The sequence below is a fragment of the Rhamphochromis sp. 'chilingali' genome, assembly GCF_963969265.1.
Source record: "Rhamphochromis sp. 'chilingali' genome assembly, chromosome: 9".
NCBI classification, from domain to species: Eukaryota; Metazoa; Chordata; class Actinopteri; order Cichliformes; family Cichlidae; genus Rhamphochromis; species Rhamphochromis sp. 'chilingali'.
The window spans coordinates 6,326,319-6,396,289 of NC_137936.1; the positions used below are offsets into that span (position 1 = coordinate 6,326,319).

Here is a 69,971-nt window from a genome sequence, read left to right on the forward strand (position 1 = left end):
CGGCTCGCGTCGTTCACGTCAAAGAGTCGGCTCCAAGAGCCATTTCGTTCGCGAACGACCCATCACTACTGTCTCTGCCAAGGCTAGCTTCTCAAGGGTAATTGGCTGCTACTAGCATAACAAATAAAAATTCCCAATTCTCTAAATTTCTAATTAATTAAAATGTTTTTCACATCTAGTTTTAGTTTTAATTAACTACAATAACCTTAATGCAGTACTAAAGATTTTATCCATAATGCTTTATTTACACAGAGGTGCTTTGAGCTAAATGCTAACATGAGTCTGTCAACTCTCACAAGTAAATGCTAACAAAATGCTAACATGCTAATGTGTAGCAAATCTCACAGCTCTACAGCGACTTGAAGGATTTTCAGGCAGTGGGAACTTTGGACAGCTATTTCTCACTGACATCACAAAAAGGTCAGTATTAATAAACATAATGTTTTTACAGAGGCTTTCACTTTGTCTTGAAATTTGGTGGTCCGAGATACAGAAGAAACGTTTGAAGATCAAACCAATCTTTGTTACGTGTCATATAGGCAGTATATATAGTATATGAGTAACAACAGTATATAGGCAGTCGTCACTCATCCACCATGCTTTTTACATTTGATTAAACAGAAATTCAAATGTTATGTCTTATGAGTGTTATTACATGATAGAATAGTCAGAAATAATATCATCATAGGTATGATTTCACTTTGCCCTCCTGGTGATATCACACTTTAAAGTTTATCATGTATGTTTTCTCCACTGAATTAACAGAAAACAAATAAAACCAAATAGCAGGGCTCATTTGTGTTTTTCACTTTTCATGTAGATACTTCCTGTACTGATAGAGAAGAAAACAATGTGAATTAAAAAGCAACAGATTTGTACTTGAAGGACCTGTAACTTCACATAAGGGTAAAATGTGGCATGGCTTCATTCGATATACTAAAGTTACAGGACAACAAAGTCAGCTGATTCTGAGAGGGTCAGGAGAAAACCATCTCAGACTCACTAAACATGCCTGAGTTCATCTTCACCTCATCTTTTGGTTTTTTAAAAAACTCGTTTTTAAAATTCTTTGCTTTGGGTTTTGTTTTTGTCTGTGTCAGTGACATTTTGCAGGTGAAGCCCTCGGGCATTGGGCTTGTGCCCAGGTAAGTCCTTTCAAAGACCCCTCTGTGTTCCCTCACGGCAGATTCAAACAGACAGCTGGCCATGCCAAACCTGCTTTTCTGACCTTTGACCATGTATTGACTCTGCTTGACACCTCTCGTCTGATTGGTCAGTCGCTGGGGGAATGTGACCTGACTTCCTGCCAGTAGTAACCCGTCAGCCATTACCCATCATTCCATTCTCAGACAGTAAACACTGGCAGGCTTCACACTGTCTTGCCATCAGGCCTGTGGTTTGATCAGTCGCGTGTCTCCTAACTCATTCCGACTTCTCCCGGGGATCCGAATCATGAGGCCTGGGACGACGTACTTTAGGAATGTGAGGAGGTCAGAGGTCAACAGTAGTTCTGCAGGAAGCCCTTACTGCTCTAATTAGCTAAACCTGAAGCTACAAGTTGCATTAGCTTTACCAGTTTCAGGCCTGAAGGTTTGGAGCAGGAGCGGTGGTCGGCTTGCTACAGTGGACTCTCCTGTGGAGGCTAAACACAAACTAGGATGCGTATCACATGAATCACTGTTGTTTATGAACTAAGCTTTTATTCTTGTTCTGTAAATGCTGTGCAGGAGTCAAAAGTCCAACATGAATAAAGACATTAGTTGTTCCAAGGAGGCCATCTCCTTTATTTATGGTGGAAAAGTGACAGAGCAGAAATTCCTGCGTAATCCTGGACTGTGAATGTGAGTGTGCGTGCAGATAAGCTGGAAAAAGGCTGTAGCAGATGTGCGTCATCACTGGAGTATATATTTCAATTTTTGACGTTCTGGAAGAATCACCGGTCTGCAGCGAAAACAAACCTTTTGGGATTTATAACATGCAAACCCTTTTTTTTCTCTTTCAAAGCTTATCTCCAAAATATGTCTCATATACAGAAAGACGTGTTTGTTAAACAGAATGGCCTTTTTCTTTAAGTGCCTTGAGGCGACTGCTGCTTTGATGTGGCTCTATATAAATAAAATGGAATTGAATTTCTTGGCTAAAGCTTCACTTGTATCCTCGAACCTTTGTTTTGGTTTTTGTAATTTGATCTCCAGCGTACGTAATGAACAGTTGTGTATGTTATGTAGGTCATATACATGAATGAATATACAGATCTTTTTTATATTCCTGAAGATTTTGTGTATAGTTCTTTCATGGTGCTCAATAATGGGGTGAACATGACCCCACCCTTTCTTCCTATCTTTTGCAGATCTCTTTAAATATTTACTGAAGACTCAAACTGTGATAAAACAACATAGATTACTCAGGTCTCCTCGTGACAGACCAGTCCCTCAGTTTGTCACGCTTTGGGTGCTGGTCAAAAGCCAGAAATCACAAAAACTGTGCGAGAACAACTAGAAGCAGAGAGAATAGTATCTGTTGATATCTTTTAATCTTGATAACACAGCACAGAAAAGACCTCCTGTGATATTTATACACTGCTCCAAAATTTAAAAGGAGCACTTCAAAAGCACTACAGATCTTAAGGAAAAAAGGGGAAAAAATAATCGGGTAATTTGTTAAGAATGAAAGGATGGCACATCTTTTGATGGATATAAAATTATCAGCCTACAGAGGGCTGAGTTCAAAGACACCTCGAAAGTCAGAGTGAAAAAATGTAGCACCAGGCTCGTTCATTTTGACTAAAATGTCATTAAAAAAATGGTACCCAGTAGTTTGTATGGCCCCACCATGTGCTTGTATGCATTGCTTATAACATTGGGGCATGCTCCTAATAAGACCACCAGTAGGAACCAGGCCCCACAGCACCAGAGTAGGATCTGACAGTGGGTTAAAGGATTTCATCCTGATAGCTAATGGCACCTAATGGTGCTGTTGCCTGGCCTATAGAGGTCTGTGTGTCCCTCGGTGGATATGCCTCCCCAGACCATCAGTGACCCACCACCAAACCAGTCATGCTGAACAATATACAGGCAGCATGTCGTTCTCCACGGTTTCTCCAGACTCTTTTATGTTTGTCCCCTGTGCTCAGAGTGAACCGTCTTCGAAACACACAGGGTGGCAAATGCCAGGCTCCATAGTGCCACGTAGTGAGCACAGAGCCCACGAGAAGACGTTGGGCCCTCAGTCACCCTCATGAAGTCTGTTTCTGATTGTTTGGTCAGCGACATTCACACATTCACACCAGTGTCCTGTTGGAGGTTATTTTGTAGCTCTGGCAGTGCTCATTATGTTCCTCCTTGCACAAAGGTGCAGATACTGGTTCTGCTCCTGTCTCCTGGAATCTCCTCCATGCTCTTGACACTGTGCTGGGAGACACAGCAAACCTGATGATGATGTCACATTGATGTGCCAGCCTGGAGGAGCTGGACTACCTGCACAACCTCTGTAGGGTCCAGGTATCACCAGCAATGACACTGACCCTAAGAAAACGCAAAATAGTGAAAACACAGAAAAGCTGAGGAGGGGAAAAACTTCAGAGGACCTCGTCTGTAGAACCATCCCTGTTTTGGGGGTTGTCACTCTGATCTCTGCCATGCACAGTGAAACTGTTCCTTTAAGCTGTGTGCACTCAGTGCTTATGCCTGATGTATTCTTATTATAATGATTCAACCTTTGAGGAGTCATTCTGAGGCATTTATTTGATGTCTGAGTTTTCAAACGTTTATATGGTGCAATTAGTTTATAATGTGGGGACCTCTGTGACAGGAAGGACTGATATTAAAGCCTTTCTCATTATTGTCATTATTTAAAAAAAAAAAAAATTTATGGATCCAGTAACAGATTTACACAAGACCGATCAGCTGGAGAATGTTGGTGGTAAAAGAAATTCTCCCATTCACATACAACTTACACAAGAAGAATTTTTAACATCACAGTTTTGTATGATAGCAGCTCAGTGGACCAAAGGTTAAAGGTATCATCTCTGTTATTAAAGCAAAAGACTGGTTTTCCCCTGTTAAGGTACTGTGAGGTCAGTATATATGGACAATGACTTATTCTTTGCAATTTTGCCTCTGTACACCACCACAGGGAATTTTAAACAATCAAATTCAGTTTTAATTCAAGGTTTAATAACAAATGCATTTCATTAACTATTTAAGAATTACAGGCATTTTTATACATAATCTCCCATTTTCAGATGCTCAAAGGTAATTGGACAACTGACTGACAAGCCTCAGGTGAAGCCTCCTTACTTGTTGTTCCATGGCAAAATAAACAGATAAAAGATCTAAAATTGGTTCAAAGTGTTGAACTTGCCTCTGGTGGCTGTACACTGGAAGTATGAATATGATGTCTGTGAAGGTGAACATCACTAGGCTGAAACACCAAAACAAACCAATCGGGCAGGTCACAAAAACTTCAGGAAATTCTAGGAATAGAAAGTTAGGCGTAAATAGCTGGTAGAGCAGATTATCTGCTAAACGGAAGATTGGTGGTCCAGTCCCTGGCTGCTCCAGTCTACATGTCAAAGACAAGCATGTTGTGAATGGTAGATAGAAAACACTTTGACAGAAAGACCATAGCAAAAAGTGCTTGTATGGATGGGTGAATGAGGCAAGTTGTGTAAAGTGCTTTGATTTCTCAGATAGAGTAGAAAAGTGCTACATAACCTTCTTAAAAAGAAGGAATGAACTTGTCAGTATAGCAAGACCACAGAAACCTGAAGTGGATGATGACAGAATTATTTCCATCGTTAAGGAAAATAACTTCAGAACATTTAGCTAAGTCAGGAACGCTCTCAAAGAGGCTGGCATCTTAGTGTCAACATCTATAATTAAGTCTACAAACCACTCAAGAACAGTATCACTGTGCAAGCATTTTTAGATGTTGCCAAAAAATAAAAACATAACAAATAAAGAAAAAATATCTAAACATGTTCAGTGGTACAAAATTGACTTGCTGCAAAATGAGTGGAAGAGAAAAGCTTGGAGAAGAAAAGGGGCCGATGGTGATCTGAAGCATCCTGTATGATCTGTTAAACATGGTAGAGGAAATTTCAGTCACCCAATCTCAAAACGACAGAGCATTGTTTTACAGTTATTATATACAAAACTGAAGGCAGAAAGACCCACAGACGAGCAGCAACTAAAGGTGGCTGTAGTAAAGGCCCAACAGAGCTCCGCAAGAGGAGAGCCAGCATTTTGTGATGCTCATGGTTTCTAGACAGGCAGGTTTTGCATTTTCTCATTTAAAACAGTCCATATTATCTCCCATCCTAAATGTTGGTTTTTCCAGCTACTTTTGATCCTCTGGAAATGGGGGTGGGAACTGATTTTTATAGACCAGTCCCCCACTCTGAATTGGAAAAGAACCACACTTTTCCAACAGATCTAACATTTCAGGCTATATGAAGGCTTTCTCTGGGTGTTTCTTTGCTAATCTTAAAATTTAGTCTTGTCCCAGCATCATAAAAACCATGTCTGAAACCAGTGATGTCTTTAATATTTCTGGTATTAAATTTTGTTCTATTTGTACGAAAATTTTACACATTTTTTAAAGACTGAAATTCAGCAAGTTTTTAAAATCTAACGTTTGAAATTCATAAAAGGTGCAAGACTCTTATTCTGAAATGCCTCTAGAAGCGTTTCCACCAGTGATATTAATTTATTTTTTTATTAATTTCGCATTAATGAATTGTAAACCGGTTCAGTCCCAAACTCACAGCAGATTTCATACTGTCTGTATAGAAGTTTTACTTTGAAAGGTCTCCCCGGAACCCGCCCTTCTTCTGAAACGTGTCGCTTATTTCTCGACCACCGGGTCGTTGAGTGGTTGAACCCTTTCTGTGTCCGCGGGGAGAAAGGGGTTAAGCGGACATTTGGAAAGACCCTGTCGTGGCGTATAAAGGGCCCGTTACCCACGCAGTCCGGCGGCCTGTGCTGGCACCACAGCGGCAGTGATGCAGCCTTCTCCGTCGTCTCTACAAAGGCACACAGAAACGCGTCGGTAACCGAGAGAGACACGGCAGACCAGCGGAGTCTGCCGCCCGGGGCCCCCTCGTCCTCCCTCACCGCTGCCTCCTCCTGACCCGGCATGCGAGGATGTCCAGGAAGATAAGGAGCGGCAAAGGTCGAGCAGCGAGCCGGATCGATGCTCCCACGGCCGGTGAAGTAGACTCGACAAAAACCGTGTAGTTCGCCTGAACCCTGGCAGGATTGGGCTCGGCTTCTCGGTGGCTTCCAGAGACTCTCAGGATGAGGAAACCCAGAGTGATCCGGATGGTTTTTGCCTTGTCCCTGGGATGTTTCGTCATGGTCATATTCTACTTTAACAGCAGTCTGAAGCCAGGTGAGTATAAATCCCATAAATACACAATATTTCCCCCTCTGCTCTGCTTAAACTTGCTTCCACACCCTGCCATCGGAGCGCTCATTCTCCTGCATCCCCGCTCTGTCTGCCTGCCGCTACGCTAAGAATAAAACTAAAGCTAACATGAAACATTAGAAATTAAGCGCCCCGTGAATAGTTTACACAGACGTCCCAACCTGACACCTTTCAAGCAAAGAAAATATTTCATCACTTTTATCAGTTCATCTCCATCCATCTGCAAATGACTCAAGTATTTAAATATGAGGGTTTGTTTTTTTTCTTTTATCAGTAACAAAAGAAGTTTGATTAAATATTAATTTATAAGTTTTTCTAAATTTACATCTAAATTTATCTCATATGATCTATAGTCCCATAAAGGGTTGTGTGTTTGTGAAGATCTCTTGTGTGGAGACAAAAGTGTATCTGATGTATGGGCTCTAGTTTAAAGTGTGCAGCAGACCAGCTGGTCCTTTTCTGTTGGCATATGGGTTTGCCCATGCCTTCATAATAAAACCCATTCATAACCCGCTGTGTTAATGGGTTGTGGCATACTTGTAATCCAATACACATATCAGTGAAGTGCATGAAAGCAGGCTATTGAGACATTCTTAGCCCAGCTATAAAGGATTTTTTTGTGCGACTTGTTGGTCCTTGTCATTCCAATACTAAAGCGTGGCCTCCAGCCCATTGTCATTTCACCCCGTTGTGCTCCATCCCGATGTCTTTATTTTCCCATGAAGCTCAGATCTAAATTGAGGAACAGGAGAAAAACTTCCATTAGCAGAGTGTTTAGCGCAGTGTTTCCTCAGCTACAGGGAGGAGGGCTGGGAGCAGACGCAGCTGGCTGGCAGTGGGGTTGTCCCTTCGGTGGGATCTGCTTCCCTCTGCCACATACAAAGGCCTCTTTCACACGTGCTCAGCTATTTTAGGGGCCTAAAAACTGTAGGTATAGCCCATATTGTGAGGTGGATTCACGTTTAATGGCGATCCCAGAAAGTTTGGGTGTGTGACATGTCCATAAGTAACTTGTGAAAGACGTTACTGTCAGTGTAGTGTTACACTGTTAAAGTCAGGGGTATCGGTTATGATAGCGTGACTGATATGCTTTTCTGTCAGTAGGTTAACGTGTCAGTGCGGTAGGTGTGATTGTGTAAGATACAGTCACAAACCGTTACAGGTGTGTGGTTGAAATCAAAATCAAGGGTGTGGTTCTTCGGAAATGATGCGATAGTGCTGCAAGATGGTCTCAACATGCAGTTGTAAAAGAATAAAGTAACAGTCTGTGCTGTTTAGTGTATTTACATTAAGTGATGTTTGCATTTACAGTAGGATCTCGCACTCGCATTGCTTTTGATTTGATAGTCATACTCTAAAAATGGGACACTAAAAGCTTGAGGAATTCTTAATCATCCAGGTAGAAAATCCCAGAAAGTTTTCGTAACCAAGTTTCTTCTTCAGCCTCACCTGCATTAACAATAAAGTTGGATAATAATTGAAACAAGCACCGCAGACAAACAAAGAGCCAGAAGATCAGTTTCATGATCATTATTATGCAAAGCGCCATGACCATTGGTCAGTGGCCACGTGTACTTAAATCACAGCAATGTAAGATGGTGCAAAATGTACTCTTAGCCCCCCTCACCGTGAACGTAAATAGGAAATGATCACCTCTAAACTGATCAGGGGGTTTCCTCATCATCTTACAAACCTGTGTTCATCTAAAAGCTTCTACTGCTGATCATAACAGCTTAAAAATGCCTCCACCAAATAAATATTGTCTTTCAATATTGCTCTGAAACATGGTGCTTGTTGTTTTGACAGTATTACAGAAAGCTTTATCGCGCCAGTCCAAAGGACTAACAAAAAAATGTGTCCTTGATAGTACTAGAGGCTAAGGTACTGCTATCCAGACGCAGGACTTCACATTTCTGACATTTTGAGGAGCAAATTCAAATTAAGAGATAGAAAATTACAGATAATCCAGGCCTTTGTGACATGTTTTTAGTGCCAGCTTCATAGATTAACAAAACTATGTTTCATCTAGGGCTGAACGATATATCGCATTTGCGATAATATCGTGACATGATCAAGTGCAATTTTCTAACCGCAAAGGCTGCGATTATACTCTGGACATGTCCAAATTCATGGGCTGCATCCTCCTGAGGCCGCATTTGTAGACCGATTACGTCACAGCGACGCGCCGAAGGCTGTCCAAATTACTACCATATCCCAGAATTCATAGCGCGGCCCAGCCAAACTCCAGTTTCCAGCAATGGAGGCCGCTACTGAGTTTTAAAATTACTCATACTAATCTTTCAGGGTCACAAAATAAACTTTTAACATATTTTCAGGCGAGAAAGTAGTTGTGTAAACATCAAATATCTGCTCGGTTTATCAAGATATCCCATATTTGCAAAAGTGCTTCGACGTTTTCAGAGGCGTCTGCTACCCACCAGCTCGACAGCTAGCCGGGAGCTCGAGGGTTACTGATGCGGCCGAGAACGGCACAACTCCCGGCACATCATTTTCAGATCACCGCGGAGTTTCGCTGCTCGGGTTAAACGTAATATATAAGTCACTTAGACAACCTAAAAATGTTGTTGTTGGGCTTTTTTCAGTGTTTTGTTTGTTCGTGAGTAAATCGGTTTGGCTGAGATTAAAGTTATTAGATTAGATAAAATAAAACTTTATTAATCCCCCGGGTGGGTTCCTCCTTGGTTTTCACACAGCTGACTAAACGTCAAACAGAAAACTTATTAAACAGAAGTATGAGACAGTCGAGAATTTACACCAGTGTCTGGTTATATTTTAGATAGCAAGAAGCAGACGGCCGAGTTTATTAAACTCCACCGAGACAGCGGTGACGCTAATCAGAACTAGACCGTCCAATTTCATGCCTTTAAACTTTAAAGGCGTGTTTGTGTGTGTGTTTATACAATTGCTATTATGTTTGCACTTTATGTGTAATGTTACTGACTGCAGAGATCAGTAAGATGTGTGTATTTTTTATTTATTAGTTTTATTTAATATTATTTTTTAATTTAATGACTGTCTAGTAGTTCACAGATGTCGAAAAACTTGAGTGTGGTAAAGCCACTGATTTTGTTTATGTATATTTCTGCAATCTGCACATTGTACTGACTTTCATTTTAATGTTTACACCAGGGTTCCTTGTCAGCACTTTATGCTCAGATGTTTGTAAGCTAAAAATAAACTATTGTGTATGTTCAAATATACTGTTGTGATTGAAGAAGTTAAATAAAAATGTCAGTCATCAATTCATGCATCACCTCATGTCATCATAACAGAGGTCTGTCTTCCAGGAAAGAACAGTTTAAAATTAATGTAATATAGTATTGGCCATACTATATGATGTATTGCTTGTCTTTGTTTAATAATACAGAAGACAAAGACCTTAAAAAATAATCGCATATCGCATCGCAATCGCAATATTGGGGCAAAAAAATCGCAATTAGATTATTTTCCATAATCGTTCAGCCCTAGTTTCATCTGCATGTCAGTGGAAATGTGTATATATTTATTTTAGCAGGCGATCTCATAGAACTTCATAACTAACCTTTGACTTGACTTTTACATTTGTGACTTCTAGATAAAAACATTGGTTCATCTGTGTGCACGTCCTCGTGTAGCTATACTGGACAAATTGCTTTTGCTTCATTATAACTAATAAAAACGGGAGACATGTCCTAGCAGGAAAAGCAGGGGTGTGTTAGTGACAGTAATGATGGTTTGCTGCTCGGTGATATAATGACTTAACGAAGCCATCGGCGGTCTTATTGGCCACACCTGTGCTTCTACTTTGTGGGAAATTCAGCGTTGGTGTGGAAGAGCAGCACACTAGAGCTGTCCCATCAAAAAGTGGCACTGCAAGTTAAATTTTTTATGTCCTTGTTAAGTAAGCAGGTCTTAAAACAGCGTCATACCCTAGTCTCTTGAAAAAGAAGGTAGCAATCTTGATCAGTCACCATCCATTTAAACTGGCTTTTTCACAAGGTTGTGCGCTTCACTGTATAAAAGAAAGGGGAGCGCTTGATTCGTTACAGGTCCAAACGAGAGCTTTCTAGCCAGGATAAATGCACAAAAGCAATTGTTTCCTCACCAGCTACAAAAATCGGCACTGAATGATTTTCCAGTCCGATCGACAGTGCAAACCCCCAAAATTAAAGATGCTTTTGTTTACGATTACTGTAAATTGCTATTGTGTATTAATTTGCCTTTGTGAGTTAATTTTGATTGAATAGGTTTACAACCAGTGCTTTGATGAGACACATGGCATAAGTGCACACATTCCTAGATGCTGCCTCTGTTTTTTTGGGGGGGGGATTGGCTCCACGTATTCCAAACACACCTGGAATGCAGCTCACGCGCCGACCATTAAACCTGCCTGTCTGCTCTAAGTGAATCTAAATTGGTTTCAGATATGCAGTTAGTTAGGGGAGGTGAAGCTGCTCTATCTGGGGTAAAGGTCAGAGTGTTTTTAGGCGATGTGAAGCTGAAGGAGAACAGCCGCATAACAAAGGAACATAGTGCCAAGTCAGAGTTAGCATAAAATTACAGTGCTTGGAAATGCAGTGCTAATCCAAATTTAGCATAATTGCATAGATGCAGAGTGGCTTTACTGTAACATCCTGGACAGAAATAGTTTTTCAGAACACGAGTTGCCTTTCATGCTGCAGAAACTTAACCCTTTGTGACGTCTTCGTATCCGGTCTTTGAAATTCACATCTGTTTTAGAAAAGCTGACTTTGTAAGATGGGCTTATGTGTCAGCGTGAGAGGTCTTTACTACAGTCGCCACTATGATTTCGCCTTTGGGCTTTTAGACGCATTGACTGAAGAGGAAGAAGTATATCATAGTCTGGAATGTGGTGTTGTATGTTACAGCACAGTGAGGGACTTCTCCCTTTGTTTTCCTGGGAGTAAAATCCAGGAACATCACACATACAGATGTGAGCTGACTGCTATGAGTGTAGCTAGTTGTAGCTGTTTAATCACAAACAGAGCCTGAGACTATTGTGTGGGCCTCGGGGCAGCTGTTGTTATTCATGTACTGGAGACTTACCGTACCCCCATCTCATACCTCCCTTGTCTAGGCTTGACTTGAGGCCACAAAAGTCATAAAAATTAGCTTCCCAGAACTCTGTCGGAGCACTGATGAAATTGTTGCGGCGCTCTTTGGAAACTAATTTTCACACATGGTCACTTGTGGATGGGACATTATCCAATTAAAAGCAGACGCATCCACACGGGAACAGTGTGTGACTTGATCTTCGTATGCTGCGGCGTGCAGTTGCCAATTGAAACCGCTCGCTCCTCCTGGCTGCTGTCAGATCCCCGTCCGTCTGCGGTGACATGGGGGGTCGGGGTGGTCTTGCTGTTCCAGCCTGTTCTCCAGCCAGCTGCATATTCATGAAACGGCACAGCAGGAGCTGATAGCACAGAAAGTACTCTGGAGGAATTTTTTCAAAATTACATTAGGACCATCTGCTTTCAGAGCCCGTATCCTCAAGTGATTTGATTTTTCTGGTTTGTCCTTTCGCAATTAAAGTTACTGAATAAGTCTTCTGCTCTACTATTTCAATCCAAGTGCTCTGTGGTAGCCAAATAATTCAACTCATCCCCACTTTGGTCCAGACTAAATTACACTGGCAAATATTGTCTGGGTTAGGGTTGTTCTGGTTCAGTAATTTTAGTCGCGCTCGATTAAAAAGCCCACGCAGAGCCAGGCTTTTATTATTCCTCACTCAAAGAGCAACAAGAGACATGACATCATGTACAGGTACATGTTTCTACATAAATTTTACATATACAGGTGCAATGATCTTTTCCTCTTTATCAAGCCTTTTCATAAGGCATATATGATATATATTGATCATATAGTATATATAATGGAAGCAATAACATTTTTTAAAATATTTTATTTTTATGTTAAAATAATAAGTGGGTATACAGAGGGCTGTCACTCCTGGATTCCTATTGCAAATTGATTAGAATGCATGTCCATGCACGTTAGGCTTATGTGTGGTTGTAAATTGGCTGGTGGGATGGTTAATGTTAATCTGAGGTAACTAAAGTTTATACAATGAGGTGATGGTGTAGAGTGCTCGGAGTGATCAGGAAGAGTGCAGAATAAATACCAATCTATTTGATTGTGTTTACTAATGCATGCAGTGTTTGTCACAGTAAAGTTACTGACCGCCCTAATGTATGGTAGACATTCAGTGTCCTCAGATGATGAACCTTAATAACTTGAATCACCCAGTAAACAGCTGTCATTGTAGGATCACAGAAATCTGTGACACTGACAGCAGTGACTAGTGGTTAAAGTGTCGCCTCACAGCAGCAAGCGTCCTCATTTTTTATGTACGTATAAAACAGAAAACTCTAACACCAGGCTGTTAAGGCCCATTAGTGAATTTAACACATCATTGCTTTTGCATATGAAGAAAGTCGGAGGTGCCTAGACCCACGGGAGATTCAGTTTAAGTTAAATGGACCTCAGGATTGTACTACACTGGTGAAACATGCAGTCGGGTCAGTATTTTCCTGTGTGATGGATATTTCTCTTTACGGCCAAATATGTGTCTATTGTCACTGTTTCCAACTGCTCAAATGCAGATGTGATGGATTTTAGTCAGCCAGCTAAGGAGTCGCCCCACAAATGCACATTGAACTCTTTTACGCTTCTGCACAGGATCATAGGGACTCCTGGATCTGCAGACATTCTTCTAAGACTCAGCAAACAGACAGTACACCACCCACATGCTCCTGCCTATGCACTAACACCCTTTTCACACACACACATTTGTGGCCTAAAAGGATCAGGCTTTCCCTTGTACAGCGTCAAAGCTACTCTTTGGCAAGTCAGGTCAAGGAAGGGGGGGGCAGTTTTCCCAGTGGGACCTAAACACAGAGCTCATTTCATGGCTCGGACAGCAGGAACACACATCGGCCTTTCTATATTTTGCATTTCCCCAGCATTTGGTTCCGTGCGTACCGTAAGGAATGCTGTAGGCTTTGGGGGTCCAGACAGGGTTAAACCAACAGGACGACGTCTTCCTTTGAGTCTGCCTTAGCTGGGGTTGGTGAGTTTCAGACGTCTTGTATCAGTGGAGGAGTTAAGGGCAGCTGAGACACTGTTTTGTTAGAGTGGTACACGGTTATAACCAGCAGCTTTTTTTTTTCTTCCCCCTTCTAATGGCAAAACATAGCACACATTTTTCCACCTATATCTATGCTGTGCAGTGTGTCCTAGTGTCTGCGCCCAGTCCTGATATCCAGCTATTCTGACATTTTAAACAGTTTCTTGATATTTTCACCTGCCCCCCTTTTAAATACCTCATGACAAAACTTGGACTGTAAATTTCCTTGCTTGCTAATTGATGCCAAGTTAGCAGATGACAGATGAGACACAAACCTTTTCAGTGTGCCGTCTCACCCTGTTGCTGAAACACTCAGTTTTCCAGGTGTTTGTCAGCTTCTGAATCATTTCAGCCGCTACCTCTCTGTTCCATTTTAGTGCTCTCTTTGGGAGAGGTCGCAATGAAATGTGTTTAGAAAACAGGTCAGATAAATTGGTGCGCTGTGGCAGAATGATCTCCTCACCTCGGCAGCTCAAGGCAAAAGACAAAGCCTCCTTTTGGCAGCAGCATCCGGCTGCATGTGACGCTCTTGATTCCAGTAATAAGGCATCATCTGGCTTTTTGGCAGAGGTGAATCCACTAAATGAGAAGATTATTTAAGTGTCAAAAGAATTGATGCTGATTACTGTGAAGCTTGCTTCTTATGTATAAATCTCTGAGTGTTTGCTGTGATCAGTGATATTCTTGTTATTGCAACAGCTAAGTACTTTCTAAGTGTTTTCCCAGGCTGTTCGCCTGGTACCTCTACGTTTGCCTATGTCAAACCAGGAGCCAAGTTAATGTTGAGGGTGCTGCACACTCACAGCAACTTTTTATCTCAAGGTGATTGCAAAGTTCGGCTGGTAGGAAGAAACCTTTCTGCAAACTGAGTCTGACTTTGACTAATGGCAATCACTCTGTAAGATTGTTGAAGGTTTGCTGGTTGGCTTTTGGTTCTAATCCTCTAGAAAAAGAAGGCTGCTCAGCGCGATTCTAATTGCTAATTTGAATTGTTGAATTTCTGTCTATATAGAACCAAATTGCGTGTAATGATATCAGACTGATAGCACAAGCTCTGTCTCATGGCAACATTTACGGCAGGTTTTAGTAACATGGTTGGCATGCTTGACAATCTCATTTTGCAACAAAGTAACTGAAATTAAATGTGTTAATCCAATAAGATTTACTTATTGCATAGTATGGGCCAGTAATATTGGCCTGCTGGTAAACCAGTTGGCTGTTTGTACCTCGACGGTGTTCCTATGGTCAGAAAGTTTAGTGTGGAACTTTGTAAAACTCCACTTTTGATGGTTGAAAGAGCGACCACCACACCGTTTTCAGCTGGAAGAATCAGAATAATTTGTCAGTACTGACAGCAGTACCAATGCTAGCTAACTGAATGTAGTGTGTGTCAGGCACTGGCTTTATATGGGGTTGTAGTGGTTATTTGTGTTTATGAGTGATAAATTATCACATGTGGTCAAAGTGTAAGTCAAAGTGTAAACGATTGTAAAATGTGACGCTAACACAACAGTCATGTTCAACTGTTGAAATCCTGCTTATCAGTAAATCCACAAAGTACCAAGTTTGATATGAGCCAATGCTGTCCTGTCCGAATTCAGGCAAACTGTGCTTCAAAGACTGGACAGAAGACCACGTGCAGATTTGTTGACATTGACCAAATTTGACTGAAAACAGAACTCACTTTAGCAAAATAAGTGCAGTTTTTATAGGTGTTTTGGGGAAATGGTATAAATTGGTCCTGAATAACTTTAGTTGCAGCCAGACTGGGAATTTTGCCTCTAAATTGGGTGCATTCAAGTTAAGTGGGAAACACTGTAAACTGTTTTAATGGTTGCTATCTGGGTAGAAGCCAGTGCAAGCTAACACTGAGCAGCTTATATTTTTATTGAACTGAACATTAACATTTAGTGCTATATCTGTGGTAGGGCTGAACGATTATGGTCAAAGTGATCATTTTGATCACTTGTTAGTCAGTATTGGTGTTCATTCACTTGGTTTGAGTGAATCTTTGGCAAAGATTTTGGTGACGTCAGTGCACCTTTGTGAGCGCTGATGCACAGTATGCATGCTCGCTTTAATGGACTTTTATGGAGCTGATGTTGGACAGTTCACGTCAGCAGCCATGTTTTTTTGTTTTTTGTTTGTCTGTTTGTTTGTTTTGGCCGAGTTTTATTTAGAACTGCAGTTTTTGGTGTTTTTTTTTTTTTTTTTTTCAGCCAGCTGATTGCTCAAGAGTATTTCTGAAAAATGGATGATGATGATCCACTTCGAGGCATGAGTGTGGCAGACATTTGAATTCTGTTGTATATCTTTGAACGTAGTCTTACTAGTCCAGGACACTTCAGAACGGCTGTGACTGTCACATGCTGGCATGCAGTCGGAGCTCCTGATTTGCTTTTTGCTTTGCATTCTATTGGCTGAGCACATATTTTAAATATGTGATCGTGTTCATTTAACTGTGGGAAGCTAAAATCAAGATTAAAATTCCATTAACTGTGCAGCCTTAATGTGTGGTGAGAATGCTGGCCAGTTGTAAAAGATTGCAAAATGAGGCGGCTGATGCAACAGTCACGGTCTACTGTTGCAGTCCTCCTTATCAGTAACTGCACCTGGCATGCTTGCTATAGACAACGCTACGCTGACCAGATTCATACATTATGTTAATAAGTACATGGGGATGGAGTGTCTGAAATAAGACCGGCACTGATATATGATCTTTATACAATACTGTTGCACAGCTTCAGCATTTCTCTAGTTACTCTCACCTGCTGTTAGAAGCTAGTAAAGACCTGTGATTTCAGTTGTATGATCGACTGTGTGTCTCTCGCAGGTATTCTCAATGATTCTGTGTAGTATGCTCATTACTGCATGCTGGGCTGCCTGCAGTGAGCGTGTTTACAGCTCATAACCAGTTTGCCATGAGTGACCTGACCACACCACAGGGAGGAGAGAGGTGCACACATGTGGTCACTTGAGTCTCACAGTAGCCTGTGCTCAATAGTGTTGGGCCTGTGCAGTTTCCACCATTACAGCATCATTGTCTCCAAATCATTGTCTCCAATTAAAGCAGCTAATTAGTAACAAATCCTGAGCTTTTGTAAATCTAATTGTCTCCAGATGACAAATGTTGCTGTTCGTGCAGGTTTGGAGCGTAATGACTGCATAAAAGGCAGACTTGTACATAAGGCGTTTGTGCATACTGCCATTTGAATAATGGCACAGCACAGGAAGTCATTTGTTCAATGGGCAGTTAGTGCTGAGTTGCACTGCTCAATCTGGACTTGGAGCCACACAGCTGCTTGCAGATGTTTACTCCAGTGAAAAGCAGCCTGGCCTTGTCTCTGTGAGCAAACTGATGTCATTTCATTGTTGATGCGCTGTGAAGAGCACGTCTCTAACAGGAAGTTATGTGTTTAAACTTGAGTTTAGCCATGAGCCAGTGGCTTCAAGACAAAAGAACCAAATCCTAAAGTGGATTTTTTTTTTTTTTTTTTTTTTTTTTAAATCAAATGATGAAGATGTTAATTGAAGGGACAGACTTTATTCATTCCGAACTTTATAAATAATCCCCCTTTTTCATTTGTTGAAAGTGACAGGTATCCCTGCAGTCCAGCACCTGTGGACATCATCACATGCTTCCTTCTTTGAGGTTTGCTGTTCACTTTTGGTCTCAGTAAGTGAAAAGCATGCTGGGCTGATGTTAGGTGAGCGACTCTGTTCTTTGCCCTGAGATTTGGGTTATGATCCGTTTGCATTGTTATACACCGTCTGAACAGTTTCGGAGCATTTGTCTGAACCTGAGCCTCTTTGGACCTCATAGTGGTCCAGTGAACTGCTTCTGTGTAACACTTGAAACAAGTTCAAGTACGACTTTTATCTGCTTAGTTTGCTGTCGATAATGAGGGAACCTGGCTGTTGGACTGCTTGTCAGTGAATTTCGAGCCTCTAAAACTGGGGGAGTTTGTGAAAATGGATGTAATCATTAAACAGTTAATGTGATATTTTTCTTCACATTGTGGTTATGGAGCAAGAAGAGTTCCGGTTTCAGAAATATGAGTCAAGTTAAATTTAAATGGCAGCAATACAGAAGAACATTTATGGAGTTTTCTGAATGAGTTTCAATGGATTATTGCCTGTATCGCTTGAACCTCCTGAGCAGCAAGGGGTGAACATTTGTTAGTGAAAATATGGAAATTTCGTGTGTGTGTGTGTGTGTGTGTGTGTGTGTGTGTGTGTGTGTGTGTATTTGAATACTTGAATTCCTTGAATCGTCAAACATACTGGGAAGTTCATGAATTGAAGCAAGGTCTAACTTGTGTAGAAAGGGATCACTAATTGCAGGGATTATTCTTCCTGGAATCGACACGCACGCTAAAAGCAAAGTTGGTTCAATGCTGGATTTTCCAGAAAGAGGCACCAATGTCACCCTGAAACTACACTGCACCAGGTGGTCTGAGTTCAGCGAGATACTGGAAACCTAACCCTCTTCAGCTGAACTGAATCAGCAGCATGAGGACTTATTCTGTGAGCTTTTCACAGCAGCTTCAGATTGCCTGATCTTTGAACAGAGCCACGCTAGCTGTTTCTTTTCCCAGTCTTCTAACGCAGCGGTCCCCAAACCCCGGGCCACGGACCGGTAGCGGTCCGTGAGTCGTTTGGTACTGGGTCGCGAGAGTTGAGGCTCGGGTGTGAAATGTATGGTTTTTATCAGTTTTCAGCGTTATTTTGTTATCGTTTTTATCGTTAACTCGGTTTTCCTGGGTCTTTTCACATGTGTTATGAATAAATCTTCTTTTTTTTGGTACCAGTACTAGTTTTATTTTGTTGTATTTATCCGCGACATCTTAAAGGCCGGTCCGTGAAAATATTGTCGTGTATAAACCGGTCCATGGCGCAAAAAAGGTTGGGGACTGCTGCTCTAACGAAGTGCCTCCTGGCTAACTTCATAATTTAAAACACTAAAATGACTCGTCTCATCTGAAGAAGGGGACAGATTGCAGTTTTATCTTCAAGCTAACACTTACTGGCTAAACACACCAGAATACATCTGCGTTTCATTTAGGGAGTGTGCGTTTTTCATAAAAGAACATCTGATGAAGCGGGGCTATCTATGTTTATCTCTGAGGAAAAAACAAATAACCTCCACACTACGCTGCAGATGGAGTGAAGATATGGCTTTTATAGAAAGTGACTACGTCCACAACATGCATGCAGATCAGATGGAAGTGTCTCTCTCAGTAACTCAGTCTCGTGAGTGTTGATTGTAACCTTACATCTGTGGCCGGAAAGTGTACGATGTGATGAGCTTGTTCTGTAAATCAAATAAGCTGTGCTCCTGTGGGGATGTTCGCAGTGTCTTGGAGTCCTGCTGCTCCCTGTTGTGTCAGCGAGTCATGGTTCAGCAGCGTGGTGCTCATCTCTGCTTTCACTGCAGGCAGGTTGGAGTGCAGAATACTTGATGGTAGATGTTGTTCTGAGAGCTCGTTTTCATTTTTCTAACTATGATGAAACTGTTTGAGTGAAGCAACCACTGCCTTTTCAAACCAGGCCGCACGCCTTTGCATCTTTCTTTTTTTTCTCCAACGAAGGCCTGCAGCTTTTAGGAGGAACAGATCGACTACCTTTACCCAGATTAAATCTGAGGATCATGTGGTGAAACTCTATACATGTCCAATATCTGGAAGGAAACAAATGATGGCTCTAAGCCAAAGGACATAAATAAGGTCCTTTTATCCTTCCTTTCAAACTTGAGTCTGACATAACGTGGAAAATGAAATGTTCTGCCCGGCCAAAACTCTTGTTCCGTTTCTAAAGCACTCGAGCAAATAAAAGCAGCGATAACAAACCATGAAAGTTTACTTTATTGTTTCAGTGCAACGTTTTTGTGCTCAGTTTGTGTTAATGTTCTACAGTGCACTTTATTCTCCTGTTTTATCTGTCTAATGATATACCACACTGTATTATTATTTATGATAATGGTAGTTAACACCAACAGTAGTAGTTAAATAGTAAATGAGCTGATTCTTGTGTACTGCTTGGGTTCAGTATCTTGCTTGAGGATATTTGGCTAATTATAATTTTGGCATTCAGTAATTCAGTGAATGATCAAATAAAATAATTGCGCTGCACCTCTTTATCCTCGGCCTTTGTTCCTCCCTGAAACTCTGCAGTAAGCTCACGCCCCTTCAGGCTGCAGCATGTTAAACTTCAATAAAAGCGCGAAGTCAGCGACTGATTGGTAATCATGGGATGGACACCGTCCCCCTTCTAACTCATCTCATGTTGACAGTTTGCAAATGTATCGTGCATATTTTCTTTAAAATGTGTCCACAGAAATATGAACACCAGCCAAACTACCACAGTCAGGGTCACAGGACCACATTTGGGCGTGATGACACACATTCACAAAAGCATTATTAGTGATAATTCAGCGGTGACTGCTCCATAACCGATGTGCTTTTTCCTCAGCCTCAGAGGCGGTGGGTGAAAGCGGCAGCAGACAGAAGTCGAGGAGGAGTCCTCTACAGACGCTGTACGATGGCGATCAGGTCAGTCTAACGTCATGTGCACTTTAAATATTTATTTGTAAGGATTTATTCCAGGATTACTCGGGGTTATTTTAACAAACTTTGCAAAGGTTATGATAAATAGTCATTTTGTGATTTTATGATTCTTTGTGTTTCTGGAACGTTCTATGTTTGAATGAAAGAGAGCACACATAACCAGACAGGATAGGCCGAGTGTTTAATGACAAACAGGGTCTCATTTTTAATATTTAATAATAATCTTCTAGCTGTGGAAATTCAGTCCTCCTGAAGTTTGTTGGCATAAATAAATCAGTGTCCAAAACTCTTGAGTCACAATTGTTTATACTTTGCTTGGGGAAAAAAGAAGTAGGTGGAGTGATTTACTGAAACATGCAAACATACATGGAAATGCAGTGTAACGGTAAAAACAGACTTTGTACAATTCTAACAAGCTTGAAAGTTCACATTTGGTGTGACCGCCTTTATTCTTCAGAACAGCTGGAACGCTAATGAATGCTTTCTTAGAACTGACTAGACTTCAGAAATAGTTCTGCAGGCTTCTTGAAAGACACTCAAAAGCTCTTCTCTGGATGTTGGCTGCTTTTCGTTCTGTGCTCGGTCATGATGATCCCACACTGATTCAGTCATGTTGAGGTCCGTGCTTTGGGGAGGCCGATCCATGGCTGATAGGAAAAAAACCACAGAGGTTTTTAAGGAGCTTGGAAAGAAAAGCGTCTGGACTTCTTTAAGTTTCCTTGAAGATGTTTCACCTCTCATCTGAGAAGTTTCTTCAGTTTGAAGAGCAACTGGTGGAGAGTCCCAGTTTTTAAACCCTATGGGAGTGTTCCCAAGTGGGTCATGGACCCCCCCTATGCGGTCGTTCAGTCTGACGTCACTAGCCGTGTCTGGGCCTAAACTCCGCTGCAGGTCCATATATCAAACGATCACTGTGGCATTACTGAGAGTTGAAAAACTGTCTAAAGTCTTTCATCTTTAATAAAATGATCAGCGTTCTGCTCTACCAGGTGTAACAATTGAGTTTAACATCCAGGCATCCATGAAAACAGAATTTATGACATTTAACGGAGTTAGAAGTTAGCAGGGAGTTAGCTCGCTAGCTTCTATCTAAATACAATATAGCATGTCCTGACTGCGGGGTTTTGGAAACAAATTAAAACGTACAGCTCTGTTATCACTTCCAACATAAATGAAGACAGAAAACTAAACAGCAGTGACGTTTGTAGGGTTACTGAAGTTTGGCTAGCTGGTATATAATGATGTGCTACGTGACCGCTAGCGACACAGCTATGTTAGCATAATATAAACAAGCTAACTTTTTTTCCACTCGATAAAAGTTAACGTGAGTGTTCTCGGTGGTCAGGAACAAATGTAATCGCATGGCAGGATGCTGTAAAAGGACCAAACTTCAGCCAGGAGAACAACTGAGATAATCCATCCACAATACGAGGTTAGTCATTCATATACTGCTGCATGGGCTGGGCTGTAGTTACATCCTAAGGTTTTAAAAACTGAGCTTAAATAAATGATTAGCAGTAATAAAAGCCAAGGGAGGTCAACAGTGATCACTGACTGTTTTAGGAGCTTTTTGAGATCAAATAGAAGAAAATACATAACATTAAACATGTTAACAACACAAAAGCCATATTAAACGCAGACTACTTTAGGCCCGGAAGTAGGATTCGTCACGTCATCACTTAACGACCGGATACACCACCAGCTAGCGGAGAGTCAGAGAGACAATCAGAACAATACTGTCATCCTCTATGTACCAGATTTATCAGAGAAACTCAGGAGAGTTTTCTCCAATCACGACATCCCCGTGTACTTCAGACCCAGCCACACACTCAGACAAAAACTGGTTCATCCCAAAGACAAAACTCCTAAGCACAAACTTAACATCGTAGTGTATGCTGTGCAGTGTGGCGAGGAATGCTCAGACCTCTACATCGGAGAGACCAAACAGCCACTTCATAAACGCATGGCTGAACATAGAAGAGCCACCTCCACTTAATTCAGCAGTTCAGTCCACGTTTTGCTCCAGTCCTCATAAATCTGCTTTAGCTGCATCTAAAGGAAAGTAATACCTGCTCTTTGTAACGAAATGTCTAAGAGACAAATCTCCCCGGAAATTTGTGAAGTCTTGATAGTGATATTTTTCATGTCAAGGAGAAATACTTTGATGCACTCCCATCTGAGCAGTAAAGGAGGAGAAATAAAGGTCGGCCATTTTTGTGGAATTAAAGACACGACATTTATAGAGGAGGATTCACGACTTTGTACAGATACTGTCAGGCAGTTAAGAGTTTTATATTTAGAGATGCGTCTGACTGCTTTTCATCCATGCACAGGTTACATGAAGCTAAAAGCAGTAACAGGAGCCGCCCTTTATCAGGAAATACAAAAATATCACTTTTTCGGTCGTTAGCAGGTTTACTGTCTGCAGCTTAGTATTAGACAGAAACATGTCCATGTGCAGCCTTTCATTTCCACTCTAGTTATGAGTTGCGTATAACAGCTGTACACAACCATTGCCTCACTGGGTGTTGACATATCTGAACACACACTTTCATCCCCGCTTTGTTTTGACTCAAGCTCACTTGACATTAAACAGCGATGACTCAGCGTAACTTTTATCTATCAGTTTGTTCTTTGGAAACAGCTGCCATTATTGAGTTCAATTCAGTATTTGCTTTTTGAGGAGGCTTTCTCAGGTAAACACCCGTGGGCGGGGCTCTGAATGACCACTTTCCTCTACGCAGACGTTCAGCATTCATGATCTGGGCTCTGCTATTAAAGCAAATCTTACAGCTGGTTCCAGTTAAATCTCCCTGTGAGGAGAAGGACGGTGCACATGCCAGAAAACAAACTAGCTCCAGTGGAGTCCGGTCCACTCGCTTCCAATTGATGTCATATTTTCACTGTTCCATTTCCACTTAAACTGTTTAGCAGCAGCAGGATGCTGGAGTGAGCTTGATTAATGTGAGGCAGATTTATTTAATTGTTTAATTCTGTAAACACAATGGGCGACTGATTCTGTCTCCATTTGTTGCTCTCTGCACATGTGCAGCAGGTAACTGGGTGAAAAGCTACATGTAGCGGAATAGCTGACAACCTGGCGACTGGAAGAAACTGAGCAATACGATTAAGAATTGAGTGCAACCATTGCTTACAACTTGTAAGAAAGTTGTAAGACTCTTTGCTGTCACTTTTTTGGGTGCAAAAATCCTCTTTTCAAACTGTTAAGTTTTTGTGATGCGCTGCTTGTAACAAAGTGCTTAAAGATACCAAGGAACTAAGATTTAAATTGTAAGTCGTCTGTGTAGATACAACATTGGTTGACTTGAGTAAGGCGCCTTTTTATACTTTAGTGAAGTGGGTTAACAAACCCAAAACGAGCAGAATTCTTCTAAAAATGGTCAGGTACAAAGACTGGACTAAACTTGAGTGAAAAAGCAGCCAATGTCCAAAAAAAATCTTTGAAAGACCTCCACAAAATCTGGATAATTATTGCTCGAGACCCCTTTTAAAAACTGGCAGGAAAGTCTGAGGCCGACTAATGGCCATTTTATAATTGCACCAACAGCTGTCACCGTCTCACCAAGCTTCTGGCTGACTGATGGTCTTGCAGCCCAGTCCAGCCTTGCGCAGGGCTACAGTCTGGTCCCTGACGTCCTTTGACAGCTCTGTGCTCTTGCTCATGATGGTGGCAGGTTGGAAATGAAGAATGTGTGGTTTATATACATAATGAGTTGAGATCAGGAGTATTTGTAATCGCTTGTGTGCCACATAAGCCCGCAGCCAGTCTGTGAAAGCCAGTATTCAGGCTGGGTGATAGGGGATAACATTTCAGTTGATGAGACTACCGTAAAAATTTAAGACTGTTCATTTCTTTGAATGGAAAAAATTCAGCAGGGATTCAAATAATTATTTCCCCAAGTGTGAAAACACAGATATCTGAAAATCAGTTTTGATTAGTCCAGATGAAATTTCTACAAATAGATCAAAACACGATATCTTTAATGAATGTTTCCACACAGCAAATTGTCACTTCCACTAGCTGCTGCTCGCTCCACTGATTAAATGTTAAAGTGTTCAGCACACTTAAGAAGACTTTGGTGTTCTTTGAAGGTTTGAATGCCATGAAACACTAACAGCAGTTAATATCCTCAAACTATGAACTCATGCATCCTGCTCACATGAAAAGACTGAAACAGGAGTTTCAAACGCACTATTGTGTAACCACAGTGCACAAACCTCTGCTGAGAGGAAGGGTCTGTGTTGGCTCTGCAGTCGTTCAGGTGTCTGCCGCTAAACACAGAGGGTCAGGCGCAGAGTCAAGATGAGTCTGGGGGCTCCAACCACTGCAGTGGGATGCCAGGCTGAGTAAATGAAAGGAGTAAATAAGACATTTGTGCCACGCAGAGGCCAAGCTGAACTGGATGACCTGTGACTTGATTAAAGTTGGGGATGGGCCATAATTAAGACCAACAGAGGAGATAAATCTGTGAGTGCATTTTCTCTCATTCAAAAGGCTGTAAGCGGCGTCCGTATATCATCATAAGGGTGGAGTGAGAAGAGCCTTTTTCAGCCTCGGATGGCGCTGCACAAAATCTGCTAAATGTCCTTAAGCAACACTGAGTTGCTGAAGGTGAAAGTGGGGAAAAATTAGGGGGTGTTGCACTGGAAGGAAGCGAGCTTATTGGATCTGTTTGAAGCTGCAAAGCTGGTCATATCTGAGCTGTCCTACCTGCATTGTTCAACATTCCTTAAAAATTGGACGAAGGGAACATTGGCAATGTAGGCAGTGCTGCTGAATCAGTGGAGTCCTCTCAGGAAGGCCAGATTCTCCCATTCGTCACATTATAACTTAAACTGTCCCAACTTTAAATCACTTTTCCTTGGGTTTAATGCCATGCAAGTCCTGCACTGATACCTGAGGAGTTGTGGGACATGAACCATCAAAGAGCCTGTGGAGGTACATTTACATGCACTCCTCCCCAAAACCAGCAGTGTAGCTATTAATAGGACAGATGCTGAAAGTTGGCTTGAACAGGGAAAAGAGCAACAGCAGAGTTTACCATGAAGAGGGAAAAATTTCTTCTGGTAACTTCTATCATCATAACTTACAATCAGTGCCATAAACTGACCTGAAAAACTCGTATAAATTGTAACTCAGGTTTTTCTTTTATTACTAAATGCCAATTCTCTGCGATTCCTCTCATCCCTGTAGGTTGAGTCGGCGGTACAGGCGATCCATCAGGGCAGAAGGGAGCTGCTGGAAGAAGCTTGTCGCTCCTATACCCGCAAACGCAGAGTCCTCATCCCCGAGGACCTGAAGCACATCATCGTGGACGACCAGCACGGCTTGCTCTACTGCTACGTGCCCAAAGTGGCCTGCACCAACTGGAAGCGGGTGCTCATGGTTCTGACGGGCGTTGCCGGGTCCAACAGAGACCCTCTCGCAATCCCTGCCAACGAGGCCCACATCCCCGGAAACCTCCGCACACTTTCTGAGTACTCCACCTCCCAGATCAATCAGCGGCTGCGCTCATACCTGAAGTTCGTCTTCGTGCGCGAGCCCTTTGAGCGGCTGGTGTCTGCGTACCGCAACAAATTCACACGGAGCTACAACACAGCCTTCCATAAACGATACGGCACAAAGATAGTGCGGCAGCACAGGCCAGACCCGCAGCCGGAAGCTCTGGAGAAAGGAAATGACGTCTCCTTTGAGGAGTTTGTCTATTACCTCGTGGACCCAGCCACCCAGCGAGAAGAGCCCTTCAACGAGCACTGGGAGCGGGTGCACTCACTGTGCCACCCCTGCCTCATCCACTATGACGTGGTGGGGAAATACGAGACGCTGGAGCAGGACTCCCGCTACGTGCTGCAGCTGGCCGGGGTGGAGGACCAGGTCAGCTTCCCCGCCTCGTCCAAGAGCACCAGGACTACAGGAGACATGGCTGCCCAGTTCTTCCACAACATCAGCCCTTTTTATCAGAAGAAGCTGTATAATCTCTATCGCATGGACTTCCTGCTCTTCAATTACTCTGTACCAGCCTACCTCAAGTTTAGATGAGGCTGGATTTCACTCGCGCACACAGAAACTAAATTACAGAGCCTGGACACCTGCAGAAGAAGCTTCTCCATGCAAACACTGCAAGTTCTGTTTTAAGAGAAAGAAGAGCAATCCTTATCAGAGCTCCAAAGAAAACTAATTTTATTCTTGAGACCGAACATTGCGATGGAGAACTCTTGAAGGAATCATAAGATCAACATTGATGCCTGAAAAAATAAAACAAAAATTTTAAAAAAGGCAAATCCTCTTGTACTGTAGTTATCGAGCAACTAGATGTTGCTCATTGCTTTTGAATGTGTGAAACAGGGTTGGGCGATATGTTGAAACTGTCCAACCGGGCCACCGTCAGTCCAACTACTGCATTGCTATAATATCTGTTTGCAATCATAAAAGAGATATTTGAGGAAAAGAAGAATCCGCTATTTGGGTTTATGGTTGTAACTCTCTAAGGTGTACGTCATCATACGTGATAGCTCTAACCGTATATTTATGAGCGAGGCAAAACTGGCTTTTCTGTTGTCAGCCAGAATGATTAGTTTCTTTGTTCCCAGTTTTCCAAATCTTGGGAGAAAAATACTCTGATTGCCTGGAGTTGGAGTTAAGGTTAGATTAAGGTCCAATAATGACAATTTAAACCTCAGACGGTTCAACCGGACAAACCAAAGGATCTAAACTAAGCAGTAAGATGAAGTGCGTCCACGCGGTACAAACAGCAGGATAACCTGCTTGCTAATTGATTAGGTTGCCCAACTGTACATGTAGTTTTTGGTCTACTTGTTTAATTTGATTGAATAATATAGATGTTTTTATTCAGTGCCAATCAATTCAACAGCAGCCACTTAAAAATGGCAAAAGTGTTTAGTGTTTTGTGAAATGTTTTCCTATACATGTACAGTATGAATTGAGCTTCGATTTAGTCTAATATGTCTCCATTTAAAAAAAGATTTCTGCTTGTAATTATGCAGAATCACAACCTGAAGCTTTTGGCTTTTGCATGCAGGATGTGAAGAGCGGAAAAAGGGAACGCATCGCCGAAGTGCAAACTGAAAACTGCTGGCTTTTATTGGACAGTAATTTGAATCTAAATTTGAAAATGCTCGTCAGTGTTTAATAGAATAAGCGTTGGCCTGGATATCTGCTGGCACTCCTCAAAGCTCAGAGGAATCATTGGATAGTAGAAAGGTTGATCGCTTCCTGGTCCATTATGTTAGCATAATATGCCCAGCCCCACCCACCAACCAAAAAGGAGCAAGAAAGTGCTTAAAAACCCGGCTTTGGACTATATGCGATATAAACGGATATATTTTTCCGATCACTCAGTCCTAGCATGGAATATTTTTGGCTTCATTTTATTCCGGTTGTGGTCTGCTGTTTTTAAAAGTGTATTTGCACGACAAACGTTATTGTTGCAAGTTCCATAGCATAATGATTAAAGTATTAAATTCATGTTTAGACAGTGAATGTCTCTCAACATGTGTGCCTTTGCTTTTGGGCCTTTTGGGGGGGGGGGTCAGTTCTAAATGACAACTTTTGTAACTGTGACTTTGTTTACTTTTTCGTACTGTAGGAGGAGACTTCTGTGTGAACTATGATATTGTCTTTATTTATTGTGCCATTTCTGATTCCACAGAGTCAAACCAACCAAAATAGGTAAAGTTTCTCTCACGATTTTCAAATAAAATGCATCTCAGAAAGAACTTGTTAATTCCTTAATAGTTACAAGAATTCTCACTGCAATAATGCAGAATACGCCGGGCACATTTTGCATGTCAATCTTTTATTGAAATGATAAACCATGACTGGATGTGACCTAGGAGTGTTTATAAAGGCAACGGTACTACGAAGTCCAGTCAAGCTCGATGTCAGTGGAAATAGGATTAATTACTGTTTCTGAGTGCTATTTCCAGACTAATGACAAGCTAAAAGTGCATATCAAACAATTGAGAAGGCCCCATACAGAAAAGTGCATACTAAATCATTTGTTCACAAAAACAGCACAAAAACAATCCGTGCCATCAATACACATAGACACGGTTAAATACGACAGGCTATATTCAGTGGCATCGTGCTGCACAACAATAAGAGATCCAGTAGAAATTTGGCAAGAACCAACTGAAGGCTCGTCACGGTTTAAAAGGCACAAATCTACAGAAAATAAGCACGATTAAAATCTAACATTCATCCAGACTGTGCAACGCCTAGTATACATTTACACTCAGTATATATGTTATTGCCTGAATACGATCATTTGCCGTGTAACATTTAGGAGCTGACAACAGTTGTACAGATGTGCCAACAGTTATTACGGTGGTTCTACATTACTCCCACTCGCTGCATCCACTTTGAATGGACTGTGGTTTTGATAATGGCCACAGTGAGCTGGTGAACATGGAGACTAAAGTGCAAAACAACTCCACCCTGTCCACGTGTTTATTTATTTTTTCTTCCACCACCTGTTTCCTGTATTCTCTTTTTTTACATGCTGCTTATCTACAGTGGGAATACCTGTGCCTCAGTGCTGGGTGTGAAGAGCTATCAGCAGTAAAAATTGATATAAACTATAGTGCAAAAGTCCCTCATTTCTTTATATTTTGCTAAAATTGGTGCAATGTAGTATGCAATGCAAAAACAGTGTCTGTACGATTGTAACAAGCTTCAAAGCATTTTTGTGATTTTGTTCAGTAGCCCTCACGATTAGTTCTCCAGGCTTTTTGAAGGACACGCAAAGCTCTTCTCTGGATCTTTCTACCTTTTGTTCAGTTCTCTGCCGAGATCACCGCTTCAGTAATGTTGAGGTCCGAGCTCTGGGGAGGCCGATCCATGACTCAGTGCTGCACCGTGTTTTGGGGATCATTGCCATGCAGACAAATGAAGTTGCTGCCAATTAAATGCTTTCCGTGTGGTATTGCATAGTGGATCATGATCTCCAACACCAGTTTCCTCACATTTTTTAACAACACACTGCACACCATGGCAAGAGATGCCAGGTTTTCAGATAATACCTGTTCATAAGTCGGTGTTAATTGGCTTAACAGACAAAGTATTCCTCTGAAAATGGTCCGGTACAAGCACTGGACTGAAAATGGGTGAAAACTCAGCCAATGTCCAAAGAAAAACTTTGAAAGACCTTCTGAAAACCCGGAGAACTGTTGTTCAAGACCTTCTCTTGAATGGGGGAGGGGAAGCAACATATAATGAAAGGATGGGGAGACTCGAGATTATTGCACAGTAGTGTATGTTGTGAATAAATTATAACCACACAATGAATGATTTACTTTTCACAAAATAAAATCTGTTGTGATTGTTATGTCTGCTTTTTTACAAAACAACAAGGGTCACACAAACTTGGTGGGGAAAAATTCAGGAACTATGTGGGACTTTGTTCATCAAGACTTCCTTTATCATTTCCTATCTAGGATGTTTTTAGGGATTCGTTTTTTACCCAAAATTGCAAAAGTAGCAAAACCTATTTGGACCGTACAATGAATGTGACACAGCCTATGAAATGTATGCTAGTCTAACCAACACTATCAGATATTTTTGCTTTCCATCACAGTAACAGCCTGTTTTTGCTGCAGTTATGAAACTAAAATAATGAGAACTGTGTACTTTTTCATTACCAACAAAACAGAACAATAGCTATTAGCATGTTTGGACAACAGGCTGAACCAAATTATTACCTGCTGTTTCTTTGTCACCTCAAGTAACCGAGCTAAGTAGATACTCGTTCGTGTAGTATTCTTTTACATGTAAACTGCTCTTTCTGTCGCTTCAGGCTGAAGGTGAAGCTCTGTACTTCATTAGGGGGAATACAAAAACGTGTAAGATCACAGTAGGAAACAATGGCAGCAAAGCAGGGAATTAGTTTCATTTACAGGCTATTTACTAGCTATTGTTTCACTAATGTAACATCTCCCAGCTGATTACTTTGGTAAATAATCATCAGGAGGTATTAGGGAAGTGCTCAGCTCATTAGTGCTCAGCTTCTTCCTTATTCATTCCTCAGTTGTTCTTTAGCAAATATTTCAGTCCCTTGGATGTCTCCTCACTCTGCTGTTTCTTGAGCATAAACAGTTAAATTTTAATAAGCTAGCATTGTATTCTTTCTTGCAAAATACTATCTAACAAACAAAGTCCTCCAAGCTGTCTTTATCACAGTGCAACAAACTGGTGACTACGTTTAAGCACTAATATACTTCAGCTTTGAGTTTCTGGTGAATTATTTATGAGATAGATTGGAATACACCATTAGAGTTAAACTAGTAACCAATAATCCTACTAACAGGTGGACTAGAGACCAAAACAGTACACCAGACATTACCTGCTCCAGCTTTGGGCCGGCTGTAATTTACACAGATCCGACAGTGTGGCTGGTGTGTTTATTCTCCCCTACATGCTAATGTACCAGCTGTCTGTTACAGACCACTCAGGCTCCGTCTGACCTCATCAGAAACTTCACAAAGACAATTCAATGGCAGCTGGACAAATACTGCCTACAGATTGCTTTGTATGTAACTGTAAGGCTTGACAGTCTGTCTGAACACAAATATCCCTTTTGTACCAGTGTGGTCCCAATGCAAGTCTCCAATCTAGAGCTAAAACAGACTTTGATTGGTGCCAGAAGGCTGGTACTACCAAATTGCTGGGCCCAAAGATGAAACCACTGAATTGGTGGTTACAGGCTAGACTACAACATGAAATTCACCACTGATTGGTAGATGCAGCCTAAAGACTGTGTTCGTGGAAAAGAGGTAACAGCTGTGCTGTTTCATGGTCAACAGAAATGTAGAGCAGATCTTAAAGTTTAACGAATTATGAGGAGAGAATCAGAAATCTAATGAGTGAAACTGTGCCCTCGTACTAAATATGTTTCCTTAGCTAAAATTCCATTCTTCTTTTCATGATAATGAGTGTAGAAATAACACCATCTGTCCTCTCGTTCCTTCTTTTCAGTTCGTTTTGGCGTCTTGCACACAGGGAACAGTGCATTCAGGATGTGCAGGACTATGTTTTTGTATCAAAGTCCAGTTTGAGTAGAGATGATCATCACAATCAGCCTGAAGCTCAGAGCCAAGAAGCCAGTACCCAGCAGGTCACCGAGAGCTGTCAGGTAGGGGATGGAGAAGTTGTCTGGATCCAGGCCCCTGCTCCACAGCCAGCGCACCATCAGGCTGGCCACATAGAGCAAAATCCCCACCTGCATAGTGACAGCAGTCGCACATGTTTCAAGGATGAAGACTCTTTGTTTCTTTTTAAAGTACACAGTTGTTTTGAAAATGAAAACCTTTAAGAGGATCTCTGACCTGAAGCAGAGCTGCAAGCAGGAAGCACATGATGAACATTGGCGTCATGGCAGTGTGACCTCCCTGCAGGAGGTGGATGGTGTACAGGAAGAGGAGGTGACCTGGGACCACAAGGCTGACCAGGACTCTGGCTGATTTGGAGTTCACATCTGAATAAACATGGAAAGAAAGTCATAAGCAACTGTTAAATAGGTGCACATTAAAAGCCTATTCCCATGTCTCTCTGGCTGATAGTTAGTCGACTGACTTTTGAACCATAACCAAGCAAACATGGCTGAAACTCAACTCACATGTAAATAGTGTATTTGTTCAGTATCTAACCTGAAGAGAAGAAGGTAGCACAGGGTCCAGGACACTTCTCACTCATGTTGAACGGAAGAGCTCCGGGAACACTCCAGTAGTGGAGGTAAGTAGACATCCTGCTGGCCTGGATGGCCACCAGATTTCCCCCTACTCCTGTGTGGATATGAACAAGTCCTGAGCATAGCTGATCGTGTTTGACATTTTAATAAAAGCAGCAATAACAGGACAAAAAGCACAACTGCTTTCCAAGATTCCACTGAAAACACCAAAGAAAGGGTGGTGTTGCTGATGACAGGAAAGCACTGCTCATTCAAAGTGACTTTGTAACCACTGCGTTGCGTTTTATTTATGTGTTAATATGGCTGTATTACTGTGGTATTTGCAAACATGCATATATCATAGAGTGCATTACAGTCATCACTTGTTAAGCCACTGTTCCCTTTTCATCTAAGAGTCACACGAGAGGCTGAGCAGGCACTGGAGAGTTAACAGAGTTATCTTGGAAAAATAACTCACCGTCCAACAACTAATTTTGCTAGGAATCTATTCAGCAGTTATTCCTACAGCAGGGTCTCCCGGGGGCTTTCTTCTCTGAATGTCTGGAAAAGGCATACTCATTGTTGTGCCATATTATTCCCAATGCGGCTCACCCCTTGGGCTGATGTCATTAAAAACAAAACCTCCAGGATTTGCTGAGCTTTGGAGCACATGGCTCATTTGAACAAAAAAATGGAGGAGTGTTTCTGGTCAGCAAGGCTGCAGAGGAGAGCTCTGAATTGGAATGCAAATGCACTTCCTGTACTGGGATGGCAATACATGCAGGAGTGTTGGGTAGCACTGAGGTTGGCAGGGATGCTGCGGAAATGAGAGCCAGTGAATGCATAGTTGGCATTCTGATCAGGCTTGTGGTTTATGTAAAGACCATTGTTATTCCTCTCTACTTAGTATGCCGCTTTGTGGACAGCAGGCTGGCCACAAAGCAAAGATCTAGCCCACTTTGACAGGAAGGAGACTCCTTGAAATCAGCAGCACATTAATGTCTCATGATTGAGTAAGCCCTCAGATTTGAAGCCCTTTAAAAGCAAGGCTCAGCTTGCTTACCGCCTCGCTGTCAGGGTGTGGACACAGCAGGACTTATAAATGATGGGATTAACTGCTGGGCTCTTGCAGGCTTCAACAATTTCCACATGACATCAGTTGGCTTGATGTTTTGGGTTTTTTTTTTATTGATAGCAATTAAGCTAACTATGAACTATTCTTCAAAGCTGAGGGCGGATGAAAATACCATAAACCTACATTCCTGCTCTCCATTCTCCTTCAGAAAACATGCCAGCTTTATTTATTTATTTATTTTTAAACACACATAGAAGATATGCCACTAATTGTTTCACCATAATCAAACAGATATCCCTGAAATGTCTCAACAATCATTAGATGGATAATGCGTCCCTAATGAGATTTGAAACATGATAAACAAGCATGCTGATGTTGCCACTGAACTGCTGCAGACGCGTTTATGAGTGTGGTTATTTTACTTAATGGAGCAGGATTTAGAATCAGGCTGAGTCAGTTACACCATTTTACAAAATTAGGCAGCATGCAAAACACACAATAACATTAGTGCTGTTGCATTTACCTCCCACTGTGGGGAAATAATTATTTGATCCTCTGCTGAATATAAAAGTTTGCTCACTTCCAAAGAAACAAGCAGTTTTGCATTTTTATGGTGAAAGACAGAATATCAACCAAAAATCCAGGAAAGACACATTACATAAAAGTAATAAAAGAAGGCTTGGGAGAAAGTGCTGTGGTCGAAATCGAGCTCGAACAACATCCCCACAGTAAAGCACGGAGGTGGAAACATTATGTTTTGGGCTGTTTTTGATCTAAGTGTACAGGATGACTTTTCAGCAGGAATCCAGGGGTCATGTACTGTAAAATATTAGATGAGAACCTCCTTCTCTCAGCCAGAACATTGGATGGGTCTTTCTGCACAACAATGGCCCATGAAAACACCAAGGCAACACAAAGAGTGGCTAAAGCAGAAGCTCATTAAGGTTAATGAGAAATCAGTCGTATAGAAGGGGACTGAAGCTTCGGGTTAACAGTTTATAAAGCACCCGGTCACAAAAACAGTGGGCTCAATGCCCTGTACTTGCCAGTAATGTCATGAAACGCCGTGTGGCAGGAAGGAGATGAGGACTCAAAGTGCAGGACTCACAGACTCAAGAGATGAACTCAAAACCACAGCTTTATTTGCTGGTCACAGAAAAACAGCTATACAAAGTAAACTAAACTGGGAAACAACAAACTAAAATTCACAGGGAGATCCACACAGCGTGAGGAACAACACAACACTGACTCAGAGAAACACCGGGTTTAAATACACTGGGAAAGTAACGAGGGGAATGAGACACAGAAGGAGGGCACAGCTGGGAGAAATCAGGACTGACGAGACAAGCAAAGCAAGACGCATTCACATAAGACACGGACCTTCAAAGTATAACAGGAAGTATCACACAGAGACGCGAACTTGACACAGTGGAGACAGCAACTAAGAAACACAGAGACATAAACCATAAGGCAGAGGACTCTAAGAACTGAAAGACACAGAGGGAAACTCAAACATGCAGACACAGACTTACACAGAACAGAGGGGACACAGAGAAACATGAAGGGCAAGGGATCGAAACTAGAAACCATAGAATAACTCACACCAAGTACAATAACACAAAAATCACAAAGAACTAAACATGCTGGGTCAGGAGACCCAGGACCCTGACAAGTAAGGGCTTTTCCACCAAGTACTAAGTCATGTTTTGCTTGGGTATTAAATAATTATTTCACTCAATGAAATCCAAATCAATTCATAACTTTTATTTATTTTTGTTTCTGGATTTTTGTTCGGTGTTCTGTCTCACTCCATTAAAATTAAAGCTTTCTCTCAAAATTTCAAAAATACCAGTGGATAATTTGCTTATGTATTTAAAGTGTTAATAAATGCTGCATAATAAGGTTTAAAATGTGCATTTCAAACCTTATTATCCCTCACTTATTAACTGTTTGCATGAATGCTCTGCAGGGGAAATTAAGAAGAAACGGATAAATGTCATTTTTTTTCTGCACATATCTGCACTGGCTGGTTCTTCTTTTACTCACCATTGATGACTGGAGTAAACACTGCCATACCCTCAAAGTTTGGATTGCTCACAGTTTTATCCAGAATCAAACCACCAATACTGGGGAAGAAGAAAAGACACGATACATGTGAGTTGCACCTATTGCACTCCTACACTGAAAAGGAAGTGACACAGTGATCTGTGACAGGTCGCCTCACCTGCTGATGGACATGGCCAAAATGACTGGTTGCCAGCCTGACTTTAGGACCTCTCTGATTTGAGGAGAGCGACTAGCAATAATGACCCACACAGGGACGAGGAACAGGAAGAAACCACACACCACAGAGGGCAGGTACCATATGTCTGCAGAGTAACATTGTAGAGAATAAATCTTTCAAAAATATTCCACAAACTCTTCATGTACTAAAAAAAAAAAAGATTGCTTCTCTTTATCTTTGAGTCTTTTTTGAGAGGGAGCAGGGATTGGTGAAAGAGCAGACTGTCAGAATGTCTGGCATCTACTTCTGCTGTAAGCATAAAAACTAAAGAATAAGAGATGGGATCTGCTGCCCTCTCCTGGCTGAAACACTTTGCTAATAACTGGCTGTAATGACTTAGTTAACCTGCTTTAACGACTGCTTTATATCACAAAAAATGCTCTAATTGTAGCTGCGATCTTGTTTCTTTAAACGTACAGAATATTGAGACATACTGTGTACTGAAATGGTGCTTTTATAATGTTATATATGACCTCTGACCTCTGTAAAGGAAGAAGAGACTGCTGACCCCAGCGAGCAAAGACAGAGTGATGAGGTCTCCCAGGCTGGCAGCGATGGGCGTGGCCACGTTATCTGGGTTGATGCCCACCTTCCTGGAGCCGATGATCACTGCCACCATCACTAACCCTGAAACCAAACACAGCATACCAGAGATGAATTCCTCCATGTTGTGTTCTACATTGTTTCTTCCTCCAGAGCAACGAGGTCCTTTGTCTGACCTAGAGACAGTGCGGCAATGAAAGCAGTGGTGACACTGCTGGCACACAGGGCAGCAGCCTGGGTAACATCCACTCTCCCTTTGGTCAGACCTCCAAGACCTACTGCTGCAACTGCTGCCAGGAAACCAACCACTGTGGCCTGAGCCTGAGGAAGAAGGACAGAGCATGGACAAGGAAACAAAGCAATGAAAGAGCAAGTTTGATTTCAGACATTTTATTCTTTTAACTAAAATCTCACCAAATGTGCCCTGTGAGAGTAACAAAAATGCTTAAAGATTCTGATTCTATTTCCATATTTTCCTTCTTCGAATCTACTACAATAGCTCTGCATGACTTCCTTGTAAAAAATAACCTTGCTTAACCTTATACAAGGCCTTTGAGCAGCCCTGTGTTCTATCAGATGAGGAGATTTTCTAGCTCCTCTCCCTTTAAGCCAACTCTCATCTGATTGGTGCCCACAGATATTTTTGCACATGTTTTTATAATACAGTTATATGTTTCGAGCTGAAATGTTCCTGTTAAGGATCCCCCCTCTGTCATACTATATCAAATACAACTTCGTACCTACCCTGATCATTTTTAACACATATAAGGGAGAAAATAAGGAACAGCATCCTATAACATTTTCTCCATAACAGTTAAAAGATAGATTAATTTGTATTCCATATTTTATTAGGCATGTTTATAAATCCTAGTATTAAACTCTGTGGTAGCAATAAATATATCAGTGTCAGGACCACTTTGTGCCTGCTTTTTCCATCTGCAATAACTCATATTGTACAGTATGGGGACTCCCTGTTCCTTTCACAGGCACTTGTGAAAGGCTGAGTGTAAGGTGAGGAAGAGGGCGATACCATGCCGACCTCACAGAACAGTGGAGGCATCACTGACATGACATTAAGTGAGAAATACAGTGAACAGTGTGAATTGGAGGAGCTCTGGGGAAGGGAAGTGGGTTGCAAAGCAGCTTGCAGAAACAGGAGTGCCTGTCTAGAGGCTGAAGCAGCTGAAATTGTGCACCTATGTGAAATTTGCCACCAGGTTGCATACAGGGGCATCAGCTGAAGCACTGACTTTACATTTCACAGTATCCTTCCATGAAATATATGAAATGCTAAATACTTTGAAGAGTGCTGGTTAAATATCTTCATGCCGCTCGCACTGTGTACACTGCAGAGTGTATTTTCATAAGCAGACACTGAATTAAACCAGTTTTGGGATTTTGTGCTTCAATATCTGATCTGATCTCCCATTTTTTAATCATCCCCGACTGTTATCATGTGTGGTTAATTGGCTGAGCTACATTAGCGTCTTGAAAGGGAGGACGATCTAATCACCCCAGCAAAGCTTTTTGAGTTTAAGCGGATTGTCACGAAGCCAGCAGCGAACCGGCGAAGTGATGGAGTGTGTTTTTAATGGGATGAAGAGTGCGTTGTGCTGCAGTGTCACCTGAATGAGAGCCAGATTACAGAACACCATCCTCCACTGCTGCTGGGCCTCATCCATCTGCCCTGTGTTGGCCTGTGGGCACAAACAGGTTTACGTAATCATATTGCTCCATCGCACAGTCTCGAGTGTGAATGTGTAAAATCAATGCTCACTGGCAGACAAGATTATTTATTAGTACAGTCTAAATCCTGGAAAGATTTGATAAAGAAAATCACATGTGTTGATTGTCAATTCTTGTTCAATGATGCTGTATCAATGTCAGTTTATCATGTAATGTTTTAAAGGTATATTTGTGTTAAAAGACTAGGTGTGTGAGTGTGTTTCCACCCACTGCTGTTGACAGTCTGGATGCCAGTGTCATTTCCAGATTCCCCTTCAGACCCACGAGGGCTGGCACCAAGATAAACACCTCGGAGATCTCCTTGAACACCTCCCAGTGCTAAAATAAACAAAACAAAAAAACGGCACAGTAAAGCTACTGTTTGCTAAAACACAGTTGGCCCCTTATTTTTTAAACTGGTCACTCTCTCTTTCCTTTCACCACTTTTATAGGTGAAAAACACAGCAAGTGATCTCCTGGAGCTTTGTTGAGGACATGCCGGTTCTATCTGATCAAATCACTCATACACACTCCAGATTTGTGGTCTAATAAATACTAGGACTGCAGTGGGTGAGTGGTCACTGTGTTCTTATCTAATCACATTCTTTGTGGTCAGATAAGCACCAGTGCTTTCATATGAAGAAAGCAGCAACATTAATAATTTCCAGGGGTTGATGGATTATTTTTGGCAGTGGGAGAGCTGACTACCTCAGAGTAAGACCCCTGCATTTTCATAAATATGGACACGCTCAAACCAAGTTTAACTTCTGGTTTAATTAATGTTTACAACATTAGTCCAAAGGATTTTCTCCCAAGCTAATTGACACAACCTTTAACAAAGGTTTGTTATGGTGTTTAGCTAAAACAGGCAGCCAGAACATTGACAGTACTCTGCAGCATTTTGCATCATACAGCTACACTATCAACATGCTGGTAAAACAGTCGAACTTGTCTGTGTTAGTATATTACTCCGGATTTTGGATTTATGGGTTTAGGCTGTGTATGAATATTTAGGAATGGGTGTATGATTTATCTCATAGTAAATTTAGAACAGCATGTATCCAACTGCAGCAGCACCAGACGTCACGGTCTGTTCAGTCTTTCAGTAGCAGCAGCAACTCAGAGACTAAACTGGATGTGAAGACTCCTCATTTATTTAAACAGAACAATGGTTCAGTCCACTTAAAAGCTTACTTCATTTTAAAAGTGTAAAAGTATGTAATATGCTTCAAATGTTCGTTTTTTGTATCTTTCATTTAGTCTTAAAAAAAAAAGCTAGCAAGTAAAGTGTTGCCTGTAAGACGGCCATCGCTGTTACACGTGACCAAGTGACATCATTCATTAGTTTTGGACTTTGGATTTGAATATTGTGGCCTCAACTTTAACATATTGGCTGCCACTTTATTTCTGTTTTGTGGAGCAAGAAATAACCATAGTTGTGTGAGAGGGTGGAGTACAAATTACCAGCTAAGGTTAGCTAGTAGCTATATATATATATATATATATATATATATATATATATATATATATATATATATATATATATATATATATATATATATATATATATATATATATATAACACCCAGCACGCCCCTGCGGGCGGTTTATCCTTCAAGCTCGGGTCCTCTACCAGAGGCCTGGGAGCTTGAGGGTCCTGCGTAGTATCTTAGCTGTTCCCAGGACTGCGCTCTTCTGGACAGAGATCTCCGATGTTGTTCCCGGGATCTGCTGGAGCCACTCGCCTAGCTTGGGAGTCACCGCACCTAGTGCTCCGATTACCACGGGGACCACCGTTACCTTCACCCTCCACATCCTCTCGAGCTCTTCTCTGAGCCCTTGGTATTTCTCCAGCTTCTCGTGTTCCTTCTTCCTGATATTGCTGTCATTCGGAACCGCTACATCGATCACTACGGCCGTCTTCTTCTGTTTGTCTACCACCACTATGTCCGGTTGGTTAGCCACCACCATTTTGTCCGTCTGTATCTGGAAGTCCCACAGGATCTTAGCTCGGTCATTCTCCACCACCCTTGGGGGCATCTCCCACTTTGACCTCGGGACTTCCAGGTTATACTCGGCACAGATGTTCCTGTACACTATGCCGGCCACTTGGTTATGGCGTTCCATGTATGCCTTGCCTGCTAGCATCTTGCACCCTGCTGTTATGTGCTGGATTGTCTCTGGGGCATCTTTACACAGCCTGCACCTGGGGTCTTGCCTGGTGTGATAGACCCCAGCCTCTATGGATCTTGTGCTCAGAGCTTGTTCTTGTGCTGCCATGATTAGTGCCTCTGTGCTGTCTTTCAGTCCAGCTTTGTCCAGCCACTGGTAGGATTTCTGGATATCAGCCACCTCCTCTATCTGCCGGTGGTACATACCGTGCAGGGGCCTGTCCTTCCATGATGGTTCCTCGTCTTCCTCCTCTTTCTTGGGTTTCTGCTGCCTGAGGTATTCACTGAGCACTCGGTCAGTTGGGGCCATCTTCCCAATGTATTCTTGGATTAGGTGTACAGATATCTGCTAATAAATAAAACTAAATCCTTAATGGAAGACGGCTGATCTTCATATTTCAGCCTACCACTAACATTTGTTCCTATTATTTCTGTACATCTTGGTTTGATTGCAAAGCATACATAGGGAATGACATAATCACCTCTTTCATCCTCACTACTGACCATTCAAGGTTACATTAAACACTGTCACTATAAAACCTGTTTTACAATCATACCTAATTAGAAATTAGTGTATACAATTTAACACATTGAAAATAATTAGTTTCCATACTTGCACAACATCCATGACTATTCCTGCTGCCACCATTCCCAGACCAGACACCAGGTAAGGCAGCAGGATTTGGGCTGCAATGATCCATGAGTTCTCTGGCAGGAAGCTGCGGGCTGAGCGGGTTAGTTTGCACTTGAAGCCCCTCAGCTTCTTCCCCTGGAAACGAAACTCCAGAGCCAGATGGGTCACCACCATGGCTGATCCCTGTTAACCCATCCCTGCCTCGAGCTGAAGTGTTTCTAGCGAGGAGTGTCCACAAACTCAGCTTTCGAGCTGAATCCGTGAAGGCTAGTTTGAAAAGAATGTAACGATCCGCTTAGAGTAAGAAGTTGCAACCAGGACAGAGAAGATTTCCTTTTTCCAGACTGTTAAGTTCTTGTGACAAAAATCCAGGCTTGCCGTTAAGTCACAGGTGATGAAAAACAATGCTTAAAGAAGAAGTAAACAGTGCTTTGCCCTTCACCTGTCACTCCAGGACTGGCAGGGCAGCAACACAAAGTGCTTTTGCAAATGGTGGACTAGCCAGAGGAATGGAAACTTTCATCTACTTGAATGGACCACTCACACAATCACACAATCACACACAGGACCACTTGACAGCAGGTCTGCCAGGCCTCTTCTGACACTGTGCTACTGACAGACCATCACACACACGCACACACAGACACACACACACTCTCCAGCCACACACATGCCCCCTGTCTTTCTCTCCTCACGCCTCACTCTTCAGCAGCCGGGCGGCTGAGGCGGAGCGCTGGAATCCCGGCCTCTCACGGGGCCTGAAGAAGGTCCAGGTCCTGTGAGACAAGGACATCCAGAAGGCCAGCAGCTTCTTCTCAGCCCTACTGTGCTGCCACTCCTTCTCCCTCTCTATCTCCTCGCTGCCGTGCTGTTGCTCTGTGTGAGCCTCACTGCTTTGGAGCACCTTCTTCATTTTAATCTGTGGGACGCCGCGGTGTCGGCCTAGGCTGCGCTGATGGACGGTCTGACGTCTGAGGCTTGTCTGAGGAGGCAGGGTGATTGTTGTTGTTCTTCTGGTAGGGCTTCCCTCGTCTTCCAGGTGGATCGATGAGTCGTGACGTTTTCTGTGATGGTGGCAGTCACAGAAAAAGTGCACACGAGTGTGTGTGCAGGCGTGATGATCAGAAAGATGTCTGAGTAGAAGCAGAAGTGACCAGGCTGTATCAGGACTCTTCTCTCCTCCTGGTCTGTTTTCAGATCAGTTCAGAGGAGACTGCAGATGTGCTCTCCCCCTCTTTGATAGCTCCTCCTTCTCCTCACACTCTGAGTGGGTGACGCACTCAGAGCAGCAGGTGCTGTACCTGTCACAGACACGTGGTGCTGCTGCTGCCTGCGGAGGATGCAGTGTATCCTCTTTGACTGGAGGAAGCACACACACTGCCACTAACTGATATTTACAGTCTGTCAGAGATCATTACGTCACACCTTCTTATGTCATTTGCTCTTCTGTGTTACACAAAGTAATCATTAGCGACGCATGGCACAGCAATAATAATCTGCTGTTTCTTCATGTGGATAAACTGCTGCTTTAGGTGGAACAGAAAGATGGAAATAGGGCAAGTTCTGCAACTTTGTGTTTAAAAAGAGCATTTTTTCCTCCCCTCTGGTCAAACTACAGTAAACATATTAAAATAATGTAAAACAGGAGAGCAGATGAAGCAGACTGCTTGGTAAACGACATTGTCTCAGACACACGTACATGAAGACAGTGACTCAGCTGAAAAGTGTCCTTGAGACATGACTTGGTGCTCCACTCTCTACAGCTCCCCCTTCTGACTTCTTCCTGTACTTTGAACAGTGAAGCAACAGCTGCTAAACACTGAGCTGTAACTAAATTAATCTTCTTGAGCATTGCTTTTTGGCATCTCAGATCACCTCACATCTCTCTGTTTCACTAACGCACCAGCAAAACACCAAAAGGCTTTTCTAGATCCCGGAGCTCATATTACATTTCAAATAAATCTCAAAAGGGCCTGTTGCCAAACGAAGAGGCAGCTTCAGTCCACATTTCAATGTCAGTGATGATTCACTGCACCTCTTCCTCTCAAAGTTTGGTAGTAAATTTTATGTAATAAAAAGGAAACAGGTCCTGCTTTCAGTAGGAAAACAGTATCTGTCCCATAAAAGTTAGAAATACTGAGGACTCTGGCTGGATGCTAGATTCACTTTTAAAACCAACGTGGAACATCTATCAAAAAGTTAAAGACATGTATCTCACTCGTCATACAATCCACTGGATTATGGTAATACTGCGTATATGCATGCCCAGAAGCATGCTGATTATGTGTATCACTGTGCATTGAGTGCTTTAGTGTGTGTTTCTTTCCAATCATTGTATCTTCTATGAATAAGGCAGATGTTCTCTTTAGTGAAGACAAGAGAGAGCATTGTATGACATTCATTCACAAGCCTGTAATTGTTATCTCTGCTCTCTGATTACATATAAAGATATCACTCACAGTGTGTAGCCACAGCACATTGTAACATTAGCAGCAGGGCTTAGCCATAGTATAATGTCCCCGATATAAATTTCTAGGCGGTATAAAAATCATACTGCAATGTCGTTGCTATAGCAACACAATACTTTACATTTTGACCTTTTTGCTAAAAGGTTAGCAAAAAATAAGTAAAGAAAATAAAAAGCATGAATTCTGACTTGTAATAAATATAACATTTCTGTAACCAAATTAGAATTCATTATAGGTTTTTAATTATTATTGAAAGCTTCAGGTTTCTACAGTACGAAGGAGTATCAGGACCACGTTAAGGAAAAAAATCGATCATTTTGAGAAAAAGGACAAAATGTTGAGAAAAAAGTTGAAATGTAGAGATTATAGTTGTTGTTTGAAAACAAAGTGCCACAGTTGCTATTCCTCGGAGTCAGCGAAATCATACTTCAGAATCAGTTTTAGTAACGAGGAAGGAAATGATTTCCCTTTAAGTACATAAACATATTGTGGTGATCAGTATAAGTGCTGTGAAATGATTTAGCAGAAAGAAAAACACACAAACTCACAAGAGCGGATTCATACAAAATAAAATGACTGGCAATGGACAGATACACCCTCGTGCAGTAAAGAGGATGTATGTTGTGTCACAAATTCATCTAAACAAGGTATTTTGTAGAGGGTACAGCAAACGTAGCAGTTTGTCTTGACACAACAATGGTAATCTCCACATGCTGACTTTTCTCTAAATAGATTTTCCACTTTAATTTTGACTTTATTCTTAAACTGATCAACAATATTTTCTTCTTAATGTGGCCCTAATACTCTGTTGTACTACAGATTTACAATATAACAGGAAAATGTGAAAGTTGTTTAAGAGGCCTAACCCTGCCTAATGGTTTTTTATCCATTTACACAACTGCAAAGTCTGCCAGTGTTTCTCCTTCCATTTTCATTTACAGTCTAGCCTTGTTTCAGTTGTCCCATAGTCACTTGTTGGCGTGTTCATGGGTAATTGCAAATTGCTTTCAAACCTTATTTACTTCCCATAGGTCAAGGCCACTTCATAGTTGGTCATGGTGACCTCCAAATCTATCATGAGCTCACAGCTCAGTTACTTCACCTGAGATAAGCTTGGACACGTCACAGTGTAGTTCAGATTGCTTACCAAGTTTTTGTCAGAATTTTTTAAAACGTAATTTTAAAGATAGGTGTGATGATACTTAATAACCTTGTTGTGATCATATCATTCAAAGATTTGGGAAAACACACAAGAGCAATAAGCCCAACTGTTTTATTCTAACTTCAGTCATACAAACCTAAGAAACTTGCTAAAATCACCAATCATTTCAGTGCAGATCACACCTGCTAGTTCAGACCTGCAGTGAAGTGAGGAACATAAACAATACTTTCTACTGACTTTTTGGGTGAGGAGAATGAATTCTGTGCTTTATCAGACTGTACTAGACCTGCAGCTACCCTGTACAGAACAACACTGTCATAGTTCTTTGATTCAGCAGCTGGTGTGTTACTGACCTGCACACAGTCTAGCAGCATACCAGCCGTCACCATGCCCAGCCCTGCCAGCAGGTATGAAGGCAGCACCTGAAGGCAGATCACCCTTGATGACTCTCTGCAGGAAATGTGAAGCTTTGGCTCCTCCATCTTTTCATGACAGGGCAGCTATACAGCTTCTAAGATTGATGTTTGTTCTGCAAAGCTGCCAATGATCAGTGCTCACACAATCCAAACTGCTGCCAACCAGAAGAGCCCAAAGCTGTTTGAACTTCAATCGGTCAACCTGTCCTCCACACTTCTCTGTGATAAACGCAGGTATCTGTGCTAACGTGTGTTCAGTTGTTCTGTCTAGCAGAAAAACACATGATTTGTTCCTGTTTCTTTGGTTTAATCTATGAAAAAATGCCATTGATAACATAGTTTGACAGTTGTAAAATAGTATTTTTGAAACAACAAATTGTTTACCAAAGAGCTACTAACCAAAATTTATAAGAGTCAACATGCTTTGCAGTATGTATGCAAGCAATTTTGCACAAACTGGACAAGTGGAAGACTAAAAGAACATGTGACAGGCCTGACAAACTATCTACAGCAGAAGAACAGTAGCAAGTCATAAGAAACTGGAAAAAAAATTCAGCAAAGACCCGAGACAGTACATGCGTGATGCATCTCACCTTTCACCTGATCCATCTAATTTTTGCTCAGTCCTCATCAGAAATGATCTGCGGGGTCTTAAGTAGTCATACGTAAGAATGGCAAATGGGGAGAAAAGACTGATCGATGCCTAATTACACAAGAACTGGACTGAAAATTGGTGCCAACCAGTCTGATGGAGTGATTAGTCCAAATATAAAAGTTCTGGTTGGAGTTATTGTCAAAATTGAGAAAATTATAAATGCGAGTACCAAGATATCTGGAAACTGTCAGATTGACAGGGATTTTATTTTTCAGCATAACAGGGATCCCAAACAAATGGTCAAAGAAAAAGCATACGTGGATAGACAAACACAGAGTGGACCACTGAAAGTCACGCATTGGCCTCCCAGAGCCAAGAACTATTGTGGGATCATCTTGACAAAGAAAGGAACAAAAGGCAGTCAACATCCAAAGAAGAGCTTTGAATGTTCTTCCAGAAGCCTGGAGAATTATTCCTGAAGACTACTTCAAGAAAGCACAAAAAGAGAAGTTCAGTCTGTATTGAACAATAAAATGAAGGACTGTCGTTTGCCTAGCTAAATGTAATAACAAGAGGGGTGGCAAAAGCTATTTTCACAGTACTGTAATATAACTTTTAACTACTAGCTCTAATGCCATCATCATCTCTCCTTTTAAGTCTGCCAATGGATCTGTCCATCTTCATACATAAATATATGTAATATGTTGGAGTTCAATGTACCAATGGCTAGCTGGTGCTGCTTAATTCATTACCATGCTATGTCTGATATAAGCCTATTTTCTCACATAACAAAAAACAAACAACCTTAATAAATAAGTATCGTCTGCAGCCCCCGTGACCCCTACCAGGTTTGCAGGGGGGCTGCAGCCTATCTCAGCTATCACAGGGCGAGAGGTGGGGTACACCCTGGACAGGTGGCCAGTCTATTGCAGTAAGGTTACCCAAAACTAAAAAAATAGTCCTTTTTCAAGAAAACAAAAATGTATTACCAATTTAAAACTGTTCTGCAGCAATGAAGGTTGATCAAGTCTTGAAATCTGGTGCTACTAATTCCTACAGGTGCTCCAACTTTTCTGGATGACTTACTCCTCTGTCTGCATAAAAGCAGTGTTAGAACACACTGTGGTATCATACCCTTGTGAGCATCAGTTGAACACTATTGTACTGCAGAAAATAGTGTGTTGATACAAAAATGGCAAGAAAAAGGCAATTAACAGTGGAAGAGAGACAGACCATCATAACACTTAAAAATGTAGGTCTTTTCTACAGAGAAATGGCAAAGAAATTCAAGGTGTCAGTGAGCACAGTTCCTTCACCATCAAAGACTCAGAAACTGGAAAACTCTGACAGGAAGAGGTCTGGCAGACCCAAAGCCTCAACTGAATCAGAGGACAAGTTTCTGAGAGTTAACAGCTTGTGTGATAGGCGACAGGACAACAGCTTCAAGCACAGCTTCATAGTGGTCGTAGTAGCAAGTCTCAGTTTCAGCTGTGAAGAGAAGACTTCGAGCTGCAGGTTTGACAGGACGAGTTGCAGGAAGAAAGCCTTTGTTAAGATTTCAGAATAAGACTTGGCTTGCCTGGGCCATGAAACAACGCCATTGGACTACTGAAGACTGGAAGAAGGTGTTATGGATGAATCAAAATCTTCGGTTCATCACACAGGATCTTTGTGAGCCGTCGAGTAGGTGAAAGGATGGTTCCACAGTGTGTGGCATCAGCGTGATGGTCTGGGACTTTTTGCTGGATCCAGGGTCGGTGACTTGTACAGAGTGAGAGGCAGCCTGAACCAAAGCAGCTACCACAGCATTCTGCAGCGCCATGCAGTACCCTCTATGCACCTAGTTGGTCAGGGGTTCATCCTACAGCAAGATAATGACCCAAAACACGAGTCCAGCTATGACAGAACTACCTCGGGAAAAAAGAACAAGATGCTAAGCTTGAAAACATGGAGTGGTCAGCACAGACTCCAGACTTAAACCACATCAAGCTGGTTTGGGATGAACTGGACAGAAGAGTGAAAGCAAAGCAACCTACAAGTGTCACATTTATGGGAACTTCTGCAGCAGATATGGGAAGAACTTTCTGAAGAATATTTGACTTCTATTGAAGAAAGAACACGGGTGTGTTCAGCTGTTATATCTGCCAAAGGCGGCTACTTTGATGAGTCAAAAGTTTAGAATTTTGAACCATGATTTCTTTTTTAACTCCAGTTACTTATTTGTACTATGCTGAAACGAGATATTGAACTGCATAATTTTCAACAAACTGGAAAAATTGGGGTGTTCTAAAACTTCTGACTGGTAGTGTAGGTGAAAAAGGCATCATTGAAACCCGTCCTCAGCCAATACACAAAATAAACTTGAAATTTTCAACATTTTTTTGCATCTCCGTGACTATTTATTTCAAGCCTAGTATCACCATACACCAATCCAGTCTAAACAATTAGAAATTCCCCTTTTCATAGTGTTTTGCTGCTGCAGTATGTTTCACCATTTTTAAGCTTGTAAATAATTACTGTTTCAGGTCAGCAACTATAAAGAAACAAGACAGGCATCTTCAGAGAACAGACACCGTCCTTCCCTGTCTGCTATAAATAAACACTCATCCCGTCCTCAGTCAGGGTCTCATGTTATATGTCAAGTGCTGAGATCAAAGGGTGTGAGCTACAAATTGGAGGTTATCGTCCAGATCTGGCTGTCAGTGGAGTCCCTTAGGCTGTTTATGGAATTATCTTTGCTAATTATTAACTGTTGGTGGCTTGCTATATCTTTATTAATACAAACCTCTCTAGAGTCTAGATAGAGAGATATAAAGAGGGTTTTTTATTTTCATTTTGGCTAAATATGTCTAGTCAGCCTTCCCGTGGAATCTCTGGCATTTGCTGGCAGAGGTGGTCTCCTCTTCTCTGTCATGTGGTTGCAGCTGGGTTCATAGCAAGTCCCGCATAGTGAACTAGGTCACACGCAAGAGACCTGCTCAACAACAAACACTGCTGTAAAGGTTTGATCCTGCTTGAACCAGTATAGCACAGAGCAATTTTAGATTTTAAGCATTTGAAAGATCATTTTGTCAAATATGTTTTGTGTAGAATTGGTGAATGCTTGTAGACTGTATGAGCAGTTGTGAATGAAATGTTTGGGTAATGCATTGGTTGCTTTGTTTCTCAAGGTGTTTCAGTTGTCAAAATGGATGGGGCTTCTTGTGAGAAGTCTTGGAACCAGCTTCAGTTCATGGGTGGCTCCAACAATGTATCCTCAACTAGAACCATCCGGCTACGGGACATTTATGATCCCAAACCTCAACCTCCCAAAGCCCCCGTCCGGATCCGCCCTCCAAGTCCAAGACCTCCACCCGTGAAGGAGCCCAGTTCAAGGCAAAGTCTTTCCAGCGATCCCTCAACCAAGACCATCATAAGGAGACGAGCTCAGTCTCTTCCATCGTCTGCAGAGCGCAAGAAGGAACTTAGGAGTGTACAGGTACGCTTTGTGGACTCACTGGGTCTTCAGTTAGAGGAAGTTAAGGTTTTCAAAGTTCAAGAGTGTCCCATTATACCCCAACATGTTATATTCAGGCTGCTGATGAGCTCTGAATTGGCTTTTGGGAAGTCCCTGGAGCTGTCACTGCCTTACTTCAAACCCTGTTTTCCTGAAAATATGGGTGCTCAGCCGGACTTCCTGACACGGCTGCACACACAGCGCGTGTGTCTTGAGCAGATCCTATGTTCAGAGCAGGGGATAACAGGCACCATACAAGTATTTAATGTAGCCTATGAGAAAGAAGTCACAGTACACTACTCTTACACCAACTGGAGAACACACACAAATACAGCAGCATCCTGGCTATCGAGTGTATACCGTGAGGGGTGTGACTCTCCAGTACTGGACGTCTTCAGGTTTCGTCTTCCTGTCCCACCGTTCGCTTTGCAGCCAGGGGCTAGCTTGGAATTTGCAATCTGCTACCACGTAAAAGGATCTGATTACTGGGACAACAACAACGGCAATAATTACAAACTTTCATGCCACAGCTACAAGGTGACCGTGCCAAGGGAGTGTGAAGATAGCATGCTACATTTCACCTGAGCAACCACATGGACGCGTGGAGAGGATGACACTAAATCCTTTGCAGCCAAACTTTTATCCATTATATTGCATTGTGTGGTGGACTGGAACTAAGCAAGCACAATTTCTAGGAATTTGCACTCAACCAGCTACTTTTAAATATCGCTAACATGCAAATTCTTCAGTTTATACCATCTACAAAAGAGCTAACATTAAAACCACCTGCCTCCAGTTATATAATTGTGCTGGGCAGTATCCAGGCAGAACACTGCATCTTAATAAGACAATGTTGTTTTTCACTTTATCTGTAATTAGTTTTAATGCTTTGTATGTTCAGTTACCGTTCAGAATGTCCATATTTTTCACAATATTTCAGCTCCATGTATCATTTTGGATGCTAAAATTTTGCTTTCACAGTAAGTCAAACAGCAGGTCCTCCACCTCTCATGCACAAGTAACATTTTCTTGTGTGAACCAGTCATTTAGTAATTTTGTGCCAAATGTACTAGAAAGTGGTGTCTCAATGGGCTGCCGTGAAATCTGAAAGAAGGTGCTGTGGGATTTTTAACTTCCTTGATAAAGTTTTGAGCTATTGGGCTATTAAAAGGTACTCAATGTGAATTCCTGTTTTTAAAAATAGTTAAAATGTTCTACATTTACTTAAATCAGATTGACAGAATACAACAGCAGCTATGACACCAACTGAAGCTGAACTAGTGCCATGCTCAAGTTTAGTGTAGTTTGTAGCTGAAGTGAAAGATGGCACAGTATGCTATATTTAAACAGGCAATGATTTTAAAATAGATTATTTTTCCATGCTGGTCTGGGAAAAGATCTCTTGAGGAAACTCAGTAGGTTTTGATAGAGATATCAAAGCTTTGAGACGACACACCTGCTGGTAAAATGCTCCCCAACGTCTACAGCTCTTCAGCGGTTTACAAATGAAACCTTAAAAACAGACAGTGGAATAAGATGAACATGAATATAATGATGCCATTCAATTTATCTGATCAGCTGTCTTGTGTGTGTTTTGGTGAATTTGGTTTTGTAATCTGAATAAAAAAGTGTCAATTGGCATAAATCCACATTGTTTGTGAGCTTATATTATAAAGTATTTAAAAAAAATAAAGTGTACACACTGGGCCGAGACAACCCTGATGACATCACCTTGTAACAAATCAACACAACCTGGTGAGTAAAATCTGTGCCGCTGCATTTTAAGTCAGGAAAAGATCTGCATGTTCCTACTGGGCTTTTATTTAGACAAAACCACGGCCACCTCTGCACAAACTCACAAAATATTTTGCTCACTCTGCACTTTAACAAGTCTCGTGACCCATTTTCGTGACTGACAGTCTGAGTCGTCGCATCTTAACGCAGAAACTGCACAAGGTGATAAAACCTATTCTCTGTGCTGATTTCACACAGACGGAGTGGAGGTCGTGAGCTGCTGGCTAAACATAAGCTGCTTGTGCACTTTCTGCTTGACCCCATTCCTCTGGAGATCATTTTGTTGTAGGGAGAGCCTTAGATCCCAAACAGTGCTGACCTTTGACCAAGAAGTTTCCATAAATATGAGAGCACAGATTCCAGAGCACTTTCTGGCAGACGTGGTGTTTAGCTCACAGGAGGATATGTTTCCACCTGCATTAGTTGCCACAGCTGTGTGGCATGCTTTACACATGACAGCAGCTATGAGATGTGACCACCCAAGACCTCACAGAGCATATCAGGCAGGCATTTAAATACACCTGAGTATTTCCTTCTCCTGTTTCTTCACATTAATCTGATTAATGGATTTACTTTCTAGATCGTGCACTGTGGTTAATATGATTCTGCTGAAACAGTGGAAAACATAATCCATACAATACATATTTATGTATATCTTAAATGAGACCTAATATGAATTTCTTTATTTTCCGTCATATACATACTGTATAATGTTACAGCGGTTCATATTTAAAAAGGATTCAAAACAGAGCAAGGTAACGTTTAAATTTTCAGTATAAAAAAGCAGGCTGCAGATTTTTGGAACAATCGTCATGTCTCATTATCTTCTATGTGATTTGTAAAATGTCTGAAAGCACAAAAAATGCCAACCACTCCTCATTTACTCACACCAGGGAATGCTGATATTTTTGTGGGGCACTAGATGGCGCAATTGCTCCAACTGTATGTTGATTTGAAATCCAGTTACTAAGTTTCACATTTTTGTTTAGGGTATGTGATGGAAAACTTCAGACAAAAGCCGCCATGGAAAAAAAACAAAAACCTCTGTTACAGAAGTGAAATGTTCCATTTCAAATGTTTAAAAGTAGCAACAAAAACAACATCAAACAATCAAAGGAGTTATAGCTTTAGTTACATTTTTATATGTTGCCACTGGATCATTGCTATATAAATACATACACGTAATACTCCAGGTGAAGCAAATTTAATCTAGCTTACACGTTTTTTGGGGAGGGGGACTTAAGATGTAACAATATCTCATATATGATGGGGTTGTTATGCGCCTCTGCAACTTCTACTATTCTTGCAATACAAATGATAAACTCTGGTGCCTCCACTTTATAATGCTGTGAAGAAATATAAAATTATGATTTCATTTATTAAGGGATGAAAGCCATCCAAGCCTACCTGGCTCTATGTGAAAAACTAATTGTTCCCACTTATTAAATCATGAATCAACTTTGATCGACCACATTTTTGAAAACCTCAGTTCAGTGTCCCCGAGTACTGCCAATCAAGAAATCACTTAAATAGAAGCTGTCTGACAAAGAGAAGTAGGCTGAAAGATCTCAGTCAATCATGCCACAATAGAAAGAAACAGATGAGAAACAAAGTCATTGACATCCATCAGCCTGGAAGGGTTACAAAGCTATTTCTTAGGCTTGGAGAGACGTTGGGACAGTGGCGGGCCTTCCCAGGAGTTGCCGGACTACCAGTTACTCCAAGAGCACATCGACGACATGGGGTGGGAAGTTGTAAGAATTTCTCCATTATTATTCCTTTATCAATATTACTTATTGATTACATTCCTTACCAATTTTCTTACCAGTTGCCGTTGGGTTCTCATTGACAATCACCACCAGAAGCAACATTTCAAAGACGTTTCATTCATCCAAATTGACTGCATGCTGTGTAGTTCAATGTTTGTACATGTTGTGATCAGTGTCGGGGTTGTTACTCAAAAAAACTGAAGTTTTACACATATTATACAGAACACTTTTTGTAAAAGTAATGCAGTATTATTTCCAGGAGAAAATCATTTTTATACTATTCAATACGTTACTTTCATGTTTCTCCTTAAAACAATGTGAAAACATTGTCTCATAATTTCCATTTAACAATATAAACTTGAAGGCTCCAGTCTACATAAAAAAAACATAAAACCATAAATTTCACACCCGAGCCTCAACTCTCGCGGCCCGCTACCAAACTGGTCCGTGGCTCGGGGGTTGGGGACCGCTGCTCTATGTTACCACTTTTTCATCGCTTTCCCCTTTCTCATTTATAGTCCATTAGCCGAAACCAGAGCACATCTTCATCCTGTCTTCATCTATTTATGCCCTCACCCCAACCAGTCAGGGCAGATGGCCACCCCTTCCTAAGCCTGGTTCTGCTGGAGGTTCCTTCCTGTTAAAAGGGAGTTTTTCCTTCCCACTGTCACCAAAGGGCTTGCTCATAGGGTCATATAATTGTTGGTTTTTTTCTCTGTTTTCTTTGTTTACTGTAGGGGATTTACCTTACAGTATAAAGCGCCTTGAGGTGACAGTTGTGATTTAGCACTAAATAAATAAATTGAATTGAACTGAACTGAATTGAATAGCTGTTGTGCCAGTGTGGTGTTGCTGTTGTTGAGACACACTTGAATGCAGCCTTCCAGCGCTCTGGCTTTATTTTTGGGCCGTCATCTTGCGCTTGTTGTCGGTAGTTATATAAGAAGACACCATATTAGGAGCCTGCATGATGATCGGTGCTGACGTTCGCTTTGTAGACTGGCTTTGACTGAAATGTAAAAATTTATGGATTCGTTAGGATTCAAATAATTAATGTAACATCAAAAAGTCAGGAAGAAATGTATGTTTTCTGAGATAAAGGAGTTGTGTAACTTGTAATAGCAGTTTATTTTTAGTGTTCATCATGTGATTGATTTCCTCAGATTGCTTCTACAGACGCAACTGCGTGGTTGAAAATAGCAGCTTCCGGGTAAGCGAGCTCCAACACATGACAACATTTGACTGTTTCAGGAGCAGATAGTCGTCACGCTTACCCTTGGCTACAAGCTGCAAAGCATATGTTCACCATGTGTGTTTGCCGCTGGACTTCAGCCATCTGAGGGACACTCCGGAAGTCAGGATATCCCCACATGCCTACGAGAGCATCCCTTACTCCTCCCACGCACCTCCACAGGTTTGGACCGGACTGCACCACCATCAGTGTTTCATTACTACACACAGCGAGAGGTCCTTGAGTATAGTGCACCTGCCATCTGCTCCTCCCAGGAAAAAGCCGGTGACTCATAACGTGTATGTTTATGTCAGAGAGGTGAAAGACACGGATCACGGTGTGTATGAAAAATGTGCCCATAGCCACTGCTCGTGTTTTGAAGCCTCAGCGGAAACAATAAAGGAAAAAAAAAGAAGGGAAAAACATTTTCTATGTCACAGTGACAGTGTTTTGATGCCGACATCTTGGCTTTTTGGAACCGGAAGTGTACCAGAAAAGCCCCAAGAGCCACAGCTTAAGTTAGCAAACTATATTTAGCTAGCTATATCTGTAAACTATAGGTGTGGGGTAAGTAACAGAAAATTGTGAAATAGAAATTCACTCACCTAAACTGCAGCAGAAACTTTGAGCTGGCGGACTGACCTCAGTAGTTCATAGGCTCCAGTTAGCAGACAGATTAGCACATCTGTCAGTCAAACTAGCCACGCCTCTAACGTTAACATTAAAGTTAGAAATTCATTACATTTAAAAATGGAGGGTATATCCAAAATAAAGTAAATACAGGGCCAGCGCTCTAAATACCGGTACCAATACTTTTACACTGTAAAGGCAGTTTAAGGGGAGAGCAGTGTCACGACTCATGACTTATGAGATGAATCATCATCAATTTGCAATTTCTTCACACGTTTAAATAACGACTAAATCGCTGGGATTTTTACTTTCTGCAACAATTAGTTAACACAACAAGCACATCTTTCAGCTCATCATTTATTCTTAAACTGGGTTTTGTTTTTGAGACCTGGGTCGTAAACATGCCTGTCTCTAAAGGACTGGGTCAGCTTCTGTTGTTTAAATGTACTATAGGCTAGGGCTGTTCATATATATCGGATGATGATATAAAAACATCTATCGTTTCATTTTATGCTATCGTTTCGTGGTGTCGCAAAATAAACTGTTTACGGCAATATTTTTTCATTATTTTGATGGTCACTGTAGTGGCTATATTAATTTCTTTAAGTTCTCTCTTTCTCTTATATTTAATATAACCACACTACAGACAGACAAGTGCTTGTTTTTATGTGTTGTCGTTAGCAACAAGGACGGTAACAGCATCGCGTTTCCGCTTGTTTATTTTCCACTTAAACCTTTCAAATTAAAGCTCAAGATCCTGTTGAGACTTTTCAAAATAAACTGAATCACGTGAAAGATGCAGAGTGTTTACGGATGAGAAGTAAAAAAGAGCCGCCAGGTGCTAAAAAATAAACCTTAGACTCAAACGTTAGAACAGGCTTTTCCCCGCAGCACGCCGTGTAATAAATACTCACAATGAAAACGGCGGCCGTTACAACTTATGTCTAAAAATGTATCGTTTCATGCATCGGTTAAAACACTCGACTCCAGCTACATGACGCGCAGCTGGAAACACTTCACGCAAGTCGAGCTGCCCGAGATTCACAGAATTTACAGAAAATGTTACATTTTTGTGATTTATATCGTTATCGGACGATAGATGTCTTATATCGGGATATGAGATTTTGGTCATATCGCACAGCCCTACTATAGGATATAAATTAAATTGACATGGCAGTCAACACAAGAAGATTCAGACATTTTTCATAGTGCATGTTTGTTGTGCGTCTTCTCACCCTCTCCCCGAAAAATAATTTAACACAATTCAGTGGTCTACATATTGATCTTAGATGATAGTAAAAGTATTGATCCTTTCACACTAGTATTGATTGAATATAAATACAAGAGTTGGCTTCGATACTATCGATTTTTGGATTGATCCATCCACCGCTTAAGGAGGGAAACTAACCACAGAGACCAGACATTTTGTGTAGCAGGTTGTGAGGTAGTGATTTAATAGCTGAAGATGGGCCTATGAACATGGTCGTCTGAAGACTTAAGAACCTCTGCTTTATAAACCCCCTGTTACATAAAGTATGTTAGTGAGATAGTTCTAAACGGTGAAAAAACATTTGTTTGGGTAAACCTCTTTCTTCTGGCAGTTCTAGCTCCATTTTTCAACTGTAGTGAAATACCATACTGTAAATATTAGGGACTTCATCACAGCATCTGCCAGTTTGATTAAAGTCCCCCGATAGTCCCAACCACGGCAACCAGCTCCTAACAATAAATACTTTAACAACGCTTTTAACATCTAGTTTGGAAACGGAAATAGTTGTCATCAAGGGACAGTGTCCTCAAGTAAATCCTTAACTGACCAATCGGCACGCATTGCAGAATGATAGAGTAGAATGGGAAAAATTGGCTTTTGCAAGAAAAACAGCAGGAAATAGGTGGTATTTACATTTCGGACACATTAGCAATAATGTATTTGGGAAGAACTAAAACTCTAGACGCAGGTATAAATAATCGTTTTAGCCATTTAGCTTTTGTCTCTGTTCACTTCTATTCCCTGAGAGTCAGTGAGAGGGTCAGCAGGAAGTGCTTTATTTTTCAGCCTCTGATATTTCCACTTGACTGAAATGTTACATTAGGAGGGTTAGTTTATTTTTTATTATTATTTTTTAATATCAGGTAAGAGGCTTCTAATCTCTGAAAGCGGCTTTTCACTCACCTCACTTGCACCTGCTTCGCCTACCATTTTAATGCGTTTGTCATGTAATATTCAGGTTTGACACAACGGTTCGTTCTTATTCCCGTTCCTGTGTCGCCGCATTAAAGCTCATTAGATCAGCAGCTCGCTGCAAATTGGACAAATGCAGTCAGGTGAGCTTGTTTTCACGAGGGAGTTTAAACCCACATGACGTCCCCGGCACAGAGAGCCATTTGTGCGAGGATGACAAAGCGTGAGGATAAGAAACAGGTCACTGCCTGCATTCTGCCAACTAATTGCTGCTTCATCTGATGTGACGAGATGAACTTCACTCAAATGTTATAAATCTAAAACTGACATAAATCTAGGGGATTACAACCCATTCATCAGCCGTAGCCAGCTATCATCCGTCAGCCTAATTCTGACCTCTGTGAGGAAAAAAACAACTTTGAATCACATTTCTAAAATATCCCACATATCTCTTGTGCTTTTTGATATTAAAATATGATCTGAAACACACACAATGTACACACAAGACCAGGAGAGTTTGTTTTTACAAATTTGAAAGCCTGTATTGTGCAGACAATAAATAGTGCTTACAAAGGGATTTTCATCTTGTACACAGACAAGGTTTCTGTTTAAGAACATGTACACTGTCGATATGAAAATCATCATCAACTGAATCAGCTCCGACACAGCTCGGGGATGTGACTACTGATACTGGAGTGGGATTGGTCGACTCGGTCACATGCACGTGCCCCCCCTCCCGTGTCAAAAAAAGAGCGTCTTTTAAAAGAGTCCGTTTACAAAAACAAAAAGAAGTCAATGCTTTGTTTATTATGGCGAATGCGCAACCTCAGCTCTTCCTGCTCCGCTGACGAGGTGAAGTGAGGGTTAAGGAGATGGTCTTCTGAGCAGAAGTGGAGCTTGCTGCATGCCCCCCCCCCCCTGTCCTTCTGCTGGCAGATCCATTTCTAGAGACATAGCCTCCAAAGGTTCAACGGACCCAAATATCAGGACACCCAGTGGCTGCAGGCCAATGGAAGACTTTGTGCAAGGTCTTCACTAAAGAAACCAGATTTAAGCAACTCTTCACAGAAGAAACCTTGCTAAGGCCGGTGGAACCTGCGAAGCAGAAAAGGGGGGAAAGAGTGAGCATGGTTTCATCAATCAACAGTCCTATTATTACCAAATGGACAGGGCACTTAAAAAAAATGGGGTCTTGCGTAAGCACAACCCCAGCTAATTCTTTTTTTTTTAGCTACAGACAGTCCTGACAGAAGCAAAACGTAAGCTGAATATGTGCGGACATTCATTATAGCCGAGAGGTGGTGCAAATTTTTTCCCCCCCCATCTCAAGGGCCCCGGCTGCAGCTAAATTTAAGCTCTACTCTGCAGGGTGTGCACTCATTGATGTTGAATAATGCACTTTTCATTCTTTGCACAATGTCAAACCGAACCCCGTCCGCTAACAGTAAAGCTAGCATAAATATAAAGAAAGGAAGCACCGGTGACGCCGTGCTCACACACTGACCTTGTCAGATGCTTGCTCGAAGAATGAACTTCCATCTCGTTGCTTTTGAACTCGTTCAGCTCCTTCCGTATCGCCGCCTGCGAAAACAAAAGCAACATCAAGCGTGAGCCCAGGTGTGCCCTCCCTCGAAACCCAAACGCGGTCGCTCAGGTGGTGGAGCTCAAATTAGGGGGGAACATCTGTTGTTTGGGCTCAGATTATATAAGCTTACATGGGTTTTTAAGAAGTGAAAAAAAAAGTGAAAGTGGCCCAAACTGAATGCAAATAAATGCGCATTAATGGGAAACCAGGAGCAACAATATAACCATCTTCCTCCTCTCACCCCTACCAGTCACAACAGTTGGGTGACCCTGCCCGAGTATGGTTCTCTTCCTGTTAAAAGGGAGTTTTTCCTTCCCATTGTTGCCAAGAGCCAACTTATAGTTCTGACTGTTGGTGTGCTCTCTGTTATTGGAAGGTTGTTACTTTACAGTTTAAAGCACCTTGAGGAAACTGTTACTGTGATTTGGTGCCATATAAATAATTTGAATTGATCTGAATTATGTGATGGATTAACCAATTGCAAATTATACATTTATGAATATTTATTGGGTCAAGAAGAAACACTGTCCAATAGGATCTAATGATTGGCAATCATCCAACAATCAAATACCGGATGCTAAATCATCTTTTTTATAAATACCCTCCAAAAAAGGAGACAACACAACAATTAAACAACAACAAAAAAAAAGAGACGTTTAAAGACTATGTGCTTTAAAAAACAAAACAAAAACAACAGTGAAGAAGTTTCAGCTACCTTGTCAGCAGCTGACAGTCTGGTCCAGGGCTTGTCGGCTCTCCTGTCATAGTCCTGAGCTTTGGCCACTTCCACATAGTCGCTGAAACGAATTAGGATCTTTCTGTCCCGCAACTCATCTACCGTCGGCCGCTGGTTCAACTGGAAAACAAAACAAAACAACCAAATGGTTTCAGCTTATTCATGCAATCAATGGAATTGGTGATAGAAGCTAAATATTTTTTATAAAGCAACAGTGAGTGTGCTGTTGGGGTTCCTGCGGTGAACCCAAACATGGGAAATTCTTACCTTTCTGTTCAGCCGCTGTTTGATCTCCCTCCTCTCCTCCTGCTCAGTCTGGTCATTTCTCTCTGTTGACACATGAAAGGACAAACATTAGATGTGAAAAATGAGGCAAAATGATAGACGCTCAGGTAATCTGTCTGTGATTAACAGAGCCAGTGTGTCTGATCCTCCTTGCAATCAATATCCCCTAGTGAGCCAGCGTGCAGCAGCGCTCAGGAGAAGGAATGCAAGTCAGTCAGAGAGCGAGACTGGAGCAGATTAGGCCTCTAATAGGATTGATCTTTATTATACAGCCCAGAGATCCCTCAATGTCACTTCATTTATTTTTAATCTCGTTTCATTTGAAATTTTGGTCAACTAGTCTGGCAGCTTAAAGCAGGGCTGGCACCTGAGCGCATTTCTTTCTTTTTCATTCAACAGGAAAACACGATTCCAAATATTAAAATTTTTTGAATGTTCTGTGCTAGACAGTGCGTGTCATGCCAAAGGGCTAGCTGTTTGGCTTAAACACATGCCCCTGTGTGGAGAGAGAAAGGGGCAGCTGTTGAGGGCTCACAGGTGGCTCAGAGACACACAGATGTACAAAATCTAGGTCTCCTCACACACTCTTTCATAAGCGTTCTGTTCTTTCAGGGCAGCGGGACTAATTCCACTGCTTGGAGCGCTACAATCAAACAATTTCTTGCTGCAAAAATGCAGTTAGAACCACAGTGAAGTATGTTCTTATTACTGGGACTGCACGGGAACAATTTCCACATAATACGTGGACACTGTGTAATCAGAGGGGGACCGTTATCTGCTGAAAAAAGAGAATTTGGCCATGATAACTACAGCCTCCTACAAACAAAAAGCAGAGCTGCCATTCTCAATTCAATTCAATTCAATTCAAAACTTTATTGATCCTGAAGGTTGACCCCGAAGGAAATTGGGTAATGACTGATTATGAAGCTTTCCGTCATTATCCACTTATTTAAAAATATTATCTATTTGTCCATGTGGCATGAGAGTCCAAAGTAACTTATTAAAGTAGTATTAAAGATATATGAAACGACCAAAGTCTGAAATAAATAAGAAGTGGACCATTAAGTCAATGTAAACGCCGGGAGCACCTGACTGTAATATTACAATTAGGATCAGAAACTTCGTTTTTTAAGACGCAGGCCTGCCATGAAGTGGGAGTGGAAAGCTCCGTGGATGCTCGCTTTACTTACGCTTCAAAATGTTCCGGCTCTCCAGCTCCTCCACTGCCGGCCTCTGGCTCAGTCTCCTGCGGAAAAACACCAGAATTACGTTCTGGACCATGTTTTCCTCCCACAGCACCCGTCAATAGTCTTTTCAGTCCTTTCACTGCTACTAGCACTTGGCGCGCTTGTGCCGGTGCGCAGAGAGCCGAGAGCTGCGCATCCAAAACGCGTTCCACCTCGAGTCCGACGCGCTGCTCGTTTTGGTCTTTGAAGTATTACAACTCCACATCGGGAACTCAAAGTCAGGCCCCGCGTTTCGCAGCTCCGTGGAAAGGAAATAATGTGAGATTGTCCCTGACTCTGCTCCGTTTGGAGGCTGCTCGAGCAGACGCTGAGTTTAGAGAGCGAGGAGCGCTGGTTGGCTGCTCGGTGGAGTCCCCGCGGACGTTCGGGGGATGAGGAGAGAGCTCTGCGATGCGCGCTGAGTGGACTGAGAGTGGTGCAGCACCGCCTGCCTCCTTTTTAGCTCACTACTAATGTGAAGGGGTGGGACTGAGGAGGAGATTCCCTGTGTACCCACTCACACGCAACACACGCACACACACAGACGGCTGCGATGAAGCGAGCTGTTCTGTATTGAAACACGTTTACAGGATCAGGGGCATTTCCAGGAATTTAACATGGGGTGGTAGAGGAGCATCAACGAAAGAGGGGGATTAGAAGAAATATATAACAAAAGGGGAAAAAGAAAATTACTGCCTAAAATTTAGTGGACAATTTAGCAACTAACAATGCGGTTTTTTCTTTTATGGACAGACCAAATACGCGTTAGTAACGACATTTTAACGACAAAAAAAGCTATAAAATGCAGATCTGTTAGTTTATTCTCATTAACTGTTTTATTTTTTGTAAGGTAAAGATGCTACAGCCATACAGAGAAAATCCCTCTGAGCAATCACTTGGGAAGGAAAAACTCCCTTTTAGCAGGAAGAAACTTCCGGAACCAAATTCAGAGAGCGGTTGGGAGCGCAGGACAGGCCAGAAACATTTATTTAGCGCAAGAATTTCAGAAAACCGTGAAAGCTTAACCCCATTTGAAATCCTAAAATTATGCGTTCTGCCCACTTCTTAAGACTTTTTCATTTTCAGCAAAGAAATGTAAGACAAAGGAAACATCCCCACTGTTGACAACCTCCAAGCAATACATTTTTTGGCATTTTCTTTCCAATAAATTAATTAAATAATTAACTGTTCTGCAATTGACCGGCCTAATCAGTCCAGCACTAACAATGCAGTCATGTGGGCAGATGCTCAGCCCTACATACAAGCTGTACTCATGTGTTAATTCCTTGCAGCTTTTGAGCGGTTTGACAGACTCAGATTTCTACACCATTCAACATCATCTGATGTTTATGATTCCCTTCTATCATACATTTCCGCCCTGCCACCTATACATATACAGATTCATAGAAAATGTTCATTTTTTATGATTCTGTTTACATTTAGTTCTTTCAAAATAGGCTCAAGGTATTAAAAAGAAATCCTTGTTGGCTTCTACTGCTCTTTGCATATGTAGGACAGCATTAACAGACTGTCCAGCTGCTCAGAGGGGAAAGATTCCAGATGTAACAGCAGTTACAGCCACTAATGTGATGCAAAGTGATCCTGAACACTGCGCGGAGAAAAAGCACCTTCCCTCATTTAGCAAAAGGTTAAACTCTGCTGTCCCAACTTGTGTACAAAATAGTCCATCGCTGACCAAAGATTGTCTGAGGGAAGATAAGTCACCGTGTGGCACAGTCATAGCAAGCATTTACATACTGTACTCCTATCACCTCCAACAGACACATCGAAATCTAGCTGATGCAGTCAGTTTTCACGTCTCCTTAATCCAGTTCAACTGTCATTCATATCATATAACGATTAAAAGCAGCCAACTTAAGTCAAAGTTCAGTATAAATACCAGGGATCTCTGGCATAAACATGAATCAGTGATTACTTTCAAATTCTGTTTTGAGTGCGTTGGGTAGCTGTTACTGTATCATGGTAAATGCATCATGTATGTATCAGAGTAGGACTGTGCAAAAATCCTTGTACTTGACCATTTTCAGAGGTTTTGTTTGTTTACCAACTTAACACTAACCTATGAGTCATTCAACCATAAAAAAAAAGGCATCAGACTCAAGGAATGAATCGATGTTTGTCTACACATAACAGACAACTTAGCAAAGAATCAGTTTTAAACAGTATCTTTAGACACTTTGTAACCATCAGTCTGTCTCAAAAACATCATTCATTCTGTATTTCTGTACCTGAATCTATGGAAAATGCCGCAGATAACACAGTCTGACAGGCATAAACTAGTATTTTTTAACCCAATGAGATATTAGCTGAAAATGTGGTATATCTTAGCATGGTGTGCATTGAGTCTTTAAAAAATGTGAGGAAACTGGAAAAGTGGAGGCCAAAAAATGCACCGAGCAAATAACAGAAAAATTTCACAAGCTGCAGCATTTGTAGCGCAGGCCTAAAATAAGCCCGTCCTGTGATGGCGTCAGCTGTAACTGGGATCTCAGACGACTAGCAATACAGGACCACAGACGCGGCGGCACTGGAGGCCTGCAAGGAGTCAGCGTGCTAAATGGAGCGGAGCTGTACTTGGATGTGTGGCGTGCGGCACAAAACCGTTCAGGTCAGCAGCACTTCCCTTGGTTCGCGGAGCAAGTCATATGACTTGCAGGCGAAAGGGTATCAGATGTATTTTGCGTTAGAAAATTTAGGTGCAGTGGATTAAAATCAAATACTTAATGCAAGCTGCATAAAAGCACGAGTGAGTCAGCCTGTTTTTGTATTTTGCCAAAAAATCCTAATGGGCTATTAGTCACAGACTCCTGCAGCGATGTGCGCTTCACAAGTGCTCGCCCACTCTGTTTGGGCAGAGGTAAAAGTTCCTTGTTTGTTGAAGAACTCACAAGCATGTCAAAGCGATGAGCCGCCTGTAAGAGCAGGGGCTGATGGGAATGTCAGCCCATAAAAAGTGGAGGAGAATGGGATGAGTCAGGCGCCACGGGCCAGGCGGCGGCCTGCTACTGCCCACTGAGGTGTGTCCTAATCCCTCGCTCCTTCCCCTCAGTGAGAGAGCCCGAGGACAGCGGTGCCACGCTCGGATGTGGAGTCTGAGTGAGCCCAGGATGGCCCTGGGGACCGAGGAGGTGGGGGCTTGTTGCTAAAGGAACCTTCTTTGTACCAGAAGCTCAATATTTATGTAACGTGGTTGTGGAGGACTCTGTTGTGTTTAAATGTTGACCTGGATAACTCTCTCTCTGTTGCTAGGTCCATCAAATATGAACGACTTTGAGGTCGGTCCTAGTTTGGTCAACAGTATATTCCATTACTGAGATCACTTCAAACTGAAACTCTATAACCTCTTAATTCACGTTAGAGCAAAGCTCCAGTAAATAATTCAAACATCCACCAACTAGCTTGTAAAGTTATTTTTCTCCTCAAAGCCTTGCTGTGCTATTGATGATCTATGAATGGGAGGCATTCAAACACTCCAAGACCAAGAATCAATTCTTTATCTAGACAGTTGTTGATCTCCAAGGCTTTGCCCTTTTCTTCAGGTCCACAGATCAAGTGAAGGATGATTTCTCGCTTTTGAACAACCTGCTGGGAGCACAGTGTGCAAGAAACCATTTTATAATAGCTCAGTCTCTCTACAGGTTACTGTACATTGGCTATACACTTTTCACAATGAAGGCAGAACAGCATGAAATCAACCAAACCCTTCCAAACTAAATTCATTCTCAATCATTTCACTATCCCAGATCAGGTCCCGGGTGTGTAAACATGAAAACAAAGAGCCTTGTGATTCACACGGGACAAACTGATCCTTGTAGCAAAGCTTCCGTGTTGATACCAAAACTGATGGTGACAGGTACGCAACAACTTCTGTAGGTGTTCTTGATGATATTTTAGAGCTTGTCATTTCCTGTAAAATGACTAATCATCCTGCAGGATGTGTTGCATCCTGATTTGACACGAAACACATATGAACATGTGTCAGCAGATAGCCTTTACTTGTTTAAATTGTTGTACTCTGTTTGCAATAAACAACTCGTGGTAAATGCAGGAAGCTGCCATGACAATAGAAACATGAGCTTTTTTTGGTGGCATTCTGTGACCTGGTGTTGGCACAACAGATAAACTGACCATATATAGTAAAGTGTAATGTAGATGTTATGTAAAAGGGCAAAGAAATTAGGGTTAAACTAAGTGACTGAAGTGATTACCAGTTGAAGGAAAGAATACACTAGCTGACATGACCTTCTTAAGCCTGGAAAGTCCACATGTGATCAAAGGTTAATGCAGTTAATGTCGGCAAGTGAACATGCTCACAAAGCATGTTTAATGTTTACTTTGGTTTAAGACCAGATATCTGCAAAATCACATTCAAATCTGTGTTTTTCACTAATTAGCAAAGTTTAGCATGCTAAAATTAACAAAGTCCAGCCAATCAAAGACAAAGGTAAATATTGACATGAATGTGGTGCTAGATGAAAAGTTAAATAAGGCAAACACATTTAACCAACTTAAAAAGAAACATTTAAACATCACAGTTTAGACAATATAAATGTCTTTGCCAAGTTTTCACTGTCCATGAGACAAAATAATACTGACACAGCCATAGCAAGCCATGAAATAAGTGTAAAGGAACATCGAGACGAGTGGTGATAGAAAAACTAGCGCACCAACATCTTAACTACAAGCATGGTTAAAATTCTTTATCTGGTTTTCTTTAGCAATGGATATCCATTAGTCAACATAGCAGATGTAAAAATCTATTTCTGATTCTGTTTGCATATTGACCAGTCTAACGGTCAACTTGAGGACCACAATCAGTCCTAGATACTGCATGTACAAAGGCCAGACTGTAACAAAACAACTACACTCTATTCTCTATGGCTGCAGTTGTAGCAGTGGGTGACAGGCAAATAAAAATAGCTGTATGTTACATCTTTGATCGTCAGCGATCTAACCCTAATTTGGCGTGAGGCTGAAAAGAAAATCAACCAGTGATCAGAGTGGGTGCAAAGGCTTTCAGACTTTTGGCATTTCAATGAGAGGGTTCTCACAGCTAGAACTCTAGAGGGGGGAAAAGCCATTGTATAACGTTAATTACTGCTTGTGGGACAGGGACGGTCTACAGTGGTGACAACATGTAATTTGAGGATTTCGCTTTATGCCATATATGTGCAGGCTGTGTCATCCGGTGCTTACGTCTACCCAACTGTTTTACAGTATCTGCCAACTCCAGCCCTGTAACTGGAGTGATGCCCGGCTGTGATGCTGCTCACTATAAAGACACAAATAGAAACCGGAGGGGCACATTCTGAGAAAAGAGTCCCTCGTGTGAAACCACAAAAACGAGAACTACACACTGGCTTCATTTTTTAACACCTCAGCTGACTACAAAACTAAAGCGATGGCTCGAGGAGGGTGGGTCAGCTGGCTTTTTACTCTGTAAAGTTGACCAGGGTTCTTTATTTTCAAACCATACACTGTGGTGTAATGTGGTAATGGGGTCTGATTTCTGGAGTTTGAGGAGAGGTCAAGTAGTCTGATTATGGGAGCGATGGTAGGAAGTGTTAATTATCACTGGCCAATTCACTAATCAACCTCCTCCAAATTTTTCATATTTTCCACAGCACTGATAAAAGTTGACGAGAGGGTTCCCGATGCTATAAACGGACCAAACTTCAGTCAGGAGAACAACTGAGATAATCCATCCACAATAAGAGGTTAGTCACTAATTTACTGCTGACAGACTGACAGTGATCACTGCCTTTAAAAAAAACAAAACAAAAAAAAATGTAATTAATTAATTTTTTTAGGGGGCTTGTTCAGATGAAATAGCATTAAAACATGTTAAAAAGACAACAACCTTAATAAACGCAGAGTAGTTTGGACCCAGAAGCAGAGTTCATACATCATCACTTAAACACCGGGTTGGCATCTCTGTCGCTGCTCTCAAACGGTTTTTACTCTACTGACATTCAGAAGCCATATTAATAAATATGTCGTCTTCTGCTCCTCTTGTATATGGGGTCCCTCATGTGTCGTTCTTTGGACCACTGCTTTTTTCATTTTATGTATTACTGCTGTCTTGTGTATTTATTCATATTATTTGTATAACTGGAGGGCCCTTACAATATAAAGCGCCTTGAGGCAACCACTGTTGTGATTTGGCGCTATATAAATAAAATTGAATTGAACTAAGAGCTTCGAAAGCATCTCCCACCATTGCTATGCTGAGGATACACAGCTCTATTTGTCTGTTAGGCCTAACAACACTTAGCAGCCTCTCCTACCTTAGAGAATGCTTTATTGCTATTACTAAATGAATGCCGTAAAATGGCCTCATTCTCAATCCTGTCAAAAATGAAGATCTTGTGTTTACTCCTGCTGTCGCGTCTACAGAGGTCAGTTATTACATCAAACTCCTTGCAATCAAGATAAATTCATCTGCTGTGAACCCAGGCTGCTGCTGAGATCTTATTCTACACCTTATTCATCTCCAGCCATCAGATCTGAGTCTGTGGATTGTTCTACGCCGTGAGGCTGTTGCATCTATATTTTAGAACAGCCTTCCTCAGTGCTTTCTTTAAACAGGTTCATGTTTCCTTCACGTTTCCCACATTATTTGCTGGCTAGAGTTCACATCTAATGTATGTATGGAAGTATGCACGTAGAAACAAATGTAAGGTACACTCCATGTATGTTTTCATCTAAACTGTGAAGCACTTGATAACTGTGTGCTTTAAAAACTGCTACACAAATAAAGTTATTATTATTGTCATCAGGAAACCCTGAGTTTCTGTGTGCTTCACCACGCAGGCCAACCTCCGGTAGATCACACGGGTTCTTGTTTAGTTTGTCATTTCTCCGTGCAGTGTAGAAATACGGCTGTTTGTCGTCTAAATTCCTTGAGCACTCTGTGCTGACTGGACGCATGGGCACCATAACACCTGCTACAATATTCTCTGCACGCACAACTGATGAAACAGGCAGGGTTATTCCTGCATAGAGGAATTTCTGGAACTCCACCATAACAGGTTGTAGCCAATATCCAAAAGTTACAGACTTCGGCCAAACAAAGAGACGTAGAGTCATTGAATCAATCGAGTGACTCAAGAATGCAACGTCCATTTTGGCCCAACGTCCACATGTTGCTGCAGAGTCTGAATTCTATGCAAATTCACTTTTTTAAGAAGCTGTTTTGTAAATTGAAAGTTTTTGGTATAACATTTGCACTCCCTTCATTTTGCTTCTACACCTTTATCTGCTTTACTATTATAACGATAACATGTGGCTAGCTAATGTTAGACACAGCTCTTTGGTGCCCTCCTGTATTTAGGCTTCGACTGAATCCTTACTTCTACTATCATACATGCAGTCCTGTGTTATGATAATATTAACAAGAAATTCATGTCATGACATAAAAACAGCTTGCTGTTTAAATATGAAACAGCTTGTTACAAAAACAACTATAGCATCATGTGATTTCTATACACCAACAAGGACAGGTCTAGAGGACAAAGGACACTTGATGACATTGTCTGCACAGTTCAGCAGAAAATTTGCTCCAGTGAATAAAACATCTTATCTTTTGCAGGTCAAACAGTCCCAAACGAGATAAGAGCAGATAAAAGAAGAGTGACTGGTCACACTTATTAGCAGTTATTACGTTGATTAGATACTCGTGTTATTTTTCTTTCCTGAGGTTTGGACATTTGGAACTGCTGGAAATGTTTTTTTTGCATCACGTACACTGCACAACAAAGCAGCAGGCCTTGCTTTTGTCGACTGCACTCTCCGCTGCTGTGAAAGTCCTCAAGACTCACACACTTCTGCTTCTGGGAAAGTAATCTTTTTACCAAGCAAACTTTTTTTTTTCTTGCCTGCAGGACAGAAAAAAAAAAAGAATAGGAGTGAGGGGGGAAACCCAAGGAAAGCAATCATTAATATTTCATGTCGGCTGAAACAGATTATAAAACTGAAAGTTTTCTCAGCTGCAAGGAAGAGCAGCCTGCTGCCATCTGACAGCCTCGGTTGCCTGGAAACTGCTATTGTGTCAAATGCAGCACATGGTGATATCATTTGAAAGGAAATCCTTTTATGTCAGTGGAATGATTAAATTAAGCCCAGCTTTCTCAGCTCTGGCACTCGAACGCTTGTCTTTCTTTACTTTGTGGACTCTAGTTCTGTCCGAGTGTAATGATTGCCCACTAAAGTGATCACAGATAGATAATAAATACACTGTGGAAATGAGGTGTACTTGAAACTCCCAGCACTGGGATTCCTGAATGATAACACTGTTGTCTTGCAGTCAGCTGCTGTGTGGCCAGTAGAGCTATTTATAGCAGTTCTGCACAGCAGCTGTGCTTAGTTACTCCATCCTACTTCACACAGTGAGATGTGGTGTCAGCAGAAATTGGTCTCTGTGCCACAAATATCCAATTATTGGTTTCTCTGTGGCTCTGCAGAAGGAGGCAGATACTGAGTGGGCTCCTGTCATCATCACCATTACTGCTACTGCTGTGTCTTCCTTCCTTCTGCCTTCCTCTTCCTTTAGCATAACTCTTAATTTGAAATACCCCAAAGAGAGCAGGCGTGCTGAGTGGAGTTTTATCTCCACAGACATTTTCACTGAGGATGACCCCACAGCAGAAATAATCCTGTTAGCTGAGCTAACGAGCATGGCTGAGGAGGTTAATACTGCTGTGCTAAATTATTTCAGCACAAATTTGAATTGCAAAGACAAGAAGTGTTTTTATAAGAAGCAGTCACGTTCATTGATATAATCTTGTTATGTCAGCTCATCTTGATAGTTTAACTAGTTGTACGCGTGTACACTGAACCCTGGAAGTCAGGAAGGCGAGAGCATCCAACAGTGATGGGGTCAGTCTGTTGTTTCAGATAGTGGTTTGTCTTCTTTGACCTTTGGATCTCGACACAGTAAATGACGTGTTCGAACTCACTGCAGCAGAAAGGCATTTTCTTATTGATTCCAGCTGGAGACACAAATCCCCTCTGAAGTTGCATCCGGTGTAAAACTGTGACAAATCAAACATGCCGCTGTGGCAACCCACCAACCTTCTGATTAATAGACCTGCGATCCCACACAGAGGGTAAAAGAACTTCCAGCCTTTTACGTTTAGAGTGATACAGAGTGCTAAATACATGTTTTTGCTAATAGTAAATCATCCTTATTCATAATCAAACAATATAATCAAAGTGCAAGTCTAATCGATATATTGAATGAATAAGAAAAATGGTTCTAATATCTGGATTGTATTGGAGGTGCCGGGTCAAAGCTCCGCAGAGTAAATAAAGCAGAGTATGGTTTGAAGGTAGGAGCCTGTGATGGGTAAGTTACTACCATATCTGTGCATCTGTGCAGTGGTTCTTAGTGAGATCCACCCCTCTCTTTTCACATCTGGATTAGGCAGATGAACGCAGTCCATCTGTTTATCCCCCATGAACATTATTGTGCACATATACATTACTGCCTTTTCCTGCATGGTCAGCTCCAGGGCCAGTCACATCACAGGTGCACACAAACAAACAATGGATGTAAAAACTCGCCCTCCTAAAAGCAGCAAAACACTCCCGCAGGGAATTCAGGTCACTGACGCTTCAGGCACTTTTTACTAAGTCATCAGATGCATGATCACTACCCTCTCATGACCTTACACGGTCTGCAGAAGGGCTGCAGCACAATCTCAGCAGTATGCTAAAAGAAGTGTTTACAGAGTCACATTTATGTAAGCAATGATGTCCTCAGCTGAGGGCACAGGCTGAGGGTGCCTGCATAAAAGCCTGCACAGGACACAGGACAGAGGTGCAGGTCATGCAGTAAACTGTGGTCTGCTCTCCAAAAATAGAACAACACAGAGGGCAATGGTGTCAGTTTGATCAGAGAGAAATGACCAGCAGAGAAAGCACAATCTATTTATCTGCGGGGCCTGGGTTAAAGGAAAGCGAAGCTGGGCTCTGACGTAGACAGGCCATTGATTATGGGTGCCGCTGCAGCATTTCGCCACTGAGAGCTAAATTTAGAAAGAGGGTTCCCTTCTGCTATCCTGGGCCAGCCTGCTGCTCTGCATTCTGCTGCAGA

At 41.7% G+C, this 69,971-nt stretch overlaps 4 protein-coding genes across 6 annotated transcripts; 2 read left to right on the forward strand and 2 right to left on the reverse strand.

The window, feature by feature from the left end:
• The first annotated feature begins 5,831 nt into the window (after positions 1 to 5,831).
• LOC308401912 (carbohydrate sulfotransferase 11) lies at positions 5,832 to 29,433 on the forward strand. Its single transcript, XM_080890372.1, has 3 exons — positions 5,832 to 6,393; positions 20,048 to 20,127; positions 25,358 to 29,433. The coding sequence occupies exons 1-3, from the start codon at positions 6,300 to 6,302 to the stop codon at positions 26,201 to 26,203; spliced, it is 1,020 nt and encodes a 339-aa protein (XP_080746498.1). The 5' UTR covers positions 5,832 to 6,299; the 3' UTR covers positions 26,204 to 29,433.
• A 200-nt stretch (positions 29,434 to 29,633) lies between these two features.
• On the reverse strand, positions 29,634 to 41,449 carry LOC308401910 (solute carrier family 41 member 1-like). Of its 2 annotated transcripts, none has more exons than XM_080890369.1 (10): positions 40,259 to 41,449; positions 37,706 to 37,813; positions 37,375 to 37,446; positions 35,926 to 36,070; positions 35,687 to 35,833; positions 35,147 to 35,291; positions 34,969 to 35,048; positions 31,828 to 31,959; positions 31,507 to 31,655; positions 29,634 to 31,400 (listed from the first exon to the last, which is right to left on the reverse strand). In XM_080890369.1, the coding sequence occupies exons 1-10, from the start codon at positions 40,451 to 40,453 to the stop codon at positions 31,221 to 31,223; spliced, it is 1,353 nt and encodes a 450-aa protein (XP_080746495.1). In that variant the 5' UTR covers positions 40,454 to 41,449; the 3' UTR covers positions 29,634 to 31,220. The 2 variants fall into 2 exon arrangements, with proteins under 2 accessions (XP_080746495.1, XP_080746494.1); XM_080890368.1 differs by having other exon boundaries at positions 31,828 to 31,962.
• Positions 41,450 to 47,852: 6,403 nt separating this feature from the next.
• On the forward strand, positions 47,853 to 50,051 carry ppp1r3db (protein phosphatase 1, regulatory subunit 3Db). Of its 2 annotated transcripts, none has more exons than XM_080892155.1 (2): positions 47,853 to 47,916; positions 48,091 to 50,051. In XM_080892155.1, exon 2 carries the CDS (start codon positions 48,108 to 48,110, stop codon positions 48,999 to 49,001), a length of 894 nt encoding a protein of 297 aa, XP_080748281.1. In that variant the 5' UTR covers positions 47,853 to 47,916; positions 48,091 to 48,107; the 3' UTR covers positions 49,002 to 50,051. The 2 variants fall into 2 exon arrangements, with proteins under 2 accessions (XP_080748281.1, XP_080748280.1); XM_080892154.1 differs by having other exon boundaries at positions 47,857 to 47,922.
• A 6,480-nt stretch (positions 50,052 to 56,531) lies between these two features.
• On the reverse strand, positions 56,532 to 60,322 carry LOC308401914 (phosphatase and actin regulator 4-like). Its single transcript, XM_080890373.1, has 5 exons — positions 59,819 to 60,322; positions 58,611 to 58,672; positions 58,323 to 58,463; positions 57,527 to 57,603; positions 56,532 to 57,117 (listed from the first exon to the last, which is right to left on the reverse strand). The coding sequence occupies exons 1-5, from the start codon at positions 59,907 to 59,909 to the stop codon at positions 57,102 to 57,104; spliced, it is 387 nt and encodes a 128-aa protein (XP_080746499.1). The 5' UTR covers positions 59,910 to 60,322; the 3' UTR covers positions 56,532 to 57,101.
• Between the last annotated feature and the right edge of the window lie 9,649 nt (positions 60,323 to 69,971).

What these genes read in the sequence shown, in the direction of transcription:
- LOC308401912 (XM_080890372.1), top strand. Translation starts at nt 6,300, where the DNA reads ATGAGGAAACCCAGAGTGATCCGGATGGTTTTTGCCTTGTCCCTGGGA. An exon ending in TAACAGCAGTCTGAAGCCAG is followed by an intron (nt 6,394 to 20,047) that starts GTGAGTATAAAT and finishes CTTTTTCCTCAG; the next exon opens with CCTCAGAGGCGGTGGGTGAA. An exon ending in CGCTGTACGATGGCGATCAG is followed by an intron (nt 20,128 to 25,357) that starts GTCAGTCTAACG and finishes TCATCCCTGTAG; the next exon opens with GTTGAGTCGGCGGTACAGGC.
- LOC308401910 (XM_080890368.1), bottom strand. Translation starts at nt 40,453, where the DNA reads ATGGTGGTGACCCATCTGGCTCTGGAGTTTCGTTTCCAGGGGAAGAAG. An exon ending in TTGGCCATGTCCATCAGCAG is followed by an intron (nt 35,049 to 35,146) that starts GTGAGGCGACCT and finishes CTTCTTCCCCAG; the next exon opens with TATTGGTGGTTTGATTCTGG. An exon ending in GTTTACTCCAGTCATCAATG is followed by an intron (nt 31,963 to 34,968) that starts GTGAGTAAAAGA and finishes ATATCCACACAG; the next exon opens with GAGTAGGGGGAAATCTGGTG.
- ppp1r3db (XM_080892155.1), top strand. Translation starts at nt 48,108, where the DNA reads ATGGATGGGGCTTCTTGTGAGAAGTCTTGGAACCAGCTTCAGTTCATG.
- LOC308401914 (XM_080890373.1), bottom strand. Translation starts at nt 59,909, where the DNA reads ATGGTCCAGAACGTAATTCTGGTGTTTTTCCGCAGGAGACTGAGCCAG. An exon ending in AACAGCGGCTGAACAGAAAG is followed by an intron (nt 58,464 to 58,610) that starts GTAAGAATTTCC and finishes TTTGTTTTCCAG; the next exon opens with TTGAACCAGCGGCCGACGGT. An exon ending in GACTGTCAGCTGCTGACAAG is followed by an intron (nt 57,604 to 58,322) that starts GTAGCTGAAACT and finishes TTGTTTTCGCAG; the next exon opens with GCGGCGATACGGAAGGAGCT.